Source organism: Solanum lycopersicum, chromosome 11, assembly GCF_036512215.1.
Source record: "Solanum lycopersicum chromosome 11, SLM_r2.1".
Taxonomy (NCBI): Eukaryota; Viridiplantae; Streptophyta; class Magnoliopsida; order Solanales; family Solanaceae; genus Solanum; species Solanum lycopersicum.
The window spans coordinates 54,692,942-54,765,030 of record NC_090810.1 but is presented as its reverse complement, the minus strand read 5'-3'; the positions used below and the strand labels follow the sequence as shown (position 1 = coordinate 54,765,030).

Sequence of the window (72,089 nt, the reverse complement as noted above, 5' to 3'; positions counted from 1 at the left end):
GGCAAACAGAAAAAAGTAAGCTTCACAAAGACTCTTAGAGAGCTAAAGAAAGTGCGGTTGGAAATGGTCCATACAGATGTTTGGGGACCATCTCCAGTATCATCACTTGGAGGATACAGATTCTATATTACCTTCATTGATGATTTCAGCAGGAAGGTATGGGTTTACTTCTTGAAGCATAAGTCAGATGTGTTTGCAACTTTCAAGAAGTGGAAAACTGAAGTTGAGAATCAAACCAGTTTGAAAGTCAAATGCCTAAGGTCTGATAATGGAGGAGAGTATGACAAATCAGAGTTCAACGCATTCTGTACAGCTGAGGGAATCAGATTGATGAGAACAGTTCCTGGTAAGGCAAGGCAGAATGGAATTGCTGAAAGGATGAACAGAACATTGAATGAGCGTGCAAAAAAGTGTATGAGGATACACTGTGGGCTGCCCAAAACATTTTGGGCGGATGTTGTGAGCACAGTTGCATACTTGATCAATAGGGGACCATCAGTTCCTTTAGGGTTCAAGTTTCCAGAGGAGGTGTGGACAGGAAAAGAACTCAAGTACTCACACTTGAGGACTTTTGGTTGCACTGCTTATGTTCATGTTGATCCAGTAAAGAGAGACAAGCTTGATGCCAAGGTTGTGAAGTGATACTTCATAGGATTTGTTTGGTTACATGTTTTGGTATGACAAGAACAGAAAGATCCTAAGACATTGTGACGTGACATTTGATGAGTCTGTCCTGTACAAAAACAGAGAGCAGAAAGTTCTAGAGATTACAAAGCAAGTGGGAGTTGAGGTTGAGTTGGAGAAGAGTAACCCCAGCGATGTCGAATCAGATACTCAACCAACTCCTACTGAAGAATCTGAAGTGGAGCAAGTTACACCTGAGCAGGTGTTAAGGAGATCATCCAGAACCATCAGGGCACCAGATAGGTATTCACCTTTATTACACTATCTATTGCTGACTGATGAGGGGGAACCATAGTCTTTTGATGAGGCCCTACAGGTGGAGGATTCGATCAAGTGGGAGCAAGTCATGAATGATGAGATGAGGTCACTTGAGAAGAACGACACATGGGTGTTGACTGAGTTACCTGCAGGGAAGAGAGCTTTGCGGAACAAGTGGGTGTTCAGAATCAAGACTGAACCAGATGGCAAAAGAAGGTTCAAGACTCGTTTAGTGGTTAAAGGATATTCACAAAGGAAAGGTATTGATTAAGTTAAAATATTTTCTCCTATTGTGAAATTAACCTCTATCTGAATTCTGTTGAGTATTGTTGCATCGGAGAATTTGCATCTAGAGCAAATGGATGTAAAAACAATATTTTTACATAGAGATGTGGACAAAGAGATCTATATGCAGCAACTGGAAGGATTTGTGGTTCCAGGCAAGGAACACATGGTGTGCAAGCTCACCAGGAGCTTGTATGTACTAAAGCAAGCACCAAGGCAGTGGTATAAGAAATTTGACTCCTTCATGATCAAGAGTGGATTCTGCAAAGTTGAAAAGGATCCTTGTTGTTACTTCAAGAAATACATTGATTCATATGTCTTTCTACTCTTGTATGTGGATGATATGTTGATTGCAGGATCTAGTATGAGGGAGATTAACAATCTGAAGACAATTGTCTAAAGCGTTTGAGATGAAAGATTTGGGTCCAACGAAGTAGATTTTGGGGATGAAGATTTCTCAGGATAGATCTGCTGGCACTTTAAATCTATATCAGTAGTTGTACATTGAGAAGGCGCTGAGCAGATTCAGGGTTAATGATGTTAAACCAAGGACTACTCCATTGGCAAATCACTTTAAATTGTCAAAGGAGCAGTCACCCAAAACTGCCGAGGAGCGTGATCACATGACACTTGTTCCATATGCTTCAGCAGTTGGTAGTTTGATGTATGCTATGGTTTGCACTAGACCTGATATAACACATGCAGTGGGAGTTGTTAGCAGGTACATGGCGAACCCTGGGCAAGAGCATTGGGAAGCTGTGAAGTGGCTTCTGAGATATCTGAGAGGTACATCCAGTACTTCACTTTGTTTTGGCAAAGGCAATATGAATCTACAGGGTTTTGTGGATGCTGATCTTGGTGGGGATGTTGACTCGAGCAAGAGTACATCCGGGTACATTTACACCATACGTGGAACAGCAGTGAGTTGGATGTCCAGGCTTCAGAAGTGTGTTTCTCTTTCATCTACTGAAGCTGAGTATGTGGCAATAGCTGAAGCTGGGAAAGAGATGATATGGCTGGCAGATTATCTTGAGGAATTGGGCAAGAATCAGAGCGAGAAGATTCTTTACTCAAATAGCCAGAGTGCCATACAATTGGTGAAAAATCAGTCTATCATTCGAAGACAAAACACATCAGAAGGCAATACCATTTCACTTGCAGGGCAGTGGAGGATGGTGATATGTGCTTGGAGAAGATAGAGGGTGAAAAGAACCCGGCAGACATGTTGAAAAAATGTATTGATGTTGGGAATCTGGGGATATGTAAAACCTCGGTTGGTCTTCTGTAGTTGTTGATACAGATGTTGCGGTGCGGTAAAGATGTTGATGATGAAGAGTTTTTTTTTAGAATGTATTTTTTAGATGACTGAGTCAGTCTCCAAGTGGGAGAATTATTAGGTTGTGGAGCCTAAAAATACTCTGATTTATTAATATAAATATACCTCACCACCGTTGAATTTCATTTACGGGGTGTTACCACAAAATATTGGGTTTTCTCTTTCTCTCTCTAAATCTCTCATCTCTTTCTCTTGAAAGTTCTTGTGTTCTTCATTCATCAAGTGTGTGTGCGTGAATTCGATCCTAACATGAAGGTCAAAACCCATGAAATTTGAGTGCACGTTCGTCAAGGTTTGCCCATACAAAGCTAGAAGTTTGTATTCTGAGTTCTTTAACAGTTGTTTGGTGTTCAAATATTCTAGACTTTTAACTGAGTAATTAGAAATGTTTATAATATCCTGTAGATTGCAAGGAGGTTTCATGCATTGATATTTGGGCACTAATTTTAGATTGGTGAAGGTGTTGTTAGTTAAGGCTTAGGCTGATGACATACTTGATTAGTTATGTTGATCTTATGATGATTGTTGGGTGTTATCCTGGAAACAGAACGTTCAGGAAAGAATCATTTTGGATAGGTGATAGTTGTTAAATTTATTTTATGTGTTTGTAAGTTGTTTTATTACTATCGCATGCAATGAAAATTTTTATTTGGGTGTACAAGTGAAATTGTTATTTATTGTGATATGTGACTGCTATTGGTTCAGGTACCATGTTGGTGCGGATATTTTCATGATTGGCTCGAGTATTATATTTGATACATGAATGGTTGTGTAACGACCGAACCGTCATTATTTAAGAAAGACAATAAAATTCATGAAAAAACTGAATCATGTCCCAGCAGGACAGATGCCGCTGGAATGGCGGCGTTACAGCGACAACTTACCAAACTATTGTGGGATCGACGAGGCAGAACCTTATTTTTCCATCTTTCTAAAAATAAATAATACGTCGTAAATAACTTTAGAAACCTCAGAAAAGTGGTTCGAAGTTTGGGAAGAGGAGAAGGAACCTTTTACACGAGAATTGTGAAATCTTGTGATATCTTGGTCAAATTCAACGCAGCAAATTCGGAAAGGGAATCAACTCTGAGAATTTTCTTGGCACCCAGATAGGTTAGGTTTTTATGCATTGAGTAGTTGTAAATTCGTTCTTACCTTATAGTATTTAAAATCAATTGTAGGAGATATGTGTAGACCTTCGTACACCGAGTAAATTCCGTGGAAAATTTCTATAATGGAATGTATTTGGGGTTAGTTCTTGATGTAGAGAATTGATGATTGATCAAGTGTTCTTGGTTGTTTTCGTGAGTAGAATTCCTTCATTAAACAAGGGTATCCGGTAGTACAAAATAAATTTTGGTCCATGTTAGGTTCGATTTATCGAAGTAACAAGTTGATGAATGTTAGTAATTTAGGTTTAAAACCCTAATGACGAATTGTAAGAAAGAATTAAGGCTGAAGTTGATCTCTTGAATGATAAGAATTGAGAGAAAACCCTTAGGTGATGATTGTGATTTCATAATTGTGTAATATATGCATGTTTATTTTTCATTTTGATACTTGTACGTATATGAAAGTTGCGATGTTGATCACACTTATTCTGATTGAGATAAATGAATGATGTATTCATGAAATCATGATGTAAATGTATAATCTTGATGTTGTACTTGTGTATGTGATTAAGGTGTGTTGATGGGATAGTATTTTCACGTTTCGACAAACTAACTTGGATTGGATTATCACGTTCCGACATAAATATTAGAGCGCTTTACCAAGTTCTGGCATAACTATGGGATTGAATTGTCACATTTTGGTAATCTAACTGGGATTGGGTACTGTTGCTCCCAATTGCACACATAAGTATACGTGATCGCACAAGTAATGTAGATTTTTTTTAGAAGCGAGTTATAGTTTCCAAGGGACTTATGATCAATTTATATTCAAATTTAATTCCAAAACTCAAAGTAAAAGTAACTTTATCAAAAGTTGATGATTTGTTATTAACTACAACTACTTTAGCAACAAATAAAAGTAACTAAGTTTGAACGATAACAGATAGTGTTTCAAGCAAGAAAAAGGCAATTCCAAGGCTGCAGCGTATTTGAATCTCATGCATCACAATATTAACTTAGAAATAGTGTTGGCTATCGATTTACTAGATTATAGGGTTAATTATATGAGTTGGGCTACACACCTCTCATCGCCTACCCCAATTATTTACCTAACTACATCATTATGCGTAGATAAGTAAGATAATTGGCGAGCATTTATATATTATCCTATTTCATAACCAAGCAAGTTTTTCGTTCGGGTGTCACTCCTGAACACAAATCACCTCAATCTAATGGGTTGATCGATCTCTCTATATCCTCTGGTCTATCTAATATTACCCTCCTTACTCGATTTTAAGAGTAGACACTAAATTTATCTTATGGTGATCACACAAAAAATAGTAAAACAAGAATATAGAAGTAACTTGTTGTGTTGACAACCAAAAATTAATTCAAAAGCAAACAATATTCAACATACAATTCATAGCTTCAGCCCCAGAACTATGGTGTTTAGCTACTCAAACTATTCGAAAACCACAAAAGAAGATTGTTCATATGATTCTCAAAAAATAAAAGAGTTAGAATATTAAAACCTATTACAAACGTGGATTCTTGCTCTTGCACACCAATTAAAAAGTTGAACCCTCACCATGAGGCCCTAATTTATAGTAAATAGGAAAATAAAGTTGAATTCTATTTTAACTAGGAGTCCTTTTAATTTCAACTTTCTTCAAAAACTCCGTACAGGTACTGGGGTGCCACATTAGAATCGCGCCTGAAAAGCTGGCACGCCGCGCTGCCAATACACATGAAACAGGCTGCAGTCAACTTAGCCTGGCGCGTCGCGCCTTTGCTGCGCCATGGTTGCTGGGGCGCCACGCCAGCAACGCGCCTGGCTGCTTCTTATTGCCTTGAACTCTTTTTTCCTTCCAACACTTGATCATTTCCCTTAGTAACCTGCAGAATCATTGAGCATGTAATATTAATGTGCAATATCGCAATTTTGAGCCAAAACAAGCTAGTTCGAATAGATTATATCCTAAACTAATGTTAAAGAAGAGTAATTATATGCCCAAGATCAGGTATCATGTTGGTGCACTAACAATTTATGTTTGGGTTCCGTGAGAGGACCAACTAATTGCGATAAGGGTGTAAGTAAAGTATGTTATATTTTGATATTATGATGTGCATATACTCGTGATGATTTCGTTCATATCTAATGATGACCTAGTGTAGGTGGAATCATGTTTATGTAGGTGAGTGTGGGGTGATGTGTAGATATCTTATGTGGAGTACTTGTCAGGAGGAGTGACTTGTTGAGGTGTTTTTCAGCGTAAGTATCCAAGGAGAATTGGGATAGGACTAAAGATTGAGGTAAGGAGAAACTTTATGACTTGGGTAGATGAAGTGACGATACTTTAAGAATGTGACAAGATTGATTGGTAAAAAAGTATGTTAGCGTGTTTGGGTTTATCCAATGTGTAAGCATGTTTAGGCCATGATTTAATAGAACTAGAAGTGTTAGCGCTTGGAAAAGAAAATGGTTAGTGGTCAGAGTATTGGTGTAAGTTGGAGGTGTTCTAAAAAAATGGCAAGGGTGGAGAAACAAGTGGTACTTGCATGATCCAATTTATTTTTTATATTAGGAGGTGAGCGTCGGGTTGACCGATGATGCCTACAAGTACGTGTGGTTATACTGATACTACTCTTGCTATGTCTTTTTAACGAAGTCTGGATGCAGGATTGGTGATGTTTCATTAGGTGAAGACGAAAAAATCCTCCAACAACTTCAACTCTTCCTTCCGCATTAATTATTATTGTTCAATTGCTACTCTTAGTAGCTATTGTACCTATTAGACTAGATCCTTGAGGTTGTTAATTACTATACAAGTCTTAACTATTTTGTGAAAAAAAATTTGCTTATAAAGATTTTATTTATATTATATCTATGTATTGTTAATTTTCTGCATGTTTAAACCTTTAGGGTATGAGGGTTTCTCCTACTTGAGTGTTAGAGTAAGTGCACGCACGGCTAGGTGGGTTGGATCGTGAAGATTGGCTCTGATACCATGCTTCATGATTCGCTCGGGTACCACACCGATTAAAATTACTAACGATTGACTTAGGTACCATTCTTAGTACATTAATTGTTTGTGTATGGGTTTCATGAGTGAACCAGATTTACTTCTTCGTGATATGATTATCACAGGTTGGTTCATAAGTGATTAAAATTTGTGTTTAAATTCTATGATCGTTCTTGAGTAGACTAAATTACATTTTGAATAATGTAGATGATGTATAATGCTCTTTAACAGTCTAAGTTACTTGATAGGTATGATAAATTATATATCTATGACTGTTAAAGATATGTTTGATTGTTATGTTTCTGGATATGCCTTGGGGGTTGTTAAGTAAGGTTGTTGACTAAGAGTTTTGCGTATGCACTAGCTTGCACTATTTTGTCAGTCTGGGTGATCTGGATAATAAGGAAGATTTGAGTCAACATAATTTAGTAAGAATCTTACATTTGATTTATTAAATTAGTCGAGGTCAAGGTATTGACATGATAGTTTAAGGAAGATAAGTAAACCGGTTAACAGAGTTAGTAGTGGACTTGAATTCTGAAATGAAAATAGTAGAGAAATTGTAACTGGTAAACGAGTGGTTTAGAAGTTCTCCATGTGATAGAAGGGTTAGGCAATGATCTGATATGGAGGGAAGAAATGACCTAGATTGTGGATTTGGCAGTGGAAATAGGTAGGGTTACTTGAGATAGAAATATATGAGTCAAAGGTAGTATTACTTGGTCGAAAGAGTGGTAATCGAAGGATCAAGGTCCTAAATTATATATTTGTATTGTATGTTCTTTGATTATTTGCATGATATGATGTGGATGAGTTGGGTCGACTGATGATGCCTATCAGTACATATGATTTTATTGATATTATTCTTGCTATGTCACTTGACATAGTATGATTGCATGATCAGTGATGTTTCTTAGGTTAAGACGAAGATATCTTCTACCTCTCTTTCTTCATGGTAGGAATGTCTATTTATTTTAAACCTTATATTTTATTAGATTCTCTTATACATGTTTAAAGTAGTTCTTGGAAGGGTTTAGTGTAATTCTTGACAAAAGTACATTATTTTAACTAAGTTTGAGTAATTTTTATTTAAATAAGATGTTTAACCTATATTTTGTTCACTTCTGCAATTCATGTTTCAGTTTGTGGATAAGGGTTCTCCTATCTAGGTGTTAGAGTAGGTACTACATAACTTATTACGTTGGATAGGAATAATTTAATATCAGAGTTTAAGTTACGGGTCTCCCCATACAAAATCAATTATGTTTGAAGGGTCGATAATAAGTTGCTATGTAGATTAACAAAAATATTTTGTTAAAAAATTTGGACTTGTATTTAACTTTGGCGAGAAATAATGATGAATTGTGAGTGTAGGAAGACTTTGGTTCCAAAACAATCGGGATTAGTTTGGAATCATGGGAAAAGGGTTATTCTTTTAGGATACATGTATGTAAGTTTATAAACAACTTTTTGCGGGATTCTTAACCAATTCCATGTTAAATATCGTAGAAAACTCTTAATTATGAATTGTTAGGGGTTAGTCTTGAAGTTATATAAGAGACTATGATGCGATCTCAAGATTTAACACTGATAATGGAGAGTAGGGAATGATGTGATCCAAGAGTTAGTTATGTACTTGTATTGCTCAGACTTTCATTTTCAATTCTGAGTAATATGATTACCAATAAGGCTTGTGATCTTTTCGGATATATATCTATTGTATAGCAGAAAATGAAAAGTATCCAATCTTACAATAGCTAGGGTGAACAACTCATTCTTGCAGTTGCTAACATTTTCGAATTGATCAAGTTTGATTGAGCTACTTGATGACCCAAATTTGAGTTAGTGAGCAATCAAATAGAAACACTTGATCTAATTTAAATTTGAATTTTATTTTGACACGTAATTTAAATTTCATAACTCATAATATTTTTGATAAACATAAAAGATCCATAATTTGTGAAAACTATCAAAATTTCCTCAATTCTCATACAATCATACCAAATGAGCAAAGCAAAAATTCATAAATAAGGTTCGAAGTATTCTAAGACTCTATATCCCTTAATAAATTGCATATCTCCATTTTTTTTATAAATAAATATTTACAATTACATGTAACTAGGTAACGCTTCGCGCGGTGGTGAACTACGTCAATTATCTACTTCTAAGCATTTGATAATATAAGTGATTCTAAGAGGGTACAACCTATGATATATTTTGAATAATATTTTATCCAAAGAAGATATGAAATGTTTTTTAATCTTAAAATGAAAAAGATTTGATTCTATGTGTTTATGAATTTTGTCATTAATGCTTCACTTTACTATAATTGTTCATCACCAAAGTCATTTGAAAAGATCTGCAATTGTTTCATTGTCTATATTTGTTTTACAAAAAGTGGTACACATATTTTATTCAACAACTGCGAGAGTGTTTCTCCTATTCAAGGCCTCTACATAGAGAATCAAAATATTATACATCTTGTATAATTAGTTGTATATTTTATAAGTTTATTAAAATATAAAAACACATCTCTTGGATCTCAATGAAATAACGTGTGTCGATCAAATAATTTGGATTAAATGAAGTCTTGAAAAGTCCCTTATTCTAAATCATATGAAGTCGGTGACACTACTTGGATAGACAAAAGACACATTTTGTTGTTTATGTTTCAGTCAATAAGGTTAAAAGTTTATTTTTTGGGACTTTTAGTCTAAAGTTTACAAGGAGATAATTATTTCTTTAATATTTGATTGATATAGATTCATCCTTCTTTGAGGGGTAATTCATTGATTCCAATCCAACATTTGAACCCCAAACGTTTGATTAAGGTTTAGTAAAACACTTACCATCCCAGTACATTCCTTTATTTTTTTGGATGTAACTAATTGATTGAATGTCTCGATAAGATAGAAAGTTGAATAATAGAACTCCAAGGTACCATAGAACCACCTAGATTTTGAACACTCAAAGTCCTTCTTGGACATCCCATGTATCTTTTTAACCATTGAAAACTCTATAAATATCAAATTTATTTATTTTACAAGTTTAAGAATTCTAATATACATGAAATCAATAGTCTAATGATTACATTAAACTCTTGATTAATAAAGTATAATACATGTACTCAAAAAATAAAATTTAATATAATAAGCATAAATTAATGATTGTAAAAAAATACTAGGATCTTTAATAATTAAATGAAATATAGAGAAAAAGTTCGAGCCCATTGAATGCACATTATCCCTTTAAGGAAATTATAAAGAAATAGATCCTTTCAAGGCAGAACGATTCTATTCGCTAGTGTGCCGATACAAAAAAAATGGTGTGAGTGAGACACTCAACATGAGCAAAGTGCAAAAATATTTATTTGTACAGAAGAAGAAGTTTAGAATTTTCGTTGTGTTAAAATGAGAGAAAATCCCTCTAATTATAGACAACAACGGATAGTGTGAATAAATTCTTGTACTACACTATCAGAAAGGTAATGACTCTTTGGACAAGTCACAATCTTTCATAAAAATCACAATTTTTTTTTATAGAAGTTATAATTCTTTATGAAAGTCACAACTCTTCATTAAAGTTGCAACTCTTTGTAAAAGTTGCAATTCTTCGTTAAAATCGCAACTTTTTGTTAAAGTCACAACTTTTAATGAAAGGGAAGGTCATATTTGGAAATAAATAAGTTAAAAGGGAATCTTGATTTGTGATTGCGCCACTTAGGCGGGCCTAGGATTCTCTTTATGTAAATATATAATTATAAACTTTCAAATACACATAATTTTACAAAGTTCCATTAGTTAGAAATACTAGTAACTACTCCCTCTGTATCTAATTACTTATCCACTTTTGACTTGAACACCTATTAAAAAAATAATAATTCATATAGTCAATTTACCATTTTAACACTATTAACTATGAAGTGGCTAAATCCAAATTATAAAAAGTTCAACCGTTTCAAAGAAATTAATTCAGGATATAATAGGTAAAAAAAATTGTTCTTTCTTGTTTTTGTCAAAATGGACAAGTAACTAGGACAATTATAAAAGGAAAAATGGACAAGTAATTAGGGACTTAGAAAGTACTAACTAGCTTTTCTTTAAATACTCCTCCGTCCTTATTTATTTGTTTATTTTGACAAATCAAGAAAGGACAAAAAAAAATTCCTATTACAACCTCATCTAAACTTCTTGAAAATTTCCAAGTCTTAAGTCATTCTTTTTGAAACCATAATTAATAACGGTAAATTATAATTTCACTATGTTGATTATTACTATCTTAATATGTGTGTCATTTCTAAAGTGGACAACTGAATAGGAACGGAGGGAGCATAATCATTCAATGTGATTTGGATGATCTCTCCACCTCAAGCATGAGTCTTTTTTTGTAAAAATTTTTGAACTCGTGATTTTTTTCATTTTGCAAAATATAAATTAACAAATCAAATTTTATATTTTTTCTAAAAAAAATAAAATCCTACTTTTTGTTTTTGAGAACTTAAGATTTGCAATTAAAATGAAATTTATCAACAAATTTTGATTTCAAATCAGAACTTAAAATTGGAATTTCAAATCCTTCACCAAACGCATACTAATAAGTAAATGGAAACAATCAACATGGGTTGTGGTGCACTGGTGGAAGTTTTTTACGCTTAACCCAAGGTCTTGAGTTTGAGTCATAGGTATGGAGAATTTCTAATTGAAAATGCCACCAGTGAACCTTGCAAAGTGCAATTTTAATTTAATCGAAGCTTCAATATAGACTCTCAATATAAAGTAAAAAAAAAAAGTAAAAGGAAACAATTTCTTATACAATAAGTTGTAGCCTTTCCTTTTCTTAAAAAATTTGGTAAAATGATATTAATATTCCATAACAATTAAATAAGCAAGGTATTTTGTCTTTTCATAATTAAAGTCGCTGAAAATTCATCTTTAATAGTTGACATATAATAGAGGGAAGTTTAATATTCAAAATAATTAAATAAGGGGCAAATTGGGCTGGACTTCATTACGTTTAGGTGTCCAAGAAATAACAATTATCAACAATGACGAATGGAGAATTTTTATTCAATAAATTAAAATATAAAAAAGTAAATTAATAAATATATTAACTAAATTTAATATTAATTATATTAAAATAAAGATAATATAATATTTTAATGATAGAAAGAAAAAACACCCTTGAAATACCAAGAAATAAATGCTTGAATTAAAGATTTGTTTTGGAAGGATGACTTGGTCCATGTATGACTTTTATTTGTTCAAGAAAATAAAATAGGGGATAAGGCTACCTAGCTAAGATATTATTATTAATGAATATAAGGAGATTATATTATACTCAAATATTTATACTTTCACATGATAAATTCAAAGTTGCATAGTATAATAGTAATAATTTAATGTTGGTCAAATGGAAAACGACGGTACCTTTGAATTTCATTTTCAATGAATTATTCTTTAAACCTCTCAATCATTTTCAATGAAAAAAAGGCTTTTAGTATATTTTGGCCACAACTCACTTCCCTATTGAAGGTGGACCAAAAGCATAGAACTTATAGGCTCGGCTGCTTAGCAAGTTTGACTACTTATTATTAAAAGATTTATAATAAGTTAAAAATATAATATGTATTTATGATGAATTACTATAATTTAAAATATTATAATTTATAGTTAAAATTATGTAAGAATTAAAGCAAACTTCTCTCTCTCTATTTATCCTTTGTCTCTCTCCCCCTCCCACCCCCCTTCCTCCAGCTCAAACAACTGTACCCCAAAAAAACAAAGTATGAATTTAAATTAAACCTTATAGCCATAGTTTATTTTATTTGTAATTTTTTGTAAATATTTATTTTTTTGCCATCGGATTCAGTATATTATACATTTCAAAATAAAATATGTTTGTGTTTGTATAAAGCGAGAGAAAAATATATATACAAATACAAATTTATATATTTTTGTCTTATACACTTATAATCATACAAATACAGATCTTATTATATAAATTACAATGTATAAATGAATTTATACAAAGCTGAGCAATTGGTATTTGTATCTAGCGAATCATACAAATCAAAAGCTCCATAACAAACATAAAATTTGTTAAGGAGCGCAATTATGCAAATATAGTTATAGCATATAAATATGATTTTTATGTCTGCTATATGTGAAAGATAATACAAATTGTGTATGGTATTACAATTGATACAATTATATTCAATATATGATACAAATCATTTGTATTGCGACAATTATATTTTTATTATATATCAACTGTATTTATATCATGTATCAATTGTATGTGTGATATATACAAAATACAATACGTATTTATCCTCTCTCCTTCCTTTCATCGATCTTAATCTCACTCACCTCTCTCCTCCTAATATATAGTTAAATACAAGTGTTTTTTCTTAATAATGTATTCATTTAGTTGATTCAATTGTATTTGTGATACAATGAATACAACGTGTATTCAACCTCTCTCGCTCCTCTCTTTTCTCCCACATCTCGCTCGTCTCTCTCCTCCCTATCCTAATCTTTATCACCACTCTCCCCTCCCCCCCCCCCAAATATGTAACTATAATTCGTAATTAAGCAAATTATAGCTCTGAATCTCTGATTAAATCCAAACTATAGTCATTTCTTTTTTAAGTTTTCTTAATTATTATCACACATAATTGGATTCAAATGAAATCAAAGAGTAACTTTATCTTATAATGGAAAGGTAATCGTTGTTTGAATTATTTCAAACTAAATTGAAGGAGGGATGGAAAAAATTATATGTATCTGGAATACTAGATGCATAAGAGAGGTGAGGGGGAGGGGAGGGAGATAGACATATATCATGCAAATTACACTAATGATACATGCATTTGTATGTATATGATAAGATTCACATGTATCATGATACTAGATACATAAGATAGTGAAGAGTGAGATGGGAGGGTAGCAAGGGAGATTTGTTTTTGTATCCCATATATATATACATATGTGAATTCACTTGGATACAATATATCTAGAATAAATTATATCTAATTTTAGCCTCATATATCTCGATATATATGTATCTGAACGTATCTAAATACACCAAAATATGATAACTACATTCTCTAAATTACAAACTAAACTATATCTAAGTAATTATCTTTTAAAATAGTAAACTTATTTTTGTAAGATTCTCTTTATTTTATTCTAAATACTAATTGTAGCATAAAAAAGGTGACAACGAAATTATTACTCTCTTCGTCTCATTTTATATAACGTCATTTAAATTGACATGATATTTTCATTTTTTTTAAAAAAAACGACTTTATCTTTTTGGTCAAAAACAACAAAAAGTTACCATTCTTCTAATGTTAGGTGGAGTGCACTTCGAAATGATTGATCTTTTTTTTTCTTTTTCTTGTAAAGCAACTTTCTAAAATGTCATGCTACGTACATTCCCATGCAACATAAATGATTAAAATGACAAACTAATTAAGAAGAGTTAACATAATATGATTTAATTTGCATACTTGTACACATTTTATGCTTAAGGAGAAAGATTTTAACTTTTTGGTCAAATACAAATTCTACTTTTTGAACCTTAAGAATTTACGAATGTTGACAAATCCCTTGTATGAACTTTGGTACTATTTTGACCCAACTCCTTTTTTTTTTTTTTTGCTTTATTTTTTTCAACAAGGGAGAAGTAAATAAGTTGGGTTCTTATGAATTTGGAATCTAAACGATGGACAAAAAGAAAAAGTAATTAAAATGATGTGCATATACTACTTTAAAAAAAATGTGGTTAATAGAACCTTCTATTTTTAAAAAATGTATATATGTGTAAGTTAAAAAGGCAACTTTATCAATTTTCTCTTTTTAAAATAGATCAAGCTTTATTCACTTTAAAATTGAGAATGAAGATGTACATGTCATGGCATCATGAATATAAAACAAATAAGTCATTATTTTTCTAATATTTAATGTTGTATACCATGAATAAAACATATAAGTCATCATTTTTCTAATATTTAATGTTGTTTCGATGATATGTTAACTTTATGGTCAAAACCAAATAAATCTACAATATACATCTTTTATTTTTTTTAAAAGAAAATGTTAAACGCGAAATGTTGACAATATTTTATAAATGTCTTTCAAAAGAAATACCATTCCTCACCTAAGGTACTTTCATATTGTATAAAATTGTAATGTTTATAAATTAAATTCTGGGAAAATGCACAAGTACCCCTTCAACCTATGTTCGAAATCCAGAAACGTATTTATACTATACTAAGGTCTTATTTTATAAGTAATTTTCTATCCCTTTTTGACCTACATGACACTAGTTTGAAAAAAAATGAACCAGCATTTGGCTCATAAGATAGTGTCACGTAGGTCGAAAAGGGGTAGAAAATTATTAATAAAATAAGTTCAGGGAGGTAATAAAACCTTAATATAATACAAGTGTGTCTCTGAAATTTCGAGCATAGGTTGAGGAGATACTTGTGCATTATCTCTTAAATTTATTTGCTTATATTTAAGAATTTGGGGCTGACCAGAACTTGTGTACTCAAAGAATTGTGTATGTGAGTATTATATTTATCAAAAACTAAGTATTATCATCCTTTTAGATATATAATTCAATGTTGGATAAAGTTATAATTTAATACTTCGAAATCAATTAAAAGTTTATTTATTTAATTGAAGTTTATTTAACACGTATAAACTAACCCTATAAGTCAAAAAATAAAATAGATATTAATCAAAGTGGAAGTCCTAATTAATGGCAATAGAAGAAGTCTATTAATTACTTCATATGAAATTGGTGGCTAACTTTCTATATGAAAAATTCTATTGTGCCAACAAGTATGGTAGATTCTTCAAAACAAAATATTAGAGGGAATTATTGAAAACGCGCTTAAATTTGATGTGAATTACTAGTTTTATTTTTGAGTTATTAACAATCTTTAAAAACATTCTTTAGTTGATTAATTGAATTTAAGTACACTCCTGATTTTGTTATATGAGTTAATTATACCCCTAAATCACAATCCTTCGAAAAAATCACAACTAAATTGAAAAACACACAACCTTTTGAAAAAGTCACAACTCATTGAAAAAGTTACAACCCGTCAAAAAAGTCACAACCCTTTGAAAAGGTCACCGCGCATTGAAAAGTCATATTACTTTAATTTGAAATGGTTTCTACTTTCAATAATTAAATTAATAAATAAAATAAACTAAATATTTTAATTAAGGGTATTATAGAAATTCGATATTTAAGTTTGAGCGTTCATACTTTCAAGGCAGTATAGATGGATAAATAGATATCTACATTCAATATAATAAAATTAATTAAATTAATAATAAAATAAGTTAAATATTTTTAATTAGGGGTATATAGTAATTTAACATTTATGTTTGGGAGTTTATGATTTTAAGATAGTATAGAATATATATATATATATATATATATATATATATATATATATATATATATATATATATATATATATATATTGCCTTAAAAGCATGAACTTCTAACTTGATTGTTAAATTACTATAATATTCCTAACTTAGATTGTGACTTTATTGATGACGTGTGACTTTTCCGATAAAATGTATGTTTTTTCAAAGGGTTGTGATTTTTTGACGAGTTGTGACTTTTTCAAAGAGTTTTGACTTTTCAAATAAGTTGTGACTTTTCCAAAGTGTTATGACTTCTCGAAAAGTTCGTGATTTTTAAGATAAGACACAAAAATTTTTATTGATACCACCCTTTTATGACTATAAATAGATGGTTTCAACCATATTTTTTTAATAATATTCTACTTTTCTTCTTCTTCTTCCTCTCTAATTTAAAACGCTTTGTGTGATTTATTATCGTTGATGAGTTCAATGTTTAGCAGAATATGAGGTACCACTATTCTGATGAAGTAAGTCGTTCATTCCTAAGCGGTTTTATTTCATAACCTCGAGTACTTGAGGAAACTAATATAATTTTTATGATTTAATAATTGTTATTTTGCTTAATGTATACATTACTATATGATGTTTCAATATATGAAGTTAACATGATGTAGTCTAAATTTATTTGATTTTGTTAATAATTTCTCTTGTGATGTAGATATATGCTTCTGAATATCTTTTTGAATTTTTTACAGAATTGCGACTATTTGATTTTTATGCTCAAGGCAAATAATAATTTTATTTATCAAAGCTACTTGTGTGATTTAGACTCTAAGGAAGTTTTCTTCAAAATAGTTATTACTATATAAACATTGCCCTTTTGTTTTACTTATTAATAATTTTTAATATTTAAGTATTTTAGAATTAGAAAAGTTGGTATGACTTTTAATGACGTCAATTGAAGTTTGTATTAGTTTAATTTTTATTATTTATTTAATAAATAATTATATGAGATAAAAATGATTATTAATGCAAATATATATAATTATTAGTTCACTTGATTTTTCATACAGTCCCTGAAATGGTAAACACATACTTTCCACCACTAATCAACTTTGTTTCTTCCTAAGCTGCAGCATGCGAGACTACATAAAATCAACCTCAATAAAGATATGAATCGTATTTATACCTAAACACTTTAACGCCCAATGGACTCCGCCGCATAGGTCGTTGTCTAATCCATCATAACTTTTACAATTATCTTATTATGATACTTCATAGCACAAAAGAGAAGAAAAAAATTACACTATTACATATACATAACATTTGATGATTCTTTTAATTTTACACATTATGTTAGTTTTAAAAGAAAATGTGGCCATCATGTTGCTGAGGAAACTGAACCTTCAAATGACTTATGCAATGAGACATAGTTGATATGTAGAGGCTTTGACTAGAATATCGTACATGCATAAAAATAACATGTCAATATTCTACAAACTAGATATTTACTCCAAAATACAACTATAACAACCCTCCCCTCTTTCTATTTCTAAATAGACAATACACAGGACTTGAAGTGTGTGGTAGAGAACAACGTGTCCGAATTATACTATTTGAAGTGGCTCAATTTTTTCTAAGTTGAAATGTTCAAGATTACATATAATCAACCTCAATAAAGATATGAACGGTATTTATACCTAAACACCTTAACACCTAGTGGACTCCGACGCATAACTACATTGTCTAATCCATCCTAACTTTTACAGTTATCTTATTGTAATACTTTATGGAACAAAAGAGAAGAAACGAATTGCACGATTACATATACATAACATTTGATCATTCTTTTAATTTACACATTAGGTTAGTTTTGAAAGAAAATGTGTTCATCATGTTGCTGAGAAAACATGACCCCTTAAATGGCTTATGCAATGGGATATCGTTGATTTGTAAAGCTTTGAAAAGAATGTAATACATGCAAAAAAACAATATATCAATATGCTATAAACCATATCTTTACTCTATTAATAAAACTATAACCACCCCCTTCCCTTTGTTAAACAAATAACGCTTGTGATTTGAAGTGTGTGGTTGAAAACAATGTGTCCAAGTTATACTATTTGAAGCGGCTAAATATTTACTATGCTACAACGTACAAGACTACATAGAATCAACTTCAGTAAAGATATGATCTCTGTTTATACCTAAACACCTTAACGCCTAATGGACTTCGCCGCATAGGGACATTGTCTGATCAATCCTAACTTTTTTACAGTTATCTTATTGTGATACTTCATAGCACAAAAGAGAAGAAAAAGAATTCAAGATTACATAGGCATAACAATTGAAGATTCTTTTAATTGTATACATTAGCTTTGTTTTGAAAGAAAATGCATCCATTATGTTGCGGAGAAAACTAAACCCCTTATATAGCTTATGCAATGGTACGTCATTGATTTGTAGACTCTTTGACGAGAATATTATACATGCAAAAAAATGAAATGTCAATATGCCATAAATTAAACCAGGTGTTTATTCCAACAATACAACTATCATCCCCCCCCCCACCCCCCACACACACACGAAAAATGAAGGATATCCTTTTAAATTTTCTTGGAAACAATTTTAAATACGCCTATATTTCTGTAATGATAATAAAAATAAATTAAAATTCAAACGATATCAAATGTAGGAGTACACCTACCACAACATGCTTTTATGCATGGCAAACTACAAGTTGCACTATCTAGAGGAATATTTATGCCAATAAAACAAGTGCAGGTGATGACTGAACAACCAGATTGGTGCACAAGAACATACAAAAGAAATATTCTCTATAAGAAAGTATTAGGTGAGATTTGATTAATACCAAAATTATATGAAATCAAACATGAAAAAACATACACCACACATGTAGCTAATCAAAATTATATGGGACAAATATTTTAGTTTGGTGCAAAAGGAGACGATATGAAAAATACAAGACAACTATCATTAAAGACGTTAATTTTGTCTATATATAGTTATTCAAATATATGGTATACTGAATTTCAAAAATAATAAAAAAGAAACTTCCAGTTCATGAGACGACATAATTAAGAGAACAAACTGTTACTTCGTGCAGAATTACTTACTAACAGATTGCCTAATAAGAATTTAAGAGTGGATTTAGTATTCACTTAATATGAGGTGGTGCAATATTAAATATATATTGATACGTTGAAAGCCTAAATATACGTAAAAGATAAAATATTTTGTGTATATGAATCTCAAAACATAACCTACACGTGCAACAGACGTGCAATGAAATAGTATATTATTATAATTAAAAAGCTATTGATTTAAAAGTTGAATAACCATTCTGCCCTTATTTTTATCCCTAAACTAAATTAAGTATTAATATATAATAATTTAATATTAATTAATAATTTTATTTAAACATCATGTATCTAGACACAATAATTTAAATTCTTTGGGATATTATATTTTCTATCTCATTGTTCTTCTACTCATATAATCATATGTATTATTTAAATACTAATTTATATTATATTATATTAACACTAAAAATTGAATTATCATAGTACCTTCATATTAAATTAAAATTGAGGTCGCATATAAGCATTGTTTCATGTGCTTCATAATCACATGGTTGGATTCACAATTCACAAGTGTAAGACCATTTGTATTGCGATCACGTGGCTTTTATCACAATCGTGAGGGTCAAAATTCATAGTTCACCAATAATAAGTTTGGCACTTTAACTTCCTCTTTGCGATCGGAAAGAGCAATGCCTGGGCATAATTATGTTTTTCCAAAATTAGAGTTTCTTTCCTTTTTCCATTTTTGAACCCTGAGAGCTCGGTGGGCGATCTCACAACGAGTTTTCAAGATTTAACATTTAGGTAAATGATTTTGACCCCAATCCTTCATTACCCCATTATTATTCCACAACCTTGACACATGTTTCTTGTTTTTTATTTTAAAGGAATAGAAAGTTTCTCTTGAATTAGAAATTAAGGGTTTGAACTTTTAAAGTTGATTTCAACTGATGTCTCATCCAAAGTCCTGTCAAATCATTTGTTCCTTGGATGAATTAAGTTGTCGCGTTAGTACTTCCTACATCTTTCGTCTTTAATTCAGTATCTCAATCTTTGATTCACTTGCGGATTTTCAATTCTATTTTAGTGCAACTACTGCTCCTTGCTAACTATTGATTTAGGAGGGAGCATTTACCTGTAGAATTTATTGGTTGAGGTACTCACAAGTTAAATATGTGTGTGTGCGCGCACGCGCGCGTGCATACGTTCGTGCTTGTGTGTCTTACTTTGATGTCATGTGAAAATTTAATAATTAGTCTACAACTCAAGACCTACAACTCAATTTCTTAGTTACTGCGGGACACTTAACACAGGTTGAATAAATATTTTGTATGCACAGGAGTGCACTATCAATATTGTAGGCCTGTTGACAAGATGTATAAAACTAATTATGTAGGTCTACTTCTGTCTTTGTCGTATGATACTGAATTCAAATATATTTTGCATACATAGGATTCCACTGGTATTTGTAGAGAGACATTGCAAAGACATGTTAATTCGGAAAAGCATGGGAGGTCGAAATGAATTATTCTCAAGGAAAAATTCGACTGGTGAAAGGGTGGAAGGAATTCAGTGATTACTACGCAAAAAGCGTCAGACAATTTTTGATCTTTACATACAGTGCTCGTGATAATTTTGATGTCTCTATATTTGGTATGATACAACAGAAGTTGAATATCCAATAGAAGTTATTGAATCATATGATTCTACGGATATTTTGGATCATTCTACTGAAAATCTGAGTCGTGGCCCCTTAGTTGAGAAGAGAATAAGAAAAAGACAAGAAGAGGATGATATTCGAGTGAATCCTCAGACTAATGCTAATGTAATTGATGCTAACACACTTGAGGAAGATGAGTCTCAAAGTAAGTAATATCGTTAACTGATTATTCGCTATTAAGTAAATGCATTTAGTAGTAATACATTGCATTTAGATATCTTTTTCAAGAAATAAGTTACGTTTGAATGGAGCATGAGCAAAAACCCAAAATTGGTACCCGTAAGACAAAAAGCTTCTTAGACTTTTAAAATAATTAAGAGATTATTTTTAGTGTAGACAGAGATTTGTATATCAACATAAGATCCTTAAACTTTCCTAAAAACAATTAGCAATTCCCATACTTCAATTTATGTCATAAAAATTTCAATAAACACGTATAGTTTTAAAATGAAATGAAGCTTACTATTGAAACCAGTTATTATAAACATATCATAAACAGTAATTTCAAAAAGATAACAAGATAGCTGCTGGCGAGACTTGCCGCTTCAAGTTGATTCAGGGTCGCGTTGCTAATGTTTGAAATGTTCAGAAGATCCCAATACCCCATTCGTTACAATATTATTGGCTACAATTTCTTAGAATTGTATTCTGGCCATTATAGTTCGTCTATGGAAGACGATAGGTAGACATTATATTTGTTTGCTTTAAAAAGAAAAACAAACGATCAGTATATGTATTCCGAAAGATTTCTGCATTAATTGTCTTCTTATAATTGCAAGTATATATTTTTATCTAAGTATATGCAAGCATTTTATTTAGTAAACATTACTATGTGATGTTCCAATATATGAAGTTGACAGATGTAGTCGAAATTTATTTAATTTTGTTAATAATTTCTCTTGTGATGTAGATATATGCTTCTGAATATCTTTTAAAAAATTTTACTGATCTGCGAAAATTTGTTTTTATGCTCAAGACAAAATAAATAAATTTATTTATGAATGTTGCTTGTATGATTTAGACTCTCACAAAGTTTTCTTCAAAATAGTTAATTCATGCATAATTACTTACTTACAAATTGCCTAATAAGAATTTAAGAATAGATTCACAATTCACTACAAATTGATATGTTGAAAGCCTAAAGAGCGTGTGCGTGTGCGTGTGTCATCGCTTTCATATTCACTGAATATTTCATCACTACTTTGATGAAATTATGTAATACAACGCAAACAACTACTATAGAGAGTGTTTTTGTAAAAGAAACAAGTTTCAATTTTCAAAATATCTCAAATAATTGTATTTTGCCCAAATACTACAAAAAAACTAATATCTGAAAAGTTGAAATATATGCCAAATAATGACAAGTTGCATGAACAAACATTATTTGTCAAATTATTTCCCAAATATTATTTGAAAAATCTATGCCCAAACTAGGAAAGTTTGATGCTATTAATGTTAAATGAAGTATTGAGTAACCAGACTGAGAGTTTAAGAACTTAATAATAATAGTATATTTACAAGTCCTACTCAAAGAAACCCTATCTATGTACTATAAATTCTGAGTAAAGGACGCTCAGCTTTCGGCTATTGTGTCTTTGTTGGAGGGAACCTAGTTTCATATTCTATTGTATCTCAATCCAGTGTAGAATCCGAGTACAGAGCTATGTTACTCAGAGAATAGTTTCATATACTATTGTATCTCAATCCAGTGCAGAATCCGAGTACAGAGCTATGTTACTCAGAGAAACAATTAACCACGTTAAGTTGCAGAGAGATGGCTTTAATCTGTAGATAGAAAGTGATGGGAAACTACCACGTTATGTTTGCAGAGAGATAGGACCAGCTATATAATAGGTGAAGGCCGACGCAAGCTTTTTCCTCGATAGCCAGTCAAATGACTATAGGAAGATAAAAATTAGATGTGACTAAAGTCAGATTTGGAACTTCAGCATGATTTAGTTATATAATCATTTCATCCAAACATAAAAAGGATTGTTGTTTGAAGAACACAAGTCAATCACTACAAGCCATTCAAAAATCAAATGTATGTTTGAGCTCAATTACAATCACTTGACAAAACAAAGAAACAAGGAGCAAAGAATCATTACAATCAAATAGAGCTAGGGACACAAAAAACAATGCCTTTGCTTATCAAGATAGAAATAAAGAGAAGACAAGAAGGTGGTGAAAAAATGCCACTCAACAATCAACCCTACTGCATATTCACTACTACAAAGCACCTATAGATACATCAGAGTCAGTATAATTACACCTTTTTATTATAGTAGCTTTCTTAAGATCCAGGAGTGGCTCTATCATCCGGTCCAGATAGCATAATCTGCAAATTAAAGTTGCACAAGTTTTCTGAGATCATACTGGATAACAAGAACAATATTTTTATAACAATATATCCAGTGAAATCCCACGATGTGGGGTTTGGGGAGGGTAGAGTATGCCCAGACCTTACGACTAGCTCGTGGAGGTAGAGGCTTTTTCGAGAAGACCTTATCATTAAACATACTTGTTTAATGATAAATCTAGACTTACAGTAGATGTACTGGAGACTAACAAACTAGAAACTACTTTAAGAAGTTCTACGATATGTAATGATGCCAAAAGTAAAAAACGAGTCTAGACTTACATTGCAGTCGTAAGCAAATCTTCTGGCCAGCATAATGGCTGCATTTCTTTCTCTCTCCGTTTCAAACGCCAATACAAAGGAGAGTCCAGTCTTTACTTGCCAAAATGCTGCCTGAGCTGCAGCATTTCCACCACCTCGGACGCCACATAACTGTGGTAACAGATAAGTTAGGGAAAGAGTGTTGGCAGCTGTTCAAATTGTAGAGCATAAATCCCCGAGTCCAGACATTTGAACATCATAATAAGCCAAAAAAACCAAAACAAAAAATTGTAGTCCTTTGGCCTATTATTTGTGCTACAAATTTGTACGCAGGGCGGTCCGATCCCTTGCTAGTTATATATAACATGAACGTAATGTTCTCTTTCTATTATTCTATATAAATTCTCACAACACCTAAATGAAAGAAATGGCAAGGGACTAGGCATTATTAATACCTGCATTGAAGTGGAATAGTATTCTTTTGCTATGCTGGTCTTCCCTTTACATAGTTTCATTCTCATCCTTCCGATGTGAAGTACATGGATAGTCTCTGATGTATGATCTGTTCCATTCATCTGGACAACAACTACCTACAAATACCACCAATAAACATATACATACAAGTAAGGAGTTGGAGAAAGACGAATGCAGCTATGACGCACATCAACAGACCAAGATGGAATCCATCTTACTCTTATTAACATTCTCAGTTTTATGTTCTTCTCGAAACTGGATAGTTTTGCTGAATATGTTCCTTATCCAATAATTTAAATTCTTAGAGGATGGACACTTCTATTTATTTAATTATGTCTAAATACACCGCTTCACGTATGAGTCTGATTCTTTTCATTGCGTAAAACATGTTAATACTCGTTTAAAAACAGGTGGGGGTCCAGTTGGAGCATAGGACCTTTGTCTGCTTTGACATCATTTTTAAATTCTTTGGAGCAATGTTGAAATGGATGTGTTGAGAATATAATTAACTAATAAAAGTGTGTTCTCTCTAATAGCTTACGCTTTCAAACGAGTAGTCACACGCTCATTACAACAAAAATAATCATTAGCGGCAATTATGAATTAATTGCCGCTAGATATGTATTTTTAGCGGCAATTGACATTCTTTGTATATGTCCCTAAAGCCTTTAACGACATTGGTTCTAATGACACTTAACTAATGCCGGTTTAGACTTTAGCACTCTTTATTAATGTCAATATTTAATGCCGCTAAAAGTTATTTTTATTGTAGTGATTTCAACGTGGTATCAAAGCAGACAAAGATCTTGGAATCGAATCTCACCGCCACCCAAATAAATAAAAAAAAATCCCATGCTTGGCGCATGAAAAGAATCAAGCCCGCACGTGAGGGGGCATGTTGAGAAATAATTAACTAATAAAAGTGTGCTCTCTCTAATAGCTTAAACATTTAGATGAGATGATTACACACTTAAACTGGACAAAACACAAGGAGAATGAGAGAAGGAAAATGCTGGAAAAGCCCTTTACAAACCCCCTACAGGAGTCTTTATACAACCAGTGGACAACCTTATTTGAATGTGTAACCGCCTCATCTACTATTTGATCTCTTCCAAAATGGCAAACTTCAGATATTAAAGATGAACACTTTCATTTCTTTAATTACATAAGCCTATGCATAACATGATGTGTCAGTGAGGAGTACACAAACTACAAGGCAGTAAGATGATTTAAATTGGTGAACTGAGAGTTAGACGCAGAGACATATTTGTAAAGACAATACAGCTATATAGAACAATCAAAAGAGACTTAGAAGAAGTAGTAGATTAGCGAAAAGAGAACTTAATTGAGGAATTCCTAATAAAGGAGCAAACTTTTAATTGAACGTACATTGAATTCAATGTCATGCCTACGCACCAAAGCTTCAACATAGTTCCCCAAGCCTGCAGCTGTTGAAGGAAAACTTTGCCAGTCATTAAGAAGGTATGGAAATGCAGACTTTGTTTGCAGTCAAGTCAATATCTAATCAGATCCACAGAAGTTAATGTTGGTAAATACTAGAACAAAAAAGCACATGGAAAGCACTACATTTAAGGAATCAAAACAAACCCGGATCAATAGGACCAGCAGTCGTCACTGATGTTGTCTGGTCTCCATACGTGATCTCAGCTTGCAAAATTCGTCCAACATCAAATGGTTCTGGAGCATAAACAGGTTTTGTGGCTCCTGAAATAAGGATAGTTGAACACATGCCGTGAAGGGGGGAAAAGTTAATACGACACATCAAATTGCAATGCAAAAGCATGTGTCACTTAAAAAAAAGAGGAAGATAACAGAAAACATTTATGCCAGATAGAACCAAGCAAAAATATGAACGTAAAATGCTCATAAATAAAAAACCATAATAAAGAAGTAGGACGATTCAACATGTAAAGGCTGTCTAGTATGAAGAAGGCAATTTGAAATGCTTTGTATGGGGTCATCCAAAAAGAAACTCGTCATGAAATTCCCTTTATCTTAACGCCTCAAATATCTGTTGCAGTTCATCAAGAAGTATCTGATTTTAAAACATAGTAATAAGAATATATGAGCTGCTTTAAAATATACTTAACAAGACAATCAACGAAAATTTAGCAGTAGAATTTAAAAATAAATAAATGTATATAACAATAAGAGAAGTGAAACATTTCAAAAGATTAGGTGCAGGTGCATTAGGCAGCAACAGAAAACATCGGAGAAGAGGTGAACCACCTCCATGGGAATGAACTATCCCATCAACATGTGATATTAATGGTCCTCCCAATCCAGATCCAAGGACTCCCAAACAAACCAAACAGCCGACAAAATTTATCCTCATATCAAATTCACCTACCACCTACCAACCCCTGGGAGGTCATTAGTTAGTTAATTGAACTTACGAAACAAGACTTTTTTGTTTGAAAAGGGTAACCATTACTTACGAAAGAAGACATTAACTAATTTCGAATAAATTAGTATCTTTTATGAAAACACTTCAATATAATTAGTCTGTCCACTAAGCAGCTTCTCCAATGTTAATAGAACCCCATCCAAAAACTATTCGACCCAATACTCCTGCTAGATGTTTCAGTATCTTAAGAATGACCATTTTGCAGCCAAGAAGTATGACAATATGTCAGCCACCACCAGGCACCAAGTAACTGGACCAACACAAGACGTGCTAAATAACATCAATTAAGCCGCTTAACAAACAGTGTGATGTAAAGAACTAAAGCTCAGATACCTGAAATAGGTTCTTGCTTTCCACCTTCACACGCTAAGCGATACCACTGAATTGTACATTCTGATAGTTCTGTAGCAGCAAGAGAACATGGCTGGATATGCAAACAAGAACCCAGGGCTTCCGTGCCATCTAATTCATATAACTGTGATACAGTTTCCTCACCCATTTTCCTTGCCAGCTGACAAACATAATGGTATATCAAAAATATTTAGTCTGAGATAACAGCTTTGCCTTAACAACACAACTTTTGAATTCTTACCGAAATTGTCTTAGAGAATTTTACAAGGAACAATAAGAAAAAGAGATTCCTTTTTTATTTTTTTGAGAATGAAAGAGATACCTTTGTTAGAACAGCCACATAATAAGAACAAGTGACTCGAGTAACATTATTTTGATTTCTTTCATCGACACTATTCTCATCAATGTCTTTTGATTTCCAGTGTTTCTTAAAGTTTCTCATTTTCAGTCAAAACCATATGCATTTGATTCCCAAGATTACACGGCTTAATATCTTTAACCATGTGTTACTGGATAAGTCTATTACTTAATTTGATACCATATATGACAAATTAGATAGTCAAAAGAATATATCAATAAAAAATATATAAAACAAAGAGCAGAAACATGATGGTAATCCCCCAATATTTTGATCTATTGTCCTGCCTCCAGATGCATGTCATCACCTCACGTCAATTTAACTATCTGACTGCAAATTGTTGCTTGTTTATAACTATGAGAGTCCAGACACACACACACACATATATTTCCCTTCCTTCCCCTTAATTTTGGTATGCTTCTAAATTTTGGTGAGGGAATAATATTCATGTTTTTAACTTTTTGGTATACAGTACTAATCTTGAACAAACTTATACAGACTCCTAAAGTTTATTTATTTTATAATAAGAAGATCTTAATACGGATGATATTGTAATCTTTTTAGATCTACAGTAGACACATAAGCATATTAGATAGATTACCAAAATACTTAGTAGACTTGCAGGTGGTTCTTGGTAACCTTTGGATCATCTAATTTAAAGAACTTATTGATATAAAATAGGCTTAGATTTATTGTATAAAATTGGTACAAGACCACATTCACTTAACTATCAGATCTGACTCTCTTGTATATTATTAAGTTAAAGACTTGAATGTGTTTTCTTTATGGAATCCAATGGTCTCTTGATCCAAGGACAGGGAGCATTAAGTCATTATTGTCGTTTATTGCCTAACTTTTCTGCAGATCTCACAGGTCTTGATTCACTCCTTTCTCCTCCTCTTCCAAGCCCTCTCCGACGGGTACTACTTCTTCTTCAATTTCCCTGGTTCTATGCTCAGAGAAGAGATTAGCTTCTCTCAATTGCAGCAATCAAATTTTGGCAATTGTTTTGTGCATCTCAAAATTTCAATCTGATTTACTAAATCAAAAACTACGCATTGATTGTAAAGCTGCAAAGTCTGTTTTACAAAAAGATGTTCAAAATCTTGCTTCTAAACAACATATATTTGCTAGATGACAAGCTATTTTATCTATTTTTTATTTTGATATAGAGTATATCAAAAGGAGCTCAAACTCTATCCCATACTTTCTTACTCGAGAATTCTTGTAGGGTAGGTGATATGGGTAGGAAAAAGAAAATGGTACTAAGCACACATGATGAAATTGAAGCAACGGCTAAACATAAGCCTTCCAAAACCTCTTTTCAATGGAATGAAAAAATCATCCCTTCCTATTTCTTTGTTTGTCCTGTCAAGAACAACAAACAAATTCAGTTGCCAAGAAGCAACCCTCAAGTACTACAACTGGGTCAAACCAGGTATCTTACGCCATGAAAGGTATATCACCATCTTTCCTCTTGAAAAATACAAATCTTATTCCAATTTCTAGTCCAGAAAAATGGCTGATCTAGTTAAAGAAGAAGAACAAGAACAGCTAGCCCAAACAATGTCTACCTCGTGAACAGGGGAAGACTTCAAAAACTAGTGACAACTCATGGGTTTTAAAGAACCCACGGATATGACCAGTTCCAACACGAGGGATTTGATTAATCAATACCTCTTTTTAAGCAAATGTGCATCCAAGCAGCGGTACAAAGCCACGCTTCGACATCTTCTTCATACTTTGTGGCTGTCGTAAGCACCACTAAAGCACTGGTGGAGGAGGAGAACCCCATCAATATTTTATTTAATTTCTCAAAAAACACAAGCACAAGCACGATATGCCCTATACCAAACAAATCAATTTACTCGCCGACGCCCAAACCTATTACTTCTAGCGACTCCTCCTCTGATGACCCAACCTACTTCAAAAATAATTGTGTCTACCATCTAATACAGATCAAACCAAAATTTTAGGATTCAAATCCCAGGAGGTAGCCAAGAAAATACTTACTTTTAATACAAATTTCATCCATAAAAACTCCAATCTATACACAAATTCTATGAGTCCATATTAGTAGATACCAGGTCTGGCCAGTTCAAGCCCCACAAGGATAAACTAACACGGACGTATGTTACTCATACTACGGTCTTCATAAATAAAATAATTTCACCGATGGGGTATGCACCCAACCAAGTATAAAAAACTTTCCCAGCCATTTGAACCCCAAAACTACGACTACCTTGACTGCCAAAACGCGTGGATAAATGCCTTCGCTTTTTAAAATAATGTTGGCAAACATTCGTGGATTTTCTTTTGGGGAAAGCAACTTGCTTCTGAATGGACAAAAGGAACTCCCATGGTTGTGTCTATCCAAGGCTATTATAAATGGTGAAAAAATTGAGATCCAAAAAAAGCATGTATCCAAAAGTAGAAAAATGGTTCTTACGTAATCCAGGACATCTGATCCCAACAGATGCCACACGGATTCAATTTTTACAACAAATATCAATTGCAGCCGCACAACTAGCCAGCTCAAGTAGTAGAGGAGACTTCATTCAACAAATGGAGAAAATCCTACAGTAAATTAAAACTGGACTTTCCAACGCCCAATATCAAGAAACAAATAAATCTGAGTTCGAAGATGACATTTGCTAAGAGAATTTCCAACCCCATTGACATCACAATGACACAATAAAGATGACATCATCAAAGCATAGGCGGAAAATTATTTAGGGTGGTACTGTAGTGTAGTGACATTGTAGCACTTTTACTTTTTACTTCTACTTTCTACTGTAACATTGTTCGGCAATAAAAAGCCTCCCTCTCCACATTGTAACACACATTATTTTTCTTGCAAGAAGCTCTCTCAAGAATTCTAGAGTTTACTCTCTCTCCCATCTTTGTATTTTCAATTAAATTTGACAATAATATCAAATTTCAATTTTTAGACAGTCTTTTTCTTTACTTTCCTAATTTGTTATTTTATTGCTTTAATTAGTTATGGTTGGCACTCCACCTGCTTTTAGTTAATTGTTTGCACTATTTCAAGCATATGGTCAGCTCTGCCGCCTGATTTAACATTTGTACTTACATTTACGTACTCGCGTTATGACTTAATTATCGTACTTTTTTGCTTCTTATCCTTCTTTCCCTTCATTCCTTTTCATTTTAGGGGGTTCGCTTCCAGGTAATTGGTATCAAAGCAAGAAACATCTGTCGGATCAGATGTCTTGGATTACATAGGAACCATTTTTCTACTTCTGGGATACATGCTTGTTTTGGATCCCAATTTTTCCACCATTTACAATGGCATTGGGTAGACAACCATGGGAATCTCTTGTGTCCATTTGATTTGTAAAATGCAAATTTATGTGCAAATATCCAAGAGACGTGAAATCTATGGGAAAATTGTAAGAGCATAGGAATGTAATGTTGGTTTGAGAAGTTTTGACAAAAATAGTTGTATGCTTCTAAAACTGGTGAGGGAATAATATCAACTTTGTTGCCATCGATGGGCCACCATTGGTGCAAATACCATTGAGGAAATTTAGAAGCAAGTTGCTTTCTCCAAAGGAATATCCACGAATGTTTGCCAACATTATTTTGAAAAGTGGAGGAATTCATCATGCGTTTTGGTAGTCAAAGTAGTTGTAGTTTTGGGGTTCCAATTATTGGAAAAGATTTTCATACTTAGTTGGGTGCATACCCTATTCTTTGGGTGAGATTATTTTATTTATGAAGACCGTAGTATGTTAAACATACGTCTGTGTAGGTTTATCCATGTGGAGCTTGAACAAGCAAGACCTGGTATCTGCTAGTATGAACTCAGAAAACTTTTGTGTATAAATTGGAATTTTTTGGATGAAATTTGCATTAGGAGTAAGTATTTTCTTGGCTATCTCTTGGGGGTTTGAACCCCAAAATTTCGATTCGATTTGTATTAGTGGGTACACACTCATTTTTTTTATGTAGGTTGGGTCATCAAAGGAGGATCCTCCACTTAGAAGAAATAGGTTTGGGTATGGGCAAGGAAGTTGATTTGTTTGGTATTGGGCATATCGTGCTTGTGCTTGTGTTTTGTGAGGAATTAAATAAAATATTGTAGGGGTTCTCCACCTCCACCAGTGTTTTAGTGGTCTTACGACAGCCACCGAGTGTGAAGATGATGAAGCATAGCTTTGTGTCACCGCTTGGTGCATTTGCTTAAAAAAGAGGTATTGATTAATCAAATCCCTCTGGTTGGAACTGACCATAACTATGGGTTCTTTGAAACCCATGAGTTGGCGCCATAACTATGAGTTCTTTAAAACCCATGAGTTGAAGCCAATTATTCAAGTCTTCCTTTGTGCACGAGGTACTCATTGTTTGGGCCAGTTGCTTTGTTCTTCTTCTTCTTCAACTAGATCAGCCCCATTTTTTCACTCTATTGGAACAGGATTTGCATTTTCCAAGAGGAAACATGGTGGAATTCCTTTCATGACGTAATGTGTCAAAGTTTGGTATCTTAGCTGGTTTGACCTAGTTGTAATAGTTGAGGGTTCCTTCTTAGCGACTGAAACTGTTTGTTGTTGAAGAACCAAAAGTAAAGGGGTTTTGGAAGGTTGTTGTTCAGCCATTGCTTCAATTTCATCATATGTGCTTAGTTCCGATAGTTCCATTTTCTTTTTCCTACCCATAATCACCTACCCTGCCAAAATTCTCAAGTAAGAAAATCTGGGATAGAGTTTAAGCTCCCTTTCATATACTATATCAAAATAAAAAATAGATAAAATAGTTTGTCATCTAGCAAATATATGTTTAGAAGCAAATCTTTTTGCAAAACGGACTTTGCAGCTTTACAATCAATGCGTAGTAAAACAATAGCCAAAATTTCCTTTTCAATCGTGGGATAATTTTTTGGGCCTTATTCCAATGCTTGGATGCAAATGCAATGATATGCTCCTTCTCATTTTTTCTTTGATTTAAGATCCCACCATAACCTATGTCAGAAGCATCCGTCTCGACTATTTTGAAAGCAGACGGGTCAACAAGTGATAAGCATGAAAGATCCTAGGCTTTCAGTTTTGTCTCCTTAACAATATTGGTGTGGATGTTGATCCATGGAGGATGAGGTTTCTTTAGCCCGTCATGGAGAGGTTTCAATAAATTGCTGAGACTTGGGATAAAGTATGCTATATAATTGACACACCTCAAAAGTCGTTGAAGCTGGGTTTTGCAAGAAATATATGAGCTAATTGTATGGATCTTTGGATAGGGATAATAGTGTCTTATTAGATATTGCGCCCGACGAACCTTATATTAATTTGGAAAAGACTATACTTAGTTTTGGACAAAACAAAGCCATTATCTTTGATGATATTGAAGAAAACTTTCAGATGCTTGAAGTGTTGGTCGATGCTAGTAGAGAATACTAGAACACCATCAATGTAGATTATGATAAATTTTGAGAAAGGATTGAAAATATCATCCATTATTTTTTGGAACTCGAAAAGAGCATTTTTCGGTCCAAATGGCATAACATTCCACTCATATATGCCAAAAGGTACTGAAAAAGTTGTTTTATAATGGTCTCTTAGATCAATTTGAATTTGCTAAAAGACAAATTTGAGGTCGAATTTTGAGAAAATAGTTGCAGCTTATATTAGATGGAGAAGGCTTTTTTTGTTTGGAATAGGGAATATAATCCACTATAGAGCAGAGTTTAAAGGTTTATAGTTGATGAAGAGTCGTGGTTCTCCTTGTTCAATCTCAGAGCTTTTGTTAACATAAAAGGCAGCACAAATCCACAGAGGTTTACTTGGAGAAATGATTTGTTTCTCTAGGAGGTCGTTGATTTTCTTTTGGCTTTCATTTGGATAGGGCGAGCTTTTGTAGGAATAGTTTTCTCATCAAAAGCTTCGCTCATAAGAAAGCCTAACCAGATGTTTTTTACATTCCAAAAGGTTATGGGTAGATCCGCACAAATTTCCTTTTGTAGCTTGATTTCTAAGGCTTTGATTTTGGACGGAAGAGAAGCTTCTTGTAGTTGATGCAATCTTTGGAAAGTGACTTCTTCTTTGCGGAAGTTGATTTGGGCCTCGTTGTGTTTTAAGGTGGAAAGAACTATCTTGATAGGGAGCTTATCAAAAGAAAGGAAAATATTGATACTTTCAATTTCAATTTCCTTGGTTAGATACCCTGAAAGGTATAAGTTCCTCTATAAAAAGAGTACCAAGATCATCGGATTTGTAACATCTTTAACCAACACAAATGAAGTAGAATTTGAGATAATAGAGTCTCCTATGGTGGTCCTAATCTCAACACCAGAGAGTTTGTAACTAATTCCTAGTTTATCGTCATTGGCAGCTCCAAGGGCTTCTTTTGTTTTTTCAAAGAACTTGGTAGGGATGAGTTCTTCTTGGACGCAATTGAGATATGACAGAGCAACGATATCTAGGATGAAAGATTTGTTAACTACACGGGTTACTCTCATATGCCAAGTACAAATTGAGATTCTCGAGAGAAAGTTAAGGAAATCACCTTGTTCTTCTCTGTTGTCTATTGGATCACTTTTGGGAACATTAGGTGAAGATGAGTTATGTTATAGGACCAAGCGGTCTAATTCTTGCCTAGCCTTGATTTCTCTAATTTCTTCCTTGAAGAAAGCTATTTCAGATTGAAGGTCTAGGTTGGTTATGTCTTTTGATCTTTTGGAGGGAAATCGGTTTAAAATATCAATAATATTGTAGGTGTTTGTCACTTGAGGGTGAGAAAATATATGGGAAGAAGAGGTTGAATGTTTATCTAAAGTCCTTTTGAATTGCTCTAGATGGTGTTTTTTCTGGTCTGAATCATGTAAATTACTAATGAGTTCAAGGAGAAGATCATGCTCTTTAGTGAGAACATTTACCTCAGCTTTTCTAGTATGGTCGTGTTCAGACAGAGAGGAATCCAAGTCGTCATTTTCAATTTGGTTGAAACTACTTTCAAATTCATCTTCTGCATAATCGGAGTTTTCCCTATCTTCCAGTAAGTGGTTTTGGATTTGGTTAAGGACAGACTCGTCAAGGTTAAGTGCATAATCGGAGTTTTCCCTGTCTTCCGGTAAGAGGTTCTGGATTTGGTTAAGAGCAGACTCGTCAAGGTTAAGATTCTTAACCTTTTTGGAGAGTTTGCAATATTTGGCAATATGGCCAGGCTTATTGCACCTATAGCAGTTACCATTATTGGGTGGCGGGGAGGTAGTTCTTTTGGTTGATTGTTGAATCCTTGGAGAGGGTTTTTTTGCTTTTATAAATTTCTTGGAAGCATATTCTTCTTTTCTTGGGGTTGATTCTCAAATATATTTCTTTCTACAAGGTGGAAGACCAAACTGTTCGCAGAAACTTCCCAAATCACAGCGGGTTTGGGCCCGATCTTTTGCTATTTCTCTTAAAATTTTAGCTTGACGACAAATCTTAAGAGCAACTTGTTGTATCAAGCTGGTCAGTTGGCCATAAGTAATTTGTTCATAGGGAAATAACATCATCAGGGAGTAGGTTATGGAGTTCTTCTTTGACAAGGACCCTAAGAGACTTAGGCAAACCATCTAGACATGTTTCTTTCCAGTATGGGAGATTAATCTGGTTTCTCATAGATTCGGGTGAGAAAGAATCTTTATATTCTCTAAAGTGAGAAAGAGTTATACACTTAAGATTGTTAAGTATTCCAGAGGACCTTTCTCTAAAAATACTTGGACCTCCTATGAAGCTTTTGATTATGGTATAGATCAAAAGTATTTGCCAAATCTGGAATGGAATGGCCATCCTTAAGAATTGGGTTTCCTAGAGGGTCAAGACGGACACTTTGGAAGATATTTTGTTTATCTTCTTTGGTAAGATATGCATTCCACCACCTTTTAAGTTGGCTAGTGAATCCTGCTACAGGGACATTGGTAGTGAGTTGGTCTGAACAATTATGAGAGGTCCTATAAGTAGTGGCAGCCATTTGTCATCTACTGTAATTTGGAGAGAATGTTGTGCTCAGAACATGCATCTCTGCCCGTTCAAAGATGTTGGCGTCGTAGTTGTTCGGCATAACATTAGGTTTTTTTCTAAAGCAATGTCTGTATGGCTCTCTCTAGAATAGTGGAGTTTTTCGGCTTTCGCCAGTTAGAGAATTCAGATCTGATGGGAGCCACTTCAAGAGGGATGCGTTCTTCCGACGAGTTGTCCAGCTGTTGATCTGGAAAATCTTCCTGGGACATCCAGGGGACACATCTTTATCAGGGGTGTCTGGTGCTACAGGATTTATAGATTTCTAAATTTCCAGAATTCAATGTTAAAGGTCGAAAAGATGGGGAAAATCCCTAGCTTTATGAATTTAGAATTCTGTGGCAAATGTCCTAGGAATTTCATAAGATTGAACAAAGGAATGTAAGAGGTAGAGGTTTCTCCTGATTTTGAGGAAGCAGTTGGTGTGGCGTGTTGTTTTGACATCAAAAGTTCCCTGGAGCATGTAAATATTTATTTGTGTAGTTATTTTGTTCAAAATATTTTTAATGTCACTTCCATTGATGGTTTCGCTGTCAGTTTTTCTTTTAAAAGGAGTTGCAATGATGGAGCTATCTCCAAAAGACCTCGTAAAACCTTGTGATGGGGAAGTTCAGATGTTACATATCCCCAAGGGTTTTCTATTATTTTGAAACATTAGCTGATTTTGAAAAAAGAAAATCTATTTTCTGATAATCAGCGTAAGCCTCAAACCATTTTGAAGAAATTAATTTGTTTTTGAATAGTGTGTAGAAAGTCATAACAGTTTTCTTGACGGTCTTGTCTTTCTTTTGTCTAAGAGTTGTTAAAACCCATTTTCTTTTTAAAACATTTTCTTGTGAATAAAATTCTTTTTTAAGATTTTTTTTGTCAATTTGAAAGTTTTACCGTGAAAACATCCAGCTCTCCACCTAGGAACGAGTAAGTGGGGAGACTGAGGTTGGTCATCGCGGACTTCTGTCAAGAAATGTGTTTCAACCGGGTATTTGGCTTGCGGGATCCTTAAACAAAAGTTAACTGCCTCAACTCTAGTAAAAAATGAGGAGACTGAGTGCCTCGGTTTCTACTTCTGGAGGAATAGATGACGATGGTGCGGAGACTCGTTGGCTAAGATGAAAAGAGATAGAGACAGTACCACTTGAAAACTATTGGATCTGAGAAACTGTAGTATTTTCAAGTTTTTCTACTGGAGTTGCGTCTTGCAACAACCAGTTTTGAGGTAGCAAAACTTGATTCCAAGAAATTTGCTTGGGTACCGATAGATGAGATCGTTGTAGATCAGTCTTAAAGAGGACAGTTTCTCCTTTATAGCTACTTCTCATAGCTCCGGTGTTGAAGGCTGAACTCATAGCCTTATATTGGAATCTATAAATGATTGCTCCAGGGAGGAATCTGATTTTGGTCTTGTAATTGGATGTCTTAACATTTAGTGTTAAGGAATCCAGAATATTTATATGCTTAAGAGAAACAGTAAAATCGGGAAAACAATCAAAGTAAATTGGATCACTGCTGAGACTAGTTTCTACCATTCCTAAAAGAGAATCATTGAAATCTAAGAACTGTGAGTCCCTTAGATAAGAAGAAGAGAGATATCTAGACCCTCCCTAGAGAGAGGTTTAGCAGCGATTTGGACAACCCCAAAATAGAGATAATTATATTTTCGACTATATCTTTTCAAGAGCTTTTTGTTGTTGATTGCCTAACTTTTCAGCAGATCTCACCATGTCTTTCTTCACTTCTTTCTCCTCCTCTTCCAAGCCCTCTCCGACGGGTACTACTTCTTCTTCAATTTCCCTAGGTTCTAAGCTCAAAGAAGAGATTAGCTTCCCTGATTTGCAGCAATCAATTGATGACTCAAAGATCCCAAAGCATCCCTTCCTCACCCTTTATTTTTGAACATATGTTCAAAATATACAATTGTCAAGCTACTGAAAAGCTGGGACTAATGTGGATCTGAGGATAGTTTCTAGAACCAACAGTTACATTATTATTTTACGTGATAAATACAAGTGCCACCAACGAAATATAGTATTCACCATCCTCAAAAGCATCACCAGATAGTATCAACATATACATGCACATACTTTAGAACTAGGCATTGCAGATACCTCTTTCTGAAGCTGTATTGAATACTTGCACTTCTCTGCTAGCTGCACTCGCAATGCTTGAAGTTCATGCTCCATGTCCATGACCTGGCAGTGGGCTTTACGTATTAGTTATGTCGAAAGCCAAGAATTTATTAAGTTACATGTCAGAATGTTTTAGATCATACTACATATTCAGTTTATTCGTATAAGATATTCTTTCTAATATGTATTATATATGTCGAAAGTCAAATTTATTATGTTACCTGTTATATTATTCTAAACTACATGTTTAGGTTAATCATATGGTATATTCTTTACAACTCTCTCATAATTATGAATCTTGTTATTTTGGTAATTTTCCTTATTTAATAACTGTCCTTATTCACATAGTTAAAACTTACCTTAGCTTAGTACACTAAACTCATATACACAGGAGCTTTTTGAAATTGTTCACAAGAAAACCTCATTTATGTTTTTGTCAATCAGAGAAACTACTCACTCGCTCCTAAGCACTCTAAAGAAGTTTCCAGTTCAGAATTACCAAAAGCATACAACTTAGATGAGTCTTTTGTGATTTAGCTTCCTCAGGTATTGGCAAACTTGGTTTGTAGCCCTAACAGTTTCTGGAAGTAGCATACTATCTTCAATTCTCCCAGTGTAGTTGTTTTAGTAAATTATTAGCAAAATCATCTTAATTCATTTAAATGTGATGGTAATCCTATAACTTTTTCTTGTATACATGAAATAGAAAGAATTGAAAGATGGTAAGGAGAGGTGTTAGCTGGATGGAGAAAAAAGAGGTTCCCATGGACCAGGAAGGAGTGTGGCTGGTGGGAAGTGTTACCAGCTATGGTTTCTTCCTTCAAGTAAATAGTTAATGTGTTCTGAAATAAATAAATAAATTTCATCTTGAGAGTAGCATCATTTGGAAGTCTTCTTTATTATCTTTGGCTGGTTTCTTTAGAATTTGGATAACATAAAGACTACTTCAGACTGTAGAGGCTAAAATATGAATGATGTGACATCATGGGGACCAAAAGCAAAAAGAGTCCTATATAAAGTTATGATCAAGGTTTTTGCCATTTGTTTACTAAATATTACTTGATTTTAAGAAGTATTAAGAATCCGTAAAAGGTTGCTTTCTAAGGCTAAGAATCCCTGTTTACATATATACATCTGTCCACCATCACATGTAGCATAAGCAGATATATGACCAAAATTAAATAATTAACCAAATAGAGAAAATAAAGAAACATTGACAAAAACTTAAACAGAATTAATGCAACATCACAGTAGAAAGAGTCATGTAGATACCTTACTAGGCTGATGTAGCATTTTGATTCGCCTTGCCTCATGAACTTCTTTCATCAATTCGTCCATGTCCTAAAATCCAGGAAAATATATTAGGTTAGCATGATAAAGAGACAATGTTGTGGGCTTGAAACGAACTGCTTATGGTAAAGATTTAAAGAAACCAAAATAAATGTGGAATAGAACACTGTACAAAAAATAAGTTACAGATTTAGTATAAAAAAGTTTTGCATAAAAGTATTTCTGCAAAAATGGCCAAGATACAACTGAAGTTGTCATTTCCACGCCAACAAAATTAATGGAGTGCGAGCGAGCAGCTGGCAAAAGCTAAGTTGTTCAGATTCTCCAAAAACTGTTGCCGCACCCGTGTCGAATCCTTCAAAAATACACTATTTTTGGAGGATATGGCACGCGCCCGTCGACATTTTTGAAGAGTCCGAGCAACATAGGGCAAAAGAGAGAATATCCGAAAATGAAGAAACATTATATCATATGATACCAGTTTCCACTAATAGTGCATATAGGCTTGAAGAACCAACAGGTTTATAAGAACAAAGCATTACATGAATATGTACTAAAGTTACTCAAGACAGAACCAAAAACATCAATTTGCAGAATATGAAAAGAAAAAAGAGTAACAATTCCACCATATTAAACCCAAATAGGACAATCAGAATGCTACCTGTTTCCCTGAGGCCCCGGACATTTTCTCATACTCTTGAAGAGCCTCTTCAACTCTCTGGACAGCTGCTCTTGCATTCTCAATCTCAGCCCTTGCATAAGCTCTTTCTTCCTCAACAAGTTTCTTAGCATCTTCAGAAGCCTGTGACCAAATTGCGTCTATGATCAGAATCAAAGTGAGAGTAACAATGAAAAATATTGAAAAGAACACCGAAAAGAGAAATTTGGGATGTATCAGCACAAAATTGGGATGAAGGTCTCCTTGACTGATTGATCAGATAGACAAGAGAAAGTGGTAAGACTCCGAACCTACAGTCCTACACGTTTAGGTTGTGGGATAACTCAAGAAATTAAACTACAACTTGAACTGATCCAATAATTTTATTTTCAGCCTCAACACTACTCTAAGGCCATTTGCTTGGTTTTGAATGTCACAAGAATAGAAGTTGCCTGTACAAGAGAGATATCTCACACTTATGATTCAACTTGATCAAGTAATAACTAAAGATAATAACTGTGTAGATTATCTGTTAAGGAACATAATTGGAAACTCACAGGTCTAAACGGCGTGTTAAAAACAGTTACTAAAGCCAATCAAATGGCTATAAGTATTGCCTTATCATAAAATAAATATTCCAACACACAGTCAACTTACAAATTAATGAAGCAAATCTGTAAAATGTACATTGCTTTGTCCTCAAATCTCAAAATAGAGCAGTTACACAATTTAAATCATACAAGATTTAACTGCATATATTGTTGTTATTTTTGACATAAATAACATGTTAAATTGTGTGACCCGTCTCATCTAAAAACTTAACCAATCAAAAGTTAAGACACTTCTATTTATCTATATTAGATTTGTACCTCATCATATACCAGCCTTTTCTTTAACTAGGGTTAATTTCACGGAAAAATTTATTGACCATGGCAGCAAGGATATTATTCAAGACATTTGATACCATGTTAAATAACGCAAACCACTTCACTAAAAGGTTAAGTTGTTATAATTTTTGTTTATTTAGTGTTTATAACAAACTTATCAATGTGATTACAACAATAGACCATCAACAGGAGCAATTTCTTAACAAACTCACTTATCAGAGAAATTTACTAAAAGAAGCTCAGGGAGTTTCACATAATAGTTCAAATTCAAACTTAGTAATCTAACTGGGACAACTCATAAGGACGAAAACAGTCTCCAGTCATTCCTAGAAATTGTTTCTAGATTAACACCCTAGGTATTGCTTCGGGTTAGTTAACAAATGAATGCCCCTCTATTTATACTACACACCTAGGGGCTAAAGTGCAAATAAAGTTGCTACACAGGTCACTGCATATTTACAAATAGGCCCCTTTTCTAAATTCAATACCAGTCTAGAGATTTCTAAGGTCTTGCAAGAATTCTTCTTGAGTATTCTAGATTCTTCTCCAAACCTCTCCTCTCCAAGACTGTAGACTCTTCCCACTAAGGTTAGCTCACTTATGCTTTAAATTTATGCCGAAGTAGTATGACATAAAAGCGGGTCATGACACTAGGGTTCAAATTCCAGCCACAAAAAAAGCTGAAGAAATATTTTTGAATAAGACAGTGAAGAAATTATGTATGAGCATAGCTTCAAGAATCTCCACAAACGAAAGAAAACACTACTTCTCTTATTGATTATGCCATTTACCATTCTGCACCAAAAAACAGAACAAGCATCCTACAATCAAAGAAGTACATCGACTCGGCAAAGTTCTAATCAGAGTCCATAATAGAATGAACACAAGACCACTTCTTACTACATACTATGTTCTACCTGCTTCAGAAACGTTGCAAGCTTTTTCACTTCAGTCTTTTCCTGAATCAGTTCTCCTTCCCTTTGATTTAACTGTACTGCTAAAGCTTCTACCTGTAAAAGATTCAACATAACAACAATTTACTGATAAGATGAAGGGAAATAAGAAATTTTCAACAGCAGCTACTGCCATATACAAGGATATTCTTCACACAAATTTTATTTAAAGAGATGCATTCAGCATAGGAAGATGCATCTAGCACCACACTAGATAGACAATTGTCCACAAATGCAAAATTGAAGTAGTGCATGAAGCCTCTAAAAGATTGCATTATAGTGCATTCAGTACATTGTAAAATTTTAGATTCTATTATAGTGCATGACGCCTCTAAAAGATCTTCTACAAATGACTAATCACTCTGATTTGCAAAGTAAAAGATTATGCTTTGGTTTTTAAGTTGGACCAACAATTTAGTGGGAATATCCTGTACATGAAAATTTAAGGTTATATCCAATGATAACCCAAGTACAACAGCCAAGAAGTGCACACTCTTGATCCAAGCAAGCTCATATTCTTTGTAAACAAAGCCCTTAGCTCACACGTATTTCTCTTTCCTTCTCCAGCAAAAATCTAGAGTCCAGAGTAATACAAGTCCATGCAATACCAAGGATAGCAGCCTAGTTTGTAGGTTGAGGACATCGAAGTTCACATTCTAGGCATTGATCATTGGCGTTGGATGTATCGGTAGGTTATTCTGGGTCAAATCTGCTGTGTTTCCCCATTTCATTCCAGTATAAAGATTAACGAGCTTCTTCAATAATACCAATTCCTGAAAAGCCTAGGAACACTCTTCCACTCTTCCTCTAGTCTGGTGGACCAACTCTCTTATTAGGCTTCTCAGTCAAATATGCAAATTGGTGGGATTTAACATATCAGCACGAACAATTTAATCACAAAATCATATATAACAATATAAGTATCATGCAGAAAATCTGATATTTCAGCTCAAAACCTGAAAGTCAACAGAAAACTGACGATGCTGGGGTCAAAATATGGAAGTACGGTACAAACTGTCCCTGGTGTCATAAATAGTAATGGCAGTCTTCATTCGCACATATACTTTATTTGGTACACAACATTATTTCTGACAATTGTAAATATTACAAGCTATATCAGCAGCGACGTGCAAAGCATTAATAAGTGGCATACTCTTTTACCCCATGTTACCGGACGTAAGCACAGCAAGTTTGCTGCATGCATAACGTTCGAAAGTAGGTTTTCAGATTCTTTCCTTGCATAAAATTTATATTGCAAAAACAAAATCACTCAGAAAGGACATACCTAACAAGTAAAAGAAAGCCTGTAAAGGACATAAAACTAACCATAGCAATAGCTTCCTCCACATCATCCTTGTTTTTCCCCGCCACACGTCCTCTCAACGCTTCAAGAGCATCTCTGAGCTTCTTTAACAGCACATGCTTCTCCAGTGAAGCTGCATCTTTCATTCTTGCCTGGAGCCCACATATAAGATATTTTAAACATTATAGAATCATCCTCTATGCCTTGAAAGAATGGTGTCTTGCATGGAGTGAAGGATGAAACAATTTAAAGGTAGAGGCTATGTATCGAAATTCAAATTCCCTTCTCTATGACAAACTCAACATTACAAGCCGGGATTTGGCCAAAAAAGGAAAGATACTCCATGTTCCTTTTCTTTTTTAAAAAGAAATGGGTGGGGGGGGGGGGGGATTACAAGGTGGGCGATTGGTAGTCAACCAACTGAATTACTAAGATTTCCCCTATTCCATGTTCCTGACTTATCCCTTCATTGATTTTAGATTATCACAGAGGTAATTGGCTGATAATGCAACTTCTGTGTTAGGACAATGGAACTAGCCATTCAAGAGTAGTGGAAATACCAAAGCATAATTAAGGTGTTACCTCATCAGACAACTTGGCAGCAGCAGCCAGACCCTTTTCAAATTTACTGGCTAGATCACGAACAGACAGCCTTTTTTGCTGCTCTAACAAGTGTGCAGTTTCTCTAGCAACCACCTCTTTCATTGTAAGTGCCTTAGAATCTTGCTTGACCTCCATAATCTGATTGTTAGGTCCAATTTTGTAATTTGGAAAGCGACTAGATGGGAAGATCACATCTGCTGATACAGGAGGAACAGCATCCCTTTGCATTGTATCTCCAAAATCAAGGGTTACCCTTGTCATAATTCCAGATTATCTACATCACAAGCACCTAATCAATTAATCATAATGTTCCAAAAACAGTCTTATATGGTCTATCTACCTTAAACCTCACACAAGAACACAAAAAGAGAAAAAAAATCTGCACTGTCAAGCATAACTCTTTCACCTAAAGATCATAGATGTCTCTATCCACCAAACAGAAATTTTACCTACATTACCAAATAAATCCATATTTAAAGAGTAAAGATCAAAACTTTTTCACATAAAGACCATGGAGGTCTCTATCCACCAAACAGAAAAGTAACCTACATTACCAAACTAATCCAAATTTAAAGAGTAAAAATCAAAAATTTATACCTAAAACTAGAAACTAACAGCCTAAAGATATCAACTTTAGAGCAATCCATGGCTAAAACAAAAGAATCCATGAAAATTGTTGACCAAAAGATCAAAACCCTTCAAAAGCTCATACCCAAGTCAACTAATTAACATAGGATACCAAGAATATCAAGAAAAAATGTTCCATAGCTAGAGAAATGTTGCAAATTTCAAGAATGAAAAGTTATTTACAGAATCAAGAAGTTGATACCCTAAACTCTACAAAAAGAGAGAAACAAAACCAAAAATACAAAAAGTACAGTAACAACATACAACACACAAAAAAAAAAAGTAGAAAGATTATAGACACTCACATATCATACAAAGAAAAATGAGTCAAACAGAAGTTTTGGGTCCTCCTGAAAAGTTGAAAAATGGATTCTTGAATTGGTTAGAAGAGGCAAGTCTTGTTTTTGATGATGTTTTGCAGACAGAAAATGTGAAGAGAGAGAGGAAGATAAAGAATTTATATTTGGAAAATATACAAAGGAGTAGAGAGAGAGGAAGATGGTCTTTGAATGCTTTTTAAAAAGTTGAAGAAAAAAAAGGCCCCCCCACCTTGTACCTAATGGGGGGTGGGGTTTGGCATGAAGGGCTCTGTTTCCTAGGCATATGTACATGGAAATATTGTTTACATGTATTTGTTTGGTAGCTGCCAACTTCAAAAGTGTACTTAACTCGTAGAAGTAATTATTTATTACTCTTATTATTTTATATTTTCTATTCGATATTTTATATTTATATTTAAAATTTGAGTTTCACATTAAAAATAAAGCGCTCCACAGCACAAAGAAGTTAAATATGAGATCCATTAGTTAAGAATAAAGAAATATTTAAAAAAAATGAGTAACCTTTTTACTTTTTTTTATTTGTTTCTAAACAATGAAAAAAAAAAGGATTCTTAATCTAAAAGAGTAATAGAAATAAGGTCTGAAAATGATAATTCTCCTATTCCAATTTATTTGGTATTTTCATATTTTAAGAGGAATCTCATCTTTGTTATTATTGAAATGAATTTAATTTTTTTTATGAAATGATTTATGATTATCTAAATATTTAAAATGTTATTTTAGATAATTAATTTTAAAAGTTTTTTAAAAAAAGAATCTATGTCAAGTTAAATAATGTCACGTGAGTTGAGATAGAAAAGGTATTAATTTAAAATTTTTAATAGTCTTTTGTTGGCTTGTTTGATTTTTTAAGAAGTGAAGTAAATTAATTTCTTTTATTTTTTAAGAAATTTTCTTTTTTTTTTTAAGGAAGTAAATTATCATTGAAAAGTTTCTTTTATGTGCTCTAACATTTTTAAATGGAAAAGTAGGAACATGTTGTGAATGAAATTAGTAAAGTAAGATATTGGAGTCTTTGTTTCCATTTTGTTTTAACTCTTCCTTTCATTCTCTTTATGCATGTCTTACTCAACTCTGATACTTGAATTTTTTTTATTTTGAAATTTAATGGATAAGAATAACCTCGAAAATGTATCAAATAAGTTAACTTTTGTATATGAATCAGTTTCATGATATTATTATTAAACTCTATTTTACTGAATCAGGTCTAGCTATATTACAAGCTTTTATTTTTATTATCTTAATTCAGTTATATAGACAATCAACTTTTTTAATAAAGAGAATTCGGAAAAAATGTCGAGTCTTGAAACACCAATTCCCAGCAAGATCAGGAGGGTTAGTGTCCTCTGAAAAGATGGTACTTATAATCACATGATAATTAATTGCTCGTAAAAATGTAGGACCATAAACACTATTATAAAGTAAAAAATGATCGAGGATACTTTATCCTAAAAACCTGTAAATATTAAAGTCAATGAAATAATAGCTATTTAAAGTGTAAATTGTTCGGTTTTGCTTCCTGTGCATATAAGATGATGAGCTCAAGTTACAACAACTTTATATGAAAGGGAAATAATAATATTAAGAAAAATATTTTCTGAAGATAAAAAACTACAATTCCTTCTAGGATTCAAATAGATGTGATCTCTATTGTAGGCGGTAAGAAGAATGAGAAAAGACCCTCTAATAAATAAAAAAGAACATTACTTTTAATAGTAAAAACATAGTTAAACTATATCAAGGTCCTAATTATATGACTTTTGTATGATATTCTTCAAATGTACATGTAGAATATCACGTCGCCATACGAACATAGTACATAGGAGAAATGTGAGACCAAACTGAAAATTGTTTCACCCCTTAGAACGACGGTATGAACATCACATCTCCTATGGTCATTACCAAAGCTCATAGTGAATCTGAAATAAGTCATGTATGTACTTGTATCTACCAAATAATAAAAATATATTTGAGATTCAATCATAAATCACTTTGCTATTCTATATTACCCTTCCACCGTCCCCTCTTCTTCTTTACTTTCACCCCTAAAAATAGTAAAATAAAGACAGGCTCTTTGGGGTTTAATTTATTTTTTTAGTTGACAAAAAAAGTTTTTTAAAAAGTAGGATGGAACTTTCATTTTATGATAGAAGTCTAACTAGAAAATATTCTCTTTGTTACTTTTGAGGAGAGAATACTTAGTTTGACTGATGAACTATGCTGAAATCAGATTTTTTCTCTTTGGTTTGAAGCAATAGATATTTTTTGAAAGTAAGTGTTGTATTCAATTTATTTTGAAAAAAATTGTTGATCGAGAATCAGTTCATTTGCGTTGACAGCGGCCTCAACTCAACGATGTTTATTCATATTCAACTTAAAATGTGAAAAGCACTAGTAACTCAGCTTGATCTTGCTCCATTTTCACATTATTTCTACCAACAAAAAAAAAAGAATTGAAAATCTCGAAAATCTTTATGAGTGTATGTCTTGACGGTGTGATTAGAAGAAAACATGTGTTTGATTCTTTATTGCATTCAATTTCACTATTTTGATCGAATTAATTATCTTGTCGAATGACCACGTCATAGTGAATGTAAATATTGATGCTTCTTTGGTCATGTTATGTCATACCTACAAGTGATCCTCTCAAGATATTATGTACAAACTTGTACCAAATATAATATGTTTCTTTTCATTTTTTATGAACCACTTATTTCTTTGAAACTAGACAATAAAGTTATATTCCTCTTTTTATCAAAAATTCATGGTGTTACACTAATAGGATATTTCAAATACACTTTGGGACATATAAGATATGATGATGCTTGTTTGTAATAAATTTTAAAGTGAGAGAAATTAAATTGCAATCACAATAAAATAAGAAGAAACATAACTTTATTGGTAAAGATTGCGGGTGCAATTCTGTTCCTCGCTTGATTCTACTCTCTAAAATTTATATACATGATTCGCGGGTTAGTGACGAATGATTTAGATTTGACCCATGTATGAATATTTCATGAATTTGCGGAATATTCGAATGTCTTTTAAAAGAATTCAGTACCCTTTTATATAGGCATGAACTAAGGTTTAGATTGAGTAGCCTAGCCTCCAATAATTCTAATTGAAACTGAACACACCTTCTAAATTTCGTATTGGAATTGAACATGTCTGGTAGAGTTCCACAAATTTTCAAAATTTACAATGCTAAATATTTTCTCAAGATATCTTTCAAATTGTTGTGACCTTTGCTATGAATCTTGTTCTCCCGATATGAAATTAATTGGGTTCATAGTTTTCGAATTCTATTGATCCTAAGTAGTTCATCGTCATTAATGCATAGGAATAAAGGAAGTAATTTGAGGCCGCCTGAACATAAAAATTGTGAAATTTGAAAAAAGAAATAATTAAAATGATGTTGATCAAATTTTTATTTGGACACGAGTGCAAATATGAAAATAACTTTTTAAAATCTTTGGAATTTCAAAAAATTATAACAAATCTATATCCAAAATACTATTGCGAAAAAAGAAAAGAAAAAAGTTGAGCTAATAAAAAAGAGAGAGGAAAGTGTTTATCCCTAAATATTATGTGTATGTACATTTATATTATATTTATATAATAATATAAACTACTTATACATATACAATAAACAGTACCATATTATTCATGAATGCAATTTATTTGCCGCTCAAGTTAGTTTAATAATATACAAAGTATTAAAAAAATATGTTAGTAGTATTATACTTATAATTTTAGAAAGGATATGACTTTTTCAATATATTGACAAGTCAAGTCTTAATTAGTTCAATCAGCATGTATAAATTTATTTGAGCCCACGAATTAATTATGCTAATTAAAATAAACAAGAGTTAACAAAATGAATATTCCAGAAATGTCAAATTAATGAAATCGTAATTGGAAAGAAAATAAAAGTTGGACCATAAAATTTATTATTGACAACTGTTTCTATTTATAGGGATTTTTATTTTTACCAAAAATAAGCTAAGCAATTATGGTTAAGCTCTGTAGCTTAGTTGTACCACTTATATATACACTTAAATTAAATATATACCAAATCAATGAATTTTAATTTTAATTGTTCAACATTAAAATGAGGATATGTAATATTTAGTTAGCACATATAAAGAAAACAATTAGTCAAATAAGTTTGTATCGGTTAAAATATTCGGTACAATTTTTATAAAAAAATATTAAACTAATAATACTTGTGACTAACAGATCACATTATAAATTATTTTTTTGTTAAACTAATTACTTTTCTTTAGACTCAAAATATATGTCCCTATATATATATATACATTCTAGTCGCGATTATTAGCGATAGTTATTATATTTTAACACTTTTAGTAAATATTGCTAAAAATTTATAATAATATATTATTTAATAACATTTTTTTTGAAATAGAGTACTTTAATCTTATTATTAGCAATTAATATCAAAGTCATTTTTCAGTTGTGTAACGGCCGGAATTAGAATTGTCAATTAGTTAGGCAGTTGAATGTACTTAATCAAAGTTAATTATGCTTAAATCTTAAATCACCTAACAAATGGGCTCCACTTCACTTTTTAAATGGAAAAATATTCAAAATAAATAATTATTTTCTTATTATTTAATAAATACTATAATTAAACTGATAACATGTGGGTCCCAAAAATGCCACGTGTCTGCCGACTAAAGTGAACATACGAAAGACACGCATGCAACTTTGTTTGTCTCGTGATTTTTTTTGTAATATCCTATTTGTTTTATTTTTAATAAATAAATATTTGCTCCTTCTTATTTTATGTAAAATAATTTGATTCGATATAAATTTTATAAAAATAAAATAAAAGACTTTTAAAATTTATGATCTAAAATAAATGTTAATATTCGTGCAGCTATAATAATTTTATTAAAAATAAAATAAACATTTTAAAGTTATATTCTTATTTAATATAAAAAAATTTTGTGAATAATATATAATTGAAAAATTGTGTTTTTTTTACCTTTTTTTGAAAATGTCTTGAAAAAAAATATTTTTTTTTTAAAAAAAAAGATAAAAATGACTTCATGATCATATACCCCTAAATATTTAATTGCTTAATTTTGAATTGAATTGATTAATTTTTTAAAACATTGAAATTTCGAAAAGGCAACCTTGAACAGGCGGTTTCAAATTTGACTTCAAAAAGAGTTGCCATCATAAGTCATCATCTTAAACCTCTTTTTTTTCTTCTTCTTTATTTAAAGGGAATGAAAAATATATAAATTATTAAGTTAAGAACATCATCTAATTTTTAAACATACTTAAGAGTGGAAACCCACAATTAATGATTGAAATCTTAATTATAGCTATTAAAAACAACTCAATAAAGGATTTAGAAAAATTGAGGCATTTGATCCATCAATAAATCGTAGAGAAATCAATCGTATTACTCAATTTCTATATTTTCATTTATTTGAAATTATTTTTTATAAACCAATATGTAGTTTTGCGAATAATTTTTATTCGGATAAAATTGGACAATCCGATAAACAAGGTATATTTCATTAAAAAAATTTATCAAATCCGACCCTATTCGTCATTTTGTTTGATGATTTATTAATTTATTAAATAAAAATAATAACTTAAAAATAAATTTATATTTTATTGTATACACCTAGTTGAGCCTTAGCTTCCAAGACAAAGATCCATGGTGACTCACAGTTCATATACCAAATATCTCATAATATGAATATCTCATCCGCTTGTAATGACTCTCTAGACCTTTTTTTCCCCAAAATTTTTGATATTGAAGGATTTTTAATACCTAAGTCATGTGTGACTTGCTAGGACTAGCGGTTTGGTCACCTAGTCGTTTGTTAGGTTTTTGTGTGAGTTTGTGTTATGAAGATTTTAAAGTTTGAAAAGATTTTCGGTCAAAACATCAAGTACACGACCTTAGTCCGTTTAACTTTGAAATGTCAAGTTTTTTTAGTAAGACCTTTGGTTTGGTCTCCCAGACTACTAGATTCATTTTGAGATAAATTGTTGCATATGACTAAAGTAGAGCTTGAGTGTGACACTTATTTTTTATCGAGATGACCTCCGTTAAAAGTTTTAGTAGTTTCATTGAGTAGCATACTCAATTAGCGTTGGTGGTACCCCAAATAAATTTCGAAGGTCCGATGGAATCTTTAGATTTTTATCCTAAAACTTGGTGCAACCGCTAATACGGAGCCTAGGTTTGCACTTGTGGATCCTTGGTCGCACCAATTAACTCACACCTAAAGGGACAAGGCCGCTCATGTGGAGTTGGTCAGTCAATTGACCCTTGCATCAATGACTCTAACTTTGCTTCAGTAGCATCGTACCAACAATATTACTAAAGTCCCTTTTTTGTCACATCTTCATTTTTGGAACTTCGAGAGCTCAATTTTTGACAATTTCTTGTGGGATTTGTTGCTTTCAATTGGGAGTAGTGATGCGATGTTCTTCTCACGTTTAATTCGTGACTTATCCTCGATTTCTTCCACTCTAACATTTTATTAGTGGTTTTTTGAACTTTTGGGTGCATGGTCTATTTTAGACCTTGTTTGAGCTTGATTTTGCCCATTTTCAGAGCACAAGTTTCTTGAGCTAGTTGAGACTCATTGATGGAGTCAATTTTAGAATTCCTTATGTAATTCATGTGTCTAAACGACCAATTGAAACTTAGGATTGTTCATAATTATGGTTAATAAATCAAAACGAACAACAAGCAAAACCAAATCTATTTTTTTTAAATAAGGAAAAAGGGTAAAAATACCCTTAAACTATATGAAATGAACAAAAATGCTCTTCGTTTATGGTTTGGTTAAAAATTTCCTTATTCTTATCTAGTGGGTCAAGAATGTTCGTTTTTCAAATGATATACTATTTTCTTTTTAACACATTTTTCTAGCAATATTTATAAAATTATCAAATGTTTATCCTACTTCAATTTTAAAAAAATCTTATTTTATTATAATTATTTTTTATTGTTATATAAATAAAGATTAATGATGAATATATATGTAACACCTCACATTTTGAAAGAACTAAAGAGAAGTTTGTATGAGTCACCATCAATTTCTAGTTTTAGGTCAATTTCGATCGACCATCTATTTAGCACATAAAGAATTAGGTAGCCCATGAACAATGAAATTAAAAGTCATTGAGTCTTCTATACAACACTAAGAACATTGTTCTTTTCAGGTATGTAAGGCTTCCCACAGTGATGGACTTGTTCGTCCTCAAGCCAAACATCTAAGTTACCCACAAAGTTGTTGTCTGTAAAAGTTTCTTGAGTAGTTCTTGATATTTGTTCAAATTTCTTGATGATAAAGGTTGCAATTTCTTCCGTGTTGTGGTTCTTTGATAAGAGACGTCTTTCGAAAAGGGTTGTATAAGAATTTCTATGAATTCATGTTGGGTTTGAAAATTTATAAATTTTTAGGAGGAATCATTCAATTTTAAACAAGTTAGGACCCTAAATTGAGAAGAAAAATTCATTGATTTTTTGAGTAGGAGGTTGGGGTGGCGCGATAAGCGCCAAGGACAACTTCTAAAGTTCAGGCATTGGCAACGAGCCACTCAGTATGTCAGGGTCACGTGATCATTTTTCTTTTGATGCTTCTTTCCGAACGTATTCCTTTGAATTGTGACTATGTTGTCCTCTTTGTTTTAGTTCCTAAAGGCTTCATAATCTTTGAGAGATCCTACATGTCTTAATCACATGTCAAAATTTACGTTCCGAATTAAAGTGAGTTTAAGAGAAAATTTCAAAAGCTTTAATTGAGTTGATTTTGAGTTCCTGATCCTTTTGAAAATCTATTCTTAATTTTTGAATTGCTAAATGTTATGCATTGAGTTTCTTGAGTTTATTTGTTCATGTCTATATTTTAGCATGAACCTTATGAATTGAGTATTCTTGAGATGAGTAGTATCGTTGAGTTTTGATTTCCTGAGTTTTGGAATTCTGAATTGAGTTCCTATATTGTTATTGAGATCCCTGAGTTAATTCATTCATGTCTATATTATTTCAGCATGAACTCTATTTTGAGTTATAAATCTTAAGAATCTTTTAAACCCAATATGTGTGTTTGAAATTGAGTTTTTTGAGAAAAGTTCAAAGAGACATTTTGAGTAAATTTTAAGGAAATAAAGATTTTATGAGTTCAAAGATATTTGAGAGCAACTACATCTTTGAAGAGGATAGTTTGATAATTGTCTCATATCACAGAAAGAAAATGTTTTAACATTGAGAATGAGTATATATATATTGAGAGTAGTATTGAGTACCGATTTGGGGATGAGTTCAGACAACTCACATTGCTCAGAAGCCATGTAGCCAACTAGAGTAAAGGATCACACTTTTTAGATGACTCTTTATTGCTTTTAGGCATAACTTAATGGATCCACTTTGTTGAGGTGTTTGATACCCTGGCAAGGTATAGGCCAGTTCTAACAGCGTGAGCGAGACACTGTATCCTCACATAACTCATAGTAATGGTTGTCGATTATAGAATCTCTCAAACAAGAGTAAAGAACATTTTATTATTTCCTTATACATCATAGAGCTTATATCTTTTGTTTTATAATGATTTAAGCATTGCATCTCTTATTATTGCTTTCGTATTGGAGTTGAGTTGAGGTGAGTATAATTCTTAGATCGGTTCAATTATTTATGCTTTCAGTTGTTTTTGCGTACTTGTACATTGAATGTACTGATGTCATTCGACCTACATCTTATTACGATGCACATACATGCGTTCAGGTTTATCAACATGCGGTTCGTTGATATAATTCGCACTCCAGATAGCTTTGGTGAGCCTCCTTGCTTCCGGATGGCTTCACAAGTATTTCTAGCTTTGTTAAGTTGTTGAGGGTTATGCACCGGCACCTACCCTAGTATTAGAGACTTCGTAGATAGTTTAAGTTCAGGAGTCTCTTATTATTTCTTTTTCTTATTGAGATGTTTCGAGGTCTTGAGACAATTGTCTATAACTTGTTAGTTATTTTGAGATATTTATTTGACTTAAGTTTTAAATTGAGACTTAAAAGTATAATTATGCATTTGGAGTTCCCATTTTGCTTGAGTATATCTTTCGCTTATAGTCAGTCAGGATGAGGATTTGTTTTGGGATCAGCAATGATTCTTGAGTGTCGGCCATGTTTAGGGTGTAGACTAGGATTGTGACGATATATTATGATCTTATATGTATGACATATAAAATTTGTTAAAAAGATACATGAAGTTATTTTATTTTAATTGACAAAATGAGAATATGAAAAAAAATATTATTTCCAACATTTTTATTTGTGAAAGTGATTTTAAAAGAAACAAAATAAGAATAAGTCTTTAATAATATTTTAATTAGGAAGAAGATATGTTTTTTTTAAAAAATAATATATTTATTTTGAAAATGACATTTTTGATCCATTTAATAATTATAAGGGTATTTTTAGACCTAAGTATTGACTACAAGGACATTTTTGAACCAAAATATTGACGGTATGACATTTTTTAGCCAAACTATAAAAGAAAGGCATTTGTGTACATTTCACATGGTTTAAGGGCATTTTGAATCCTTTTAAATGGTATTTGGTTTGGTAAGAGTTGATTTTAAATTTTGACAATCGATGCCATTTGATTGGTTTTACCAAAAAGAAAGCCACAAAAATAACTAAACTACGACTATAACCAGTCTCAACACTTAAACCATGCACCCGACCCCAATCACCTGCCTGACTTAGTAACCGTCATTTCAATAAACAAATAAAATGTCATTATAATCATAAGTATAATATAGGTCGTACTCTCAATCCTTAGCCTGAGTTGACATTCACATGAAACATTTCCCACATGATTACATACCAGTCATACCTAAGTCCAACTCATCTTTCAAGTAACCCGAACCACTTAAGGATCAAACAAACATACATCATACTATAAAAAGGTAAATCTGGTCCTTTCATGAAACCCTATACACATATATCCAATCATCTCATGGGATCCACACACCAACAATTAGTTATCTGTTGCGATACTTAAGTCAATCAAAATTAGTATTCATGTCATATGTGATACACGAGCCAACCAATTATCACAAATAATCAAGCACAGTCACGATCAAAATGAGCAATAACACTTGAAACCACAAGCGAAATAAATAAGTTAATTGCATAAGATTATTAACATGATGTCATTTAATTTGATTCTTGTGTTTTTCGCAACATGCATTACACAAAGTGATACTATAAAATTGTAGACATGCAAATATACATATATTGAAAAACACATGCAATCATCACTTATCGAAACGTAACCTCTTAGACAATTCCCGATTGTCCCCAACTTTTCTCACAAATCCTTTTCGCAATCAAACTGTAAAACAATTGTCATAGCTAACAACCACAATCAGCCTAACCATCTTAGCAACAAGATTAATCATTCAGACTCCATGTTCGAACGCCTATACATGTAATCTCTAAAAAATTCACAAGATATAATGTAGTAAAAACATATCTAACTATTTAATTTAAAGAAACTTAGCCTACATTGGCTCCAAGCATCAATGGATAAACCTCAACTGTGAGCTTCTGACTCCATGAGGACAAACAATGAAGAACGATCACAGAAAATTCTTGATTTTTGTAATTTCTTCCCTCCATTATTCCCTTGATTTTAAAATTTTGAAATTTTGCGTGAGATGTCCTTGAGTAACAATGAATTAGATCATTACAATTCAGCACACACCACATATGCTATTAATCTTTTATATACTAGGAGAAGGACAAGTTGTTAGAACAATGTTTGGTGTCTTTCAAGAACATATCCTCGCTGCACATAGTAGTAGCATTAAGTATTTATATAAAATAAAAATATTATATACAATTACACATGCACTTATATTACTCAATGATAATTCATATTAGTTATTTTTAAATTGAAAATTATTACATTTTAAAATATCCTGGATACACAATGGTTTGAGTGGTTGTGTAAATTGATAGGATACACAATTTTTTCTCCATCATTGACTTAAGACCCGTCTGTCCCAAAGAATACTTCAGAGAAATTTGAGGAAAACTTGAGAAAAATTTGGGATGTAGTATTTGGTCATATAACTTGGCAAATACATTTGCCAAGCCTCGCAAGTTCTCAAATATTAAAAAAAACTAGTATATGGGCTAAGTTCTAATATTTGAGAATTTTAAAAAATTCAAAAATTATCCTTTAACTTTATATTTTATAAAAGATACTTACTCCCTTCGTTTCAAAAAGGATAACCTAGTTTGACTTGGAATGGAGTTTAAGAAAAGAAAGAATACTTTTTAATCTTGTGTTATAAATTAAAGTTATGTTAAATGTACCAAAATATCCTTTAATCTTGTGGTCCTAAACATACCACGTGGAAAGTTAAAGTTAAAGTGTTGCAAAAAAAGGAAATGAGTCATTCTTTTTGAAACAGACTAAAAAGGAAATATGGTCCAAAAAGGAGGGAGTATTATTTATTAATTCCAACTAGTACTTGTTACTACCTATTCCCAAAAAGTTCGAATTCTAATTCGAGTTACGAAATTGATAAGAAAGAATAATTTGTTTTTAATGAGTTATAAATAACCGAATCAATGACAAATTTTAATATGCGATTAGTGGATTGTCTTGCCTATATTGTTATTTTGCTGTTGTTCATTGTTATCAATTATATTATAAAGTTATTTTTTAATAAAATATATTCACTATAAACAGATAGTGCAATTTTATGGATTTTCTTAAATATAGTTTTTAAGACTTATGAATATAAATCATATTTTTTGAAATAATCAAATATTCTTGAAAAAACTTAGGGCCAAACATATGATATAATTTGACAAAAACTTGACCCATATATTATTTGCCAAGAAAATTTGATTACTTGAAGCCAAATGCTAGCTTCAATGTAAGACACAAAACAAATTATATTAAAACAAATATGCATATAATAGCATTAGAGCCTATCACCCAATCACTCACATTGGACGCAAGGTTCACTTGCTGGGAAAAGAGCAACATGATAATATTATTTTCTTTAGTCAAATTTACTTTTGGCTTAGCATGTGTTATTTTTTTTAATTTTCTTTCAAAATTGAGTTACATGATGGTCTAATTTGTCACACCCAAAACAATTGTCATTTTTCTTGAAAGTCTGATTATTGGATCTGAATTTGTAATTAAATTCTTTTTCATACCTGATGCTTTTATTGTGAGACATTATCTTTCAAAATATTGAGTTTCATAGCAATTTTCTTTGTTTCATCAGAAATTGATTGATTTTCTCCAACTCAAATTTTTTAAATAGTTTGTGAAACTCGCTGACACGGCCTTAACGTATTTCTCCATCGTTATTTTTCATTTGAAAAAGTTATTAATAGTAAACTTTGACTTGGTAGCATATTCATTAGTATATTTAGCAAGGGACGAGTCTAAATTCTTTATTTAAACAATATACATTGAACAATTTATTAAAAAGATATTTAACATAACATGCTTACATATCTTATTTGCATAAATTCATTGATTTAGTTCATCAAAAATAAATTCATCAAAATTTAAATTTGTTGCAGCAGATGCCACACCATACATGCATGTCAAGAGTAGAGAAGTATATATGTGTTATCTCTTAAAATTTTCACCTTTAAAATATCAAAAAAATGTTTTGATCAATTGTACGAAAGCACAATAAAAATAAGATGTTTGTGCAAGTATTGTTAGTAATAGTAGCACATTGATCATTTTTGTAATCCACGATAAAAAATAATATCCTTAGCTAAAGATATGCTCAGCCATCTGCCAATCTATTCAATCAAAAATTAGAAATGATTGTCAAGGTGATAAAGTCAATTGTCCATTAAAATAATTTAATCTATATAAACTCAATTTTGAATGTTAGCTATTACTTCCTCTGTCCCATTATAATAGATCACTTTCTATTTTATACTATATTTAAGAAATCATAAATAAAATGATTATTTTGACTAATTTGCCCTTAATCTATATCGATGATATTGAATTACTAATAGAACCAACTAAGATTCTTTTAGAATCAGTTAATTGTTATGAAGTTTTCTAGATGTTGTTAATGCAGTGAAGACAGTGACACGTGAATAATGTAAAGAATGTGAAGTTAGTCAGAATTTTCAGCATTAGTGTTTTCTATATAAAGAGATACAAGTGTATTTGATGGTGTAGAAAAATAAACTCAGATTCTAAAGCTAGCTTGTAATAGAAAAAGTTCTTTCAATTTCAATGAAAAGGTTTCATGATTTACTGCTTTGTAGAGTTTAGAAAGTTTTAATGGTATCAGAGCTCTGATCAAGGGCAAAACTAAGAAGAAGAGAAAGTCAGATCCTTGAAGTGTCGAAGGTTAACAATGGTGGAAACACAGACAGAAGAAACAGAGATTGATCCGCACACAAATCACAATCATCCTCTTCATCTACAAGCTTCAAATACTCCTGGAGTTGCATTGATTCCTATGAAGCTCATCGGACCAGAAAATTATGGTGTATGGAATAGATCGATGCGTCTAGCACTTCTAGTCAAAAACAAACTTAGATTTGTTGATGGCACATGTGCTAAGAGTTCATACAAAGGAAACTTAGCAATTAGATGGGAGAGGTGTGATGTTGTTATGCTATCATGGATTAGTGCAACATTAGCTCCAGAATTGATGACAAGCATTGTTTATGCTTCTAGTTCGAAGAAGATCTTGAACGATTTCAAGAAAAGGTTTGACAAATTGAATTTGACCAGAATTTTCCATCCGTGGAAGGAGATCACAATGATTCGTCAAGGTACTGATTCTATAGCTTTTTATTACTCATTGATTAGAGATCTATGGGACGAAATGGATGTAATGGTACCATCTCCTTCTTGTGATTGTGTGGAGTCAAGTTCTAATGTTGAACATGTTAAACAACAAAGACTGCTACAGTTCTTAGTAGGACTGAATGAAAGTTATGCACAAGTTAGAGTTCTATTCTACTTAGTGCAACTGTTCCTAGCGTTAATCAAGCTTATGCAATGGCAATTCAAGAGGAAAGTCAAAGGATATTAGGACAAACTGAAGGTGGTAATGATCATTTAACAATGATGGCTGGTAGAACTACACAACTACACAATTTTCAAACACAAAATCACAATTTGCAAGATAGGAAACCTCAAGGTCAGAATTCATATGGAAAGAAGCCAGGACTGATCTGTGAGCACTGTGGATTTAAAGATCACACAAAGGATACCTGCTATAGAATTATAGCTTTTCCAACTGATTTTAAAAGCAAGAGGAGTCATCAACAAATGAGGATACTATGCCTCATGCCAATGTCTCAGCAGTAACTTCATCAGGTTGAGAGAAGAATGAAGGACCTGGTTCTAAGTTCTACTTTCCAAGAGGACTCTTTACTAGAGAGCATTGTGATCAATTACTCAAAACGATGGATCCACCAACAGGAATTTGCAAGGCTAATGCTCTAGCAGGTAAACATGATCTACCTAGTAATGTTAATGATGATGTTAGATGGATAATCGATTCAAGTGCTACACATCATGTAACTTACTGTAAGAGTCTGCTAGGTGAATGTAGAAAATTATCAGACTCACATCACAACAAGTTTCAGGTACCAATAGGAAATAGAATACATGTTGATCATATTGGAGATGCAGTGATTTTGGGAGATTGTAAGATTAAAAATGTTCTGCATGTACCAGACTTCAGATTCAATTTATTATCGGTATCAAAGTTGACTAGGGATTTAAAGTGCATGGTATCTTTTTATCCTGACTTCTGTGTAATGTAGGATCTATTTACTGGAGAGGTGATTGGGATTGGTAAAGAGGAAGAAGGTCTGTATATCCTGAAGCATAGACATGAAGTTACACCTGTAATTGGAGCTGCTTTAAAAGAAGAATTCAGTAGAGCATAGATTGTGGCATCTTAGGTTGGGTAATCCTTCAATAGAAGTAATGAAGCATTTTTCAATATTGAAGAATATAGTTGATGAAAATGTGCAGATTGATTATATGATTTGTCCACTAGCAAAGCAATTTAGGCTTAAATTTCCTTCTAGTATTACTCAGACTTCTAAGATGTTCCAGCTTGTTCATTTAGATTTCTGGGGACCTCATAAATATCCCACTTATGATAGAAAACATTATTTTCTGACTGTTGTAGATGATTTTAGCAGATTCACATAGATCACATTATTACAATCTAAGAAGGATGTAATAGTTGTGCTGAAAAGTTTTATAGCCATGATTTGTAATCAGTTTGATTGTTCAATAAGAATTCCGAGGCCTGACAATGGTACTGAGTTTTTTACCAATCAATTCTCTGATTTACTATCTTCATTAGGTATTATACACAAAAATAGTTGTCCTTATACAACACAACAGAATGGTGTTGTTAAAAGGAAACATAGACATATTTTAGAAGTTGGCAGAGCCTTGAAATTGCAATCTGATGTGCCTAGAAGGTTTTGGGTGATTGTGTACAAACAATAATCTATTTAGTCAACAAACTGCCCACTGATGTATTGAAAGGGTGTTCTCCTTATGAAGTGTTGTTTGAGAGATCACCTAGCCTAGATCACATTAGAGTGGTTGATTGTTTATGTTATACTAATGTGTTTCCTAGAGGAGGAAAGTTTGAGGCGAGATCAAAGAATCAGTGCTATTGGGGTTCTCTACCACACAAAAAGAGATACAAGTTGTATAACTTAGATTATCAAAGTGTGTTTGTAAATAGGGATGTTGTATTCAATGAGAGGGTATTTCCTTTTAAGGATTTGCAGTCTGACAGTGAAGGTCCACATTCGTTGTTTTTACCCTTCTCAGATCACATAGATGGAGCTCTTACTCAAGATTCATATCTGGATGTTAATTTGCAATTGTCAGACCTATGTCCTTCTGTTGAATCCCCTGCAAATGTCACAACATCTGGTTAAGACCTTGCTCTCTAAGTAGTTTCTCCACAAACTTCTGTAGATTCATTGCAAGCAGAAGATGTGTTTCTAGTAGCTCCCATACAAGAGGTGCACAAGTCAATGCTGGCCCAAGGAAAACATAAAGATCATGCAAACCACCTCTGTGGCTCAAGGATTTTGTTGTGCCCAAGAAGGATAATCCTCACTCTATTACTAATCATGTTTGTCATGACAATATGTCTCCAGGTAATCAAACTTAATTACATGCTTTTTAAACAATTGTAGAAACTCAATCTTTCAAAGAAGCCTCTCAAGTCAAGCTGTGGATGGATGTCATGCACCAGAAATCCTAACTTTAGAAGACAATTACATTTGGACTATCGTTGAGTTGCCACCAGGTGAAAAGGCCATTGGTTCAAAGTCGGTGTACAAGATTAAATACAAGTCAAATGGTGAAGTGGATAGGTACAAAGCTTGATGAGTTGCAAAAGGATTCACTCAAAGAAAAGGCCTTGATTATCATTTATCATGACACCTTCTCTCCAGTTGCAAAAATGGTTACCATCAGAACATTTTAAGTCTGGCAGCTTCAAATGGATGAATCTCTCTCAAATGGATGTCAATAATGTCTTTTTACAAGGTGATTTAGTTGAATATATTACATTGAACTTCCTCTTGGCTTCCAAAAGAGGGGAGAAAATAAAGTATGTAAGCTAAGGAAGTCACTCTATGGTCTCAAGCAGGTATCACGACAATGGAACATCAAGTTTAGTGATGCACTATTATCAGCAGGTTATATTCAAAGTGCCCATGACCACTCTTTATTCATTAAAAGGGAAGGAGATGACATGGTTATGATTCTGGTATATGTTGATGATCTTTTAATCACTGGAAATAGATCTTAAATGATTCAAGAGGCCAAAGTCACACTGCATAGGAATTTTAAAATGAAGGTTTTGGGAAGTCACAAATACTTCTTAGGGATAGAAGTTTTGAAGTCAAAAGAAGGGATATTATTGAATTAAAGGAAGTATGCCTTGCAACTCATTTCAGAAGTTGGATTAAGTGGAGCAAAGGTTGCAAATACTCCTTTAGAATTCAATCAAAAGCTAACTAGTCTAGAATATAATCAACATATTAGGAACACTACTGATTCTGCTGATACAAAATTGGGAGATATCACAGCATACCAAGGTTAATTGGGAAATTATTGTATTTTATGATTATCAGACCTGATAATTGCTTTAGTGTACAGGTGTTAAGTCAGTTTATGCAACATCCAAAAATCTCACATTAGGAGGCTGCATTGAGGATTATGAAATATTTTAAGAATTCCGCAGGCCTTGGAATTTTGCTTAAAAGAGGAACAGGTCCTCTTGAGCTCACTGGATATTATGATTCTGATTAGGCCTCATGTCCCAACACATGTAGATCACTGACAAGATATATAGTAAAACTTGGTGATTCCTTGATCTCATGGAAGTCTAAAAAACAACAAATTGTTAGTAGAAGCTCTACTGAAGCAGAGTACAAAAGTCTATCAGCCTTGTTACTGAATGTGGTATGGCTAGCAGGGTTACTTGCTGAACTAACTTTTTCAGTCACTAGTCCAATCAAGGTGTTTACAGACAGCAAATAAGCTATGCAAATAGCCGAGAATGCAGTCTTTCATGAACGCACAAAGAACATAGACATTGATTGTCTTTTCATTCGAGAAAAGGTGAAGTCCAATTTCATTAGCCCCGAGTATCTTTGCACCACTTTGCAACCTGCAGATATTCTTACTAAAGGTCTGGGGGTTAGACAACATCATCTTCTTTTGAGCAAACTTGGTGTGCTAGATATCTTTCACCCTGCAATTTGAGGGGGTGTATTGAATTTCTAATAGAACCAACTATTATTCTTCTAGAATCAGTTAGTTGTTCTGAAGTTTGTTAGATGTTGTTAATGCAGTAAAGGCAGAGACACGTGAATAATGTGAAGTATTTGAAGTTAGTTAGAATTTTCAGTATTAATGTTTTCTATATAAATAGATACAAGTGTATTAGATGGTGTAGAAAAATAAGCTCAGATTCTAGAGCTTGCTTGTAAAAGAAAAAGTTCTTTCAATTTCAATGAAGAGGTTTCATGATTTACTGCTTTGTAGAGTTTAGAAAGTTTTCAGATGAATATCAAGATAATTTATGATGATATAGGGTATACAATAAGAATAAGTAGTCCATAGTGAGTAGAGCAAGAGTACATATGAATAATGAAGTATTTAATGAATTCTTTGGAAAGATAAATTCTAGGAACTTTAATTTTGTTTAAGCTTAAAAAGAAAAATTATGGAATATTAATTATAGGGTAAAATGAGAAAAAATCAATTAATTTCTTGTTTTAGTATGTGATCAAATAATTTGGAACAAGTATTTTTAGAAAGGTGATAAACTAATATGGGACCGAGAAAGTAGTAATATACTTTCTCTATTTGTTTTTCAATTGGCAGTGGTGCATATTGTGGTTGTTTCGGTACTTCTGTCAGCCTTGCACCTCTATTGAGTAATGCCTGAGTCGCAGCATCAAGGTCTGAGCCAAATTGAGGTCCCTAATAACTTGTTCATTTTTTAGTTGTCTATAATTATTTGTTCATTTTGACAAATCAAGAAAAGACAAAATGTTTTTACCTATTATTGTCACGGCTCGAGCTACCCTGAGATGCGGACACGGAATCTAGGACCATAAGTAATCCCAAGCTAACCCTTCTGGCATGATTATGAGCATACTAAAGATAATAAACTGATGTGGAAGCTAAGTCATAATTAAATCTGGAAAGATGGGGAATACCTATATGCTAAAACTGAGATATATGAAAAACCGATGAGTTTAATACAAAGAACTATTACTCACTACTAAGCTGAAACAAACTATGTGTGAAATAAGCCTCTAAACTGGACTAGAAATACTGGGACAAGCCCCAGCTAAATCTAGCAAAAATGCAATGACCAATTTATAACATGCTGAAACTGAATACTGAATATACAAATAAATGGTCAATGCAGAGAGTCTGACTAAACTGTGGGAGCTACTAATAATCGATAATAAAACCACATAAACTAATTGTGGAGTCCGATGTATACGCCCCATCTAGAGGACCCAATATACCCAGAGGTATAAAGGCATGCTGGCGTGATCATTAAACTGATTGCCCACAGAGGGGACTTACAACCTACTTAGATAGTAGTTCTGGGACTATTTGGGTACACTGAACCTTAGTCCAACTCGGTATTATGCTACTCACATGAATTCTGTAAATTTACTGGTTATGTCTCAGTTTCTGTAAATACTGGATAGCTTGAAACTGAACATGCAAACTGAGAATGCAACAATTAATATGGTAATTATGCATTTATAACTGAGGCATGTATATCTGAAGTGTCTGAAATATCTGACCTAGCATGTATAATTCAAGGACTAAAGAAATACATAGCTAGGGTTCTGAAATTCATGCAATAATCTGAGTAATAACATGATAATCTGATTTGGAACATATATTTAACTAAATCATGAAGTTCTATCAAAATTCTAGAAACCCTAAATTTAATCATGTTTAAGAGAATCAAGAATCTAACTGAAAACTAGGGACCCAATGGGTGAAAGGAACCCACTAGTGAAATCCCACATACCTGGTGATGAAATCCACGAAAAATACTTAAGTTTCGGTACTGAAACTTGTGATGTTCTTGAACTAGGGTTCTTGAGCTTTTTCTCCTCTATTGCTTCTAATTTTCTAGGTTTTGATTTAATAATTTGACTTGGATATGTTTCAATTATGTTTCCAGGCTTAAACTGACTAAATATGATGATTTAGGGTCAAAACGACGTAAATTAGGGATTAAACAGAGTGAGAAAGGTCAAAAAGACCCCTGAGAAAGTTGTTGTTGGGCCAAACGACGGCCAGGACTGACGGTCCGTCCTCTGATCGACGCCCCGTCGTTGGGTCCGTCGTCAGGGCCTGTTCAATAGGCCTTTACTAAAATGGGCATAACATTTTACTCGGAGGTCAAAGTTTAGCAAAGTTGGTGGCTATGGAAAGCTAATTCAATTATATATTTGTGGGTAGGTCATGAGACACCTAATTCATTTTGTGCTAAGAGTAATGACCATTTGAAGTTGACTCAACTACATTTTCCCTTAACTGTTGTCAAATTTTCCACCTACGGACCTTGCTAGTCATCCGTAGCTCTTGTCAGAGAGTGGATGAATGGAGGTATCGATGGACGGTCATAGACCGCGGATCTTCATCTGACCTACGGACTGTCAGTCCGTCTGTCGATCAAGACTTAGCCAATTTTTTTCGGCTGAATTTTTGGGAGTTTCTGATCCCATCGATGATTATGCAGGATGGACCGTCGTCTGTCCTACGGACCATCGATACCACGTTGGTTGCACCTGCAGATTTTTCTGAAAAAAAATTAATTTTTGGTCTATTTTGACTACGGGGTGTTACAATTATACCCTCAAATAATTATTTTAAAAAATATAGAAATTTTTGAAAATCTTAATTAAGGGGTAAAATGGTAAACTCATTATGTCAATAATTACTTTTTTAATAGATACTTCAATTTAAAAATGGACAAATAATTATAGACAAATAGAATATAACAAAAAAATAATGACAGATTAATATTAGGGAAAATTGTATATAATGGCAAACTAATAAATCAAATTAAATGTCATATCCACACTTTAATTTAATTGTACCTTGTAGCAAACTGTTTGTCAATCACCTCTCTCCCTCAAACTCTTGCTCGCCACTCTCCCTTTCTCGCTCTATCTCTCTCGTGCTCCCTCTCACTTTTTTACAAACACAAGTACTATATTTATAGATTGGAAAGAAGGGACTCTCCAAAGAGAGTCCCGAGCGGAATGTGACAAGTGTGTAAAATATGTTTCTGTTTGTATAAAGCGAAAAAGTTTGTATGTCCCCTCTCCCAGATCTCGCTCACCACCCTCGCCTTCTATTGCTTATACAAACAAAAACGAAATGTATAAATTGCATTTCTGTTTGTATAAAGTGAGAGAAAATTGTATATACACTTGCAAATACATATATTTTCGTCTTATACACTTATAATTATACAAAAATATTTCATTGTCCAATTTTCTTTTGTCTTTCTCTCTTTCTCGTTTTATACATACACTAATTAAACCATTGATTTGTATACAACTGCTTTCTTTTGTATATGTATAGCGAATTATACAATTGGTTTCTTTGTATATGTATAACGAATTATACATATTTATGTTTGCTATGGAGCGCACTTATGCAAACTTTGGTATAACATCCAAATATAAATTTTGTGTTTGATATATGTGAAAGTTGCTCTTAGTATTATTATTAAAGATAATAAATACAGATATGATTAACTTCTTTGACTAAAATTAATCGCAAATATAATTTTATTCATTTTGAGATATTTACAATATGTTTCTTCAACAACCATTAATACTACAATAACTTTGCTTGGTAAACTATTTTAAGGTAGGAAAAACCATATATATACAAATTGGTACAATTTTTGCATCTACTCAAAAGAATACTCCATCAAAACTCTTCAAAGGAATGAAAAAATATGTGACCAACACAATCATTACAATTTTTTAATTATTACATATTAACAAAAGAGCAACATTCTATAAGCAAGAGTTTCTCGTAGAATTTGCAATTGGAATTCAATATATAATATAGGTTAAGAAGCTTTTGATTACTGAATAAAAGTAAATTTGGATGAGGATGCGAAAGATACGAATAATATCTTTTTTTTTGTCTCATTTGATATTCGGTATTTATATTGAAATTTTTTGATCAACTTCGAATAATTTTGCAAGGTCCATATTGGGGCTGACGCTTCTAATAATATTTTCTTCATACTCAAGACTCAAATTTGAGATCTCTAATTTAGGTTAAAACACCTACACCATTACATCACAATCCATATTAATAGATAAATGTGTTAGATTGGCCGCTAATGGACAATTAATTCAACTATATATTTATTAAGAAAAAAAAAAGTACAAATATAATATTGTAAGCAACAAGAAAGCTAAATATTTTAAAGCTAAGTCTAGAGGGTGGCGAGGTGACTGAAATTATCCTGGGAGCTCATTTGGTACAAAGAACAAGAGATAAATAGTATCGAGATTGCTTTAAAAATGAGTTTATCTCATACTCTGTACGTCCCTAATTACTTGTTTCCTTTTGAGTTGACACATATTTAAAGAAAACAGTGATTGACATAGTGAGTTTACCATTTTATTCCTATTAATCATAAAGTGGATGAATTAAAAGTGAGAAAATTGTATAAAATAACAAATTACTAATTCAAATTAACTGATATAACCACAGTTTGATTTAACTATAACCCATAACAAACAATTGTCATTCACTTCTCTCCCTAAATTTCTCGCTCGCCACTCTCCATTTCTTGCTGCCAGTCTCTCCCTCACCTCTATCACTTTATACAACTACAAATGTATAAAATGTGTTTGTGTTTGTATAAAGCAAGAAAAAACTATATACAAACTGTGGTTATTCACCTCTCTCCCTTCAAAGAATCTGGCTCGCCATTCTCTCTAATCTCGCTCGCCTCTCTCATTTTTATACAAACACAAATGTATAAATTGTGTTTTTTTTGTATAAAGTGAGAGAAAATTGTATATACAAATACAAATACATATATTTTCGTCATATATACTTATAATTATACAAATAAAGATCTTCTCCAGCCTAATTTTCTTTTATCTTTCTCTTTTTGTCGCTTTATACAGACACATATTAGAACAATTGATTCGTATATGCATGTCAAAATATACAAATGAATAGTCATATTCATATATATATATATATATATATATATATATATATATATATACACCGAAATATACATATTAATAGCCATAACAAACATAAAGTTTGCTATGGAGCACAATTGTACAAACTATAGGTATAACATATAAATATGAATTTTATGTTTGCTAAACCTAAAGTTTACTCATTAAAAATTTAAAAGATTTTCAATGTTTTATGTTTTTCAAAGTAATTAATTAAGGATATGATAGGTAAAAAAAATTATCCTTTTTTATTGTCAAAAATCAAAATGGACAATTAAAAAAGAATTAGATAAATAATTAGGTATCTTTAACGAAGTAAAATAAAAAAATAACTTATTTCAAGATTGTAATGTTATTTTTATCCCATATTGAGAGAGGGATAACAATCCATTTAAAAAAAATACTCAAGGGAGTATGATTGCAATTATGATAGAATTTTGGGGAAAATGTTAGATTTCAACACTCACACTCTTCTTCTCCCTTTCTATTGAGATCCAAATATGGAAGTTGCTCTATGAGTATTCCAAGAAAACCTCAAAAAAAAAAAGGAAAGAAGAAAGATGACATAACTGAAGAGTGAACAAATCATATGGCACAACCTAAGAAAACCCTGAAAAATTTCATCCCACTTTTCATTCTCCTCTCTCTTTCTGTTATTTTCCTTTTCTCTTACCATCCTACAAACTTAAATTCCACCAAATCTTTCTCCTTTAACCCAAACACCCCTCAAACCCATCAAAACTTCACTTTTTTAATCAAAGTTCTCACCTTTAACCGTCTTGAGTCCCTCTCTAGATGTCTCAATTCACTTTCCAAAGCACATTATGATAACCATGTTGTTCATCTCCATGTCTACATTGATCACTTTCAAGATTCCCCAAATGGGTATGTGGAAATCGACCAAAAATTGAATCTTTCGAAAAGTATTCTTGATTTTGTTGATGGGTTTTCTTGGAAATATGGGGAGAAGTCGGTTCATTATAGGGCTTCTAATGCTGGACTTCAGGCTCAGTGGTTGGAGGCTTGGTGGCCTAGCTCTGATGATGAGTTTGCCTTTGTTGTGGAGGATGATCTTGAGTTGTCACCTCTTTATTTTCGGTTCTTGAAGAGTTTGATTGACAATTATTATTATAATGAATCCAACTTTAGTCCTATGATTTATGGGGCTTCCTTACAGAGGCCTAGGTTTGTACCAGGTACTTAAATTCTTTTCGTTGCTATTTCTTTCAAGGATATTAGTGCTGTTTAACTTTTGTAGAAGAAATGATTTCTCTATGGTAATCTGTATTTGAGTATGCTGTAGTTGTATTTCTGTGCACTTCTGGTAGTTAAGTAGTATCTATACTTTGATTAGATGTAGGTTGTCATTACTTTTGTCTCAATCATTTTTTTTATTGTTCTACCATATTGTTAGCCCACTTGATGTTTTACCGGAGTTATTACGTTTGGCTGATTCATAATGAAATTGCAATTGCATTTTGTCATTCCAGTATGTTGATGTATAATCCTAGCAAATTACATTTTAGGTTAAGAAGAGAAGTGCATATTGGTTCCTGTTCAATGAATATAAGCAATCGATTATCAGGTATATTGGGAGGATCGTGTGAGGTTACAACAACAAACCCAGTGTAGTCCCAAACGCGGGGTTTGGGGAGGGTAGAGTGTATGCAGAATCGCAGACCTTACTCTACCTTATGAAGGTAGAAAATTGTTTCCAGAAAACCCTTGACTTGAGTAACGAACATCAAAGCAGCTAAAAGAAAAATATAGAAATAAAGAGGGCAAAGAAAATAATAGGGAAAACATAACATAACATTCAAAAGAGGAGCAATAACCATAACCAACAAATGGAATAACTGAAATAGTGAATAACCAGTAATAAAAGTTGTAAGATAGGCAACTACAAGACAAATGCTACTATTACTGGTATAAACACGAAAACAGGTACAATCCCCGCCTCCCACATTTGATCCTTGGCCGATCGCACCCAACCTTCTTTTTATGCTGCAACTTAGTCTCTTAACTCATCGCCCAGAGCATGTGTCGGGTTGTAAATTCTCACTCGGGATAACCTTGCAAAGACCTCTATCACCCTTCTAAGGAGTAAGTAATCTATTTGGGTCTTAGCTAAAGTACTCTGAGGTAAGATTCATCTGAGTGAAATAAATTTTCCCGCTGTAAGTTGTCCTTGGATAATGAACTTGTCATTGTTGTAAGAAATGAAATTAAGTTGTAAACAGCTATCAGTATCATAACTACTTATCACATATAATTATAGTGTCTGAGCTAGCTTTCGCGCACCTCAACTGATTCCACGAATGTAACCCTGTCCACCAAGGCTAGGGCAGATGGGAAAAATCACCTAGTGTTTTTTTTAACTCCGCTGAATTTTGAACTGAGACCTCAGGATTCACAACCACTAGGCTACACCCTTGGGTGCCTGTTAATGGTGTTTAGTATGATAGGATGTCATGTTTGGTCTAAAAGGCTGCAGAGAAGAAACTGGGGATTGATACGAATGAAGGAGTTAATTCATTTATTTTTTTTATCAGGTAATAGATTTCATTGATAATGACAAGGCTAACATGGCCGTATACAAGAGTTATACTAAAAAGGAGAAACCTACAAAATATAATTCTCTCCAAAAGACACCCAATCCTCTATACAAATAGTAACTATATGGGTGCACCAAAAGACAATAAGGGATCAAAGACTACTTCTCAATTTAGCAAAGCTCATCTCTACCCCTTCAAAAGCTCACATATTCCTCTTTTTCCAAATTACCCCCATTTGCGAAAGAGGTGTAACATTCCTCGGTTAATTCATTTGTATATCTCTAATTTCTCTTTGACACAACAATCTCTGCACAAGATCCTGCTATCTCTCTTTCACAATCTCCACATGATTTTGAGATTTTGTTTTTCAGTGGATAAGATTAAGATATTGATTTATGTGAAGGGGGGAAGTAATGTTAACTACATATAGCATAACTGAGAATAAGGCAACGTGCAGAGTTGACACCTACTCATTGGTCTGCAGTAAGACATAAGTTTGTGTTGGACCTGTTCTGATGCTATCTAATATCATCCTTGATTATTATGGATTACTCATGCATAAAGTGGAATGCTGTATAAACTATACCTTTCCTTAATACAAACACACATCTGAAGTTGTGTTTAACAACTCTTTTCGAATGAAACTTTCAAGGCCTTAATTCTGAACGCTTTCTGAATGAAACTTTCAAGACCTCCTTTCTGAATATGACTTTGAAGACCTTCTTTCCGGGGGGATCTCTTCAATTTAATAGAAGAAAGGATATCCTCAGGAAAGTATAACAATCAAAAACTATTTGACATTCACTATTAAAAAGAGATAAAATGAATGACGAAAGAACATAGTTGAAGAATCAACCCCTTTAAACACTCCTCTGCTTCATGACAAAAGTGATCTTTCCCTCTTGTAGAAGCCGGTATCTCACTTTCAAAAGAGAGTCTCGACGTGGCAGTGTAAACTTAGCTCCAAAATTGGGCTAGTCGCTGGCTAGAGGTGACCGCGTTATCAGACCGGAAGCAGTCGAGAACGATCAACTATCTAACATATTCACAATAATGGTGGACTAAGAAATAAAGAAGTGGAATGCATATGAACACCTTCTCTCTGGAGGCCTTTGGTGGTGGAAGATGAATAATCGCTTTGGAATAGCTTAAACTAAGAGCAAGCAAAGCAATACCTGACCAATTCCTCGGTCGCATCCCTTCTATTTCTTTTGCTAACACTATAAGACCGTATATATGTACTCATTAGTTAGCCAAAGCCCTTAGTACTCCTATCTACTTTTTGTGTTTGTAACTGGTCCTATTGCATTTGTTGCACATGAATACAGTTTTCCCGTGGTCGGGGTCCCTATGGCATATTTCATATGTTCAAAGATAATTTGTAGAGGAAGAGTGCTGACGTCCAAAATGTAGCTAGACTATTAGTTCTTTCTTGTTTTTTCCTATTTGGAGAAAACTTAACTATCAATGCCCTTAATTATCAGAAAATGATTTGTGACCCTTGAGTTAGTTATTATCCTCTCTGTTACACTTTGCTTTGAGATATATTGGCTCGTTGTAATTATAATCATCAAAGTACAAATCAATCGTATAGCCTTTTGGGCTATCCATAGAATCAGGGGTGTTTCTATGTCAATGGAATCAGGGGAATTTTGAATGTTTGTCTATTATTATGTTGATGAAACACTCATGTGGAGAACTTAAAATAAATGTGTGTCATGCTTTTCCAATTTGGTATTTGAAATAACAGAGATCAATTGCTAGTTGTTTGCGACTAGCCCTTCAACACTCTTAACATCCCACATTTTGGTGTATAGGGCGCCTCCCCGAATAGCATAATTTCCATGAGCCATCCTGTATGCTTCATGAAATTTAGAATACCCTAAAACCTACTAAGTTTTTCTTTTCACTGAAGAATACGTGCACATCGTTGTTGTTTGAAGGTGTATGTGTTGCTTGGATATTGGATACTTTTATCCTCCGGAAATTTATCATTCTTAACATCCTCTGTAACAATCTCTAACAGTCATTTGCTACTCGTATATCCGCTTGATATAACATAGTTTTGGCTAATAGGTAAACATGGAAACAAGATGCAGATTGATGACCGAACTCAACTTTTCTTGTACCAGTTGGTTGGCACCTGGGGTCAGCTTCTGTTTCCAAGACCTTGGAAAGAATTCCGCATATGGTATGACACACACAAGGCCAAGGGATTGAAGCCATTTCTTGATGGGATGGTAGTGTATTGCCTGAATTTTCTCTTCTCGTTGCATTTTTTAGTGAAGATAATGACAGACCTGTTAAGATTAACTATTACTCTTACTGTAAAATGTAATTTGCTTGTAGGTGACAACAGGATGGTACAAAAAGATGGGGGAAAAAATCTGGACACCTTGGTTCATTAAATTCATCCATGCCCGCGGTTACTTTAATATTTATACCAATCTTTTGCATGAGCGGGCTTTTAGTGTGTCCCATCGTGATGCTGGTGTTAACTATGGGAAGTCAGCTGGGCCAGATTCTTATTTAGTGGATGAGAAGTCTTTTGATATCAACCTTTTAAAAATGCAATCTTTGCACAGTCTGAAGTGGTATGATTTCTGTTTCAAGGAAGTTTCTCCTGGTAGAATTGTACTCAGTGCTGATGATCTGGTGACTGTTCTTCACTCGGTTCAAAAATCGAGGACTATATTATTCTTGAACCTACAACAGGTGTCAGAGTCAATTATTAGGAATCT

General features: G+C 32.9%; 3 protein-coding genes and 1 long non-coding RNA gene across 9 annotated transcripts in view; 3 read left to right on the top strand and 1 right to left on the bottom strand.

Annotated features, from left to right (window-relative positions):
• Nucleotides 1–4,113, top strand: part of LOC138339609 (uncharacterized) — a 7,930-nt gene extending 3,817 nt beyond the window's left edge. The window contains exon 2 of the long non-coding RNA XR_011212470.1: nt 3,269–4,113. This is a non-coding gene — a long non-coding RNA (uncharacterized lncRNA). The remainder of the gene's footprint in view (nt 1–3,268) is intronic.
• An 18,796-nt stretch (nt 4,114–22,909) lies between these two features.
• On the bottom strand, nt 22,910–44,199 carry LOC101257435 (stomatal closure-related actin-binding protein 1). 3 transcript variants are annotated; one of them, XM_004250835.5, is made up of 13 exons: nt 43,916–44,199; nt 42,963–43,257; nt 42,404–42,532; nt 41,042–41,134; nt 39,241–39,381; nt 38,562–38,630; nt 37,269–37,352; nt 26,773–26,950; nt 25,620–25,736; nt 25,401–25,459; nt 23,993–24,127; nt 23,559–23,708; nt 22,910–23,255 (listed from the first exon to the last, which is right to left on the bottom strand). In XM_004250835.5, exons 2-13 carry the CDS (start codon nt 43,242–43,244, stop codon nt 23,211–23,213), a joined length of 1,482 nt encoding a protein of 493 aa, XP_004250883.2. In that variant the 5' UTR covers nt 43,245–43,257; nt 43,916–44,199; the 3' UTR covers nt 22,910–23,210. The 3 variants fall into 3 exon arrangements, with proteins under 3 accessions (XP_004250883.2, XP_069147802.1, XP_069147803.1); XM_069291701.1 differs by having other exon boundaries at nt 42,963–43,272; nt 43,916–44,096; XM_069291702.1 differs by lacking the exon at nt 43,916–44,199 and adding an exon at nt 43,581–43,879.
• A 13,170-nt stretch (nt 44,200–57,369) lies between these two features.
• Nucleotides 57,370–58,056, top strand: LOC104644798 (uncharacterized). The gene has a single exon (XM_010315274.2). The coding sequence runs from the start codon at nt 57,370–57,372 to the stop codon at nt 58,054–58,056; it is 687 nt and encodes a 228-aa protein (XP_010313576.2).
• Nucleotides 58,057–67,218: 9,162 nt separating this feature from the next.
• Nucleotides 67,219–72,089, top strand: part of LOC101257138 (uncharacterized) — an 8,739-nt gene continuing 3,868 nt past the window's right edge. For all 4 annotated transcript variants that reach the window (XR_011212346.1, XR_011212345.1, XR_011212344.1 and 1 more), the window contains exons 1-3: nt 67,219–67,989; nt 71,425–71,588; nt 71,698–72,089. The exon at nt 71,698–72,089 is cut by the window's right edge. Coding sequence is in view for 1 of the 4 variants with exons in the window: in XM_004250834.5 (XP_004250882.2) it covers nt 67,383–67,989; nt 71,425–71,588; nt 71,698–72,089 (1,163 nt within the window). In the remaining 3 variants the exon portion in view is untranslated. The remainder of the gene's footprint in view (nt 67,990–71,424; nt 71,589–71,697) is intronic.

Bases quoted from the DNA above. Each gene is read 5' to 3' on its own strand.
- LOC101257435 (XM_004250835.5), bottom strand. From the start codon at position 43,244: ATGACAAGGGTAACCCTTGATTTTGGAGATACAATGCAAAGGGATGCT. The intron at 39,382-41,041 runs GTAGAACATAGT...ATTTGGTCACAG, and splicing joins TTGCAACGTTTCTGAAGCAG to GCTTCTGAAGATGCTAAGAA. The intron at 23,256-23,558 runs GTAAGTCTAGAC...TTTAATTTGCAG, and splicing joins GATTTGCTTACGACTGCAAT to ATTATGCTATCTGGACCGGA.
- LOC104644798 (XM_010315274.2), top strand. From the start codon at position 57,370: ATGGTGGAAACACAGACAGAAGAAACAGAGATTGATCCGCACACAAAT.